The sequence below is a fragment of the Helianthus annuus genome, chromosome 9, assembly GCF_002127325.2.
Source record: "Helianthus annuus cultivar XRQ/B chromosome 9, HanXRQr2.0-SUNRISE, whole genome shotgun sequence".
NCBI classification, from domain to species: Eukaryota; Viridiplantae; Streptophyta; class Magnoliopsida; order Asterales; family Asteraceae; genus Helianthus; species Helianthus annuus.
Genome location: NC_035441.2, coordinates 109,792,244 through 109,864,332, shown reverse-complemented (window position 1 = coordinate 109,864,332; position 72,089 = coordinate 109,792,244). Strand labels below are relative to the sequence as shown.

The 72,089-nt window shown below is 37.5% G+C and overlaps 4 protein-coding genes and 1 pseudogene across 4 annotated transcripts; 4 read left to right on the top strand and 1 right to left on the bottom strand.

The window, feature by feature from the left end:
* Nucleotides 1-26,704: 26,704 nt before the first annotated feature.
* On the top strand, nucleotides 26,705-27,526 carry LOC110876094 (sphingosine kinase 2-like). The gene is made up of 4 exons (XM_022124274.1): nucleotides 26,705-26,777; nucleotides 26,861-26,938; nucleotides 27,100-27,170; nucleotides 27,335-27,526. The coding sequence occupies exons 1-4, from the start codon at nucleotides 26,705-26,707 to the stop codon at nucleotides 27,509-27,511; spliced, it is 399 nt and encodes a 132-aa protein (XP_021979966.1). The 3' UTR covers nucleotides 27,512-27,526.
* Nucleotides 27,527-39,236: 11,710 nt separating this feature from the next.
* On the top strand, nucleotides 39,237-41,546 carry LOC110874502 (transcription factor SPEECHLESS). Its single transcript, XM_022123116.2, has 3 exons — nucleotides 39,237-39,553; nucleotides 40,114-40,608; nucleotides 41,084-41,546. The coding sequence occupies exons 1-3, from the start codon at nucleotides 39,347-39,349 to the stop codon at nucleotides 41,147-41,149; spliced, it is 768 nt and encodes a 255-aa protein (XP_021978808.1). The 5' UTR covers nucleotides 39,237-39,346; the 3' UTR covers nucleotides 41,150-41,546.
* Nucleotides 41,547-45,183: 3,637 nt separating this feature from the next.
* Nucleotides 45,184-47,106, top strand: LOC110876093. Its single transcript, XM_022124272.1, has 3 exons — nucleotides 45,184-45,348; nucleotides 45,430-45,579; nucleotides 46,705-47,106. The coding sequence occupies exons 1-3, from the start codon at nucleotides 45,184-45,186 to the stop codon at nucleotides 47,104-47,106; spliced, it is 717 nt and encodes a 238-aa protein (XP_021979964.1).
* A 344-nt stretch (nucleotides 47,107-47,450) lies between these two features.
* Nucleotides 47,451-48,215, top strand: LOC110876092 (uncharacterized mitochondrial protein AtMg00810-like). The gene has a single exon (XM_022124271.1). The coding sequence runs from the start codon at nucleotides 47,451-47,453 to the stop codon at nucleotides 48,213-48,215; it is 765 nt and encodes a 254-aa protein (XP_021979963.1).
* Nucleotides 48,216-69,278: 21,063 nt separating this feature from the next.
* LOC118482451 lies at nucleotides 69,279-69,424 on the bottom strand (annotated as a pseudogene).
* Between the last annotated feature and the right edge of the window lie 2,665 nt (nucleotides 69,425-72,089).

The following is a 72,089-nucleotide window of genomic DNA, read 5'->3' as shown; positions in this document are numbered from 1 at the left end:
TGTATGAAGTTGATGGCTCGTACCTGGGCTCCTCATAGTAGTTGTATGAATTGGATGGTTGATATGAGTTATTATATTGAACCGAGCGTGTGTTACGACAATTAGTGCAATAATTACCCCTATAATCATCCTCATCATAGGTGTAGTTGTAGCCTCTTGAGTATTGATCCATAAGAATCACTCAACAGACCACAACTGAGTCTCAGGACCAGAAAACAAAAATAAGACGGAAACAGAAGCTGGACACGGCCCCGTGTCTGGTGAACACGGCCCCGTGTTCAGGGTCTGTATCTGGGCGTTTTAATTAAAGTTACTGGTCACGTTGAGCACGGGGGCGTGTTGAGTGAGCACGGCCCCGTGTTCAGACTCTGTATCTGGGTATCTACTCTAAAAATATGCAGCACGGGGGCGTGTTCAGCGAGCACGGCCCCGTGTTCAGGCTACTGTAAATGCAAACTAAACTAAAATGCAGAAAAATGTGCGCGCGTTTTGAAAAGGTTTTGAAAAACTGATTAGGCCGTCGATTTTAAGCTTTCTTAAAATCCTTGTGTCCCCGGCAACGGCGCCAAAAACTTGATGCGTGTGTAGTGTAATATGTTTTAGATGTATATTTAAGCCCCTTTTTACACTTTTAGCCAAGTTTTAAATTTATAAAACACGATATTTACTAACACTAAACACACATATGGGCAAGTGCACCCATCGTGGACGTAGTATAGTGTTGGTAAGATACCGAGGTCGTCCAAGGACACAAGAGCTTTTAATACCGGTTTATCCTCAACGTCTAATCAAATCAAAAAGTGAGAAAAATGTTTTAAACTAAGAAAAATAAAAACTAACTAAATGCTGAAAAATGAAATAAAATAAAAACAGATAGACAAGATGAATCACTTGGATCCGACACGTGTGTTAGTATAACCTTTGATTATTTTCGCACTTTTGCACTTGTTTAAGAGATTATCTTAGTTATTGTAGTAGGCCCCTCTTTTGAAGGCGACGTTACCCTCAACCCAGTAGTTTGAGTCAGCAAGGATACAATCCTAAAGGGTCGGATTATTGAAAGATAATGAATTAAGTTATTAATGCAAATTGTGGTAGGCCCCGCTTTCGGCGGTGACGTTACCCTCGGCTAAGTAGTCTGAGTCAGCAGGGATACAGTCCTAAATAGCCGGGTTATAGTATTAATAGTAGTTAACTTATGAGGGGGTCAAAGAGTTTGGATCCCCGCCATCCAATACCTATGGGCATTGAAGGAGATCCTACTAAATTTGACCCAGGTCCCAAGCAGGACCTCTAAACGCTGAACAAGGGCAAGACCCTTACCAAACCGTTCCCTTAACCCCCGACCAGGTAGCCAACATACCTCCATATAGACCGTGGAGATATGAATGGTGAAAATCTTTTATTTTATATAGACAGTAAAATAACGCCAAGACACCACGGACAAACGATAAGGAAAGATCACCTTCAACATAAGTAACTAGTTATTAAAGTCATTAATACAAAACCAAATAAAAAGTGCAAAAGATTAAAAATAAATAGTATTATACTAAACACTTGTCTTCACCAAGTGATGTAAGAGACTTAGGCAAACATGGCCTTGATTGTCAAGAACTCTTACGATCAATCTTGGATCCCGAGACGACTCACACACTCTATGATGGACAATGGATGATGGTGGTGGATGATGGTGTTATGGTAGTGGGGGGTGGTGGATGAAGTGTGAGAGAGGTGGTGTGCCAAGGGATGAGATGGAATGAAACCAAGCACCCCTATTTATAGGCTGAACAGAAGGCTGGGCACGGCCCCGTGTCCGCTGGACACGCCCCCGTGCCCGTCTGACATTCTCTCTCTTCATTAATTGTAATTCGCAATTACAATTAATGCGCCTGCTGTACTTTCACCACGCCCCCGTGCCCGCTGGACACGGCCCCGTGGTGGGCAATGGAAGCTTCTACTGGTTTGTCTTTTCTGCTGCTTCTTGGGCACGGCCCCGTGTTCGCTGGACACGGGGCGTGTTCAGTCTTCTGTTTTCTCTTCTTTGCCTTGGGGGTTGCCGTTGAGGGTCCGGGCAGTCTACTTTTATTCCTTTTCTTGTATTTATGCTAGAATTAGTTGTCTTTTTACTTCTTTTGTGATTTTGAGCTCATTTCATCCTGAAAATACAAAAGGAAGACAAAAACACTCTTTTTCCAACATTAGTACTTAAAAAGGGTTAGTTTTATGCCTTAATTGATGTGATTTATATGTTACATTTTACACACATCAAATACCCCCACACTTGAACTTTTGCTTGTCCTCAAGCAAAACTCTTTAAATGTGGCTTACACTCCCAAATGGAATAGGTAGAAGAGAAAGTTTTTAGCTTGTCATAGAGTGTCGGGAATCCAAGGTCTTTGTAGCTTTTATATAGCTTTTGTTTGTTTTTGACTTCATCATTGTTTTTTTTTTCACATAAAAAGGCGAGTTTACGAAAAACCGAGCTTGTTACTAAAATAAAGGGTGAAAAAAATAAAAAGGGATTTTTTTTTTTGGTGGGTAAAAAGGTTTTGGGGTAATGAAATGAAAGGTTTAGGCTCAAAAGGGGCTATCTAGGGGGATTTTGGGTAGGTGGTAAAAAAAATGAAAAATAATGGTTTAGAAAGAAAAATATGGTTAGTCCTAATGCCTCCATCACTTACTTACTTGGGTTTAAGTTGGTAAGGACCGGGAATGTATCGTCGTGGCAAGTTCTAGAGTTGTAAGAACCAAGCGGCTATTCACACAAGAAACGAAAAATGAGCATTTAATCTAAATATCTATATTTTTATGCTCAATAAAGGCTCAAAACTCACTTTTGTGGGAATGGGTTTTTTAATGTGATCAAGTATATATAATCGAATTTTTAACTAGACTTGTTATGCCGTTTCGTAATTTTCTTATGTTGGTTCTTTGTTATCACGACGCTATGGTTGTAAATTTGTAAAAATATAACCTTTTTAGAACTTGTTATTCCCAACTTAAACTAAGACAAGTAAATGATAAAAAAATGAAAAAGTTTTTGAAAAAATTTGGGGTGTTTAGCGGTTCCAATAGAGTTTTGTGTAAGGCTTGTATTTAGGATTTGCAAAATTCAAGGTTTTAGCATCCCCCCCACACTTAAATTACACATTGTCCTCAATGTGTCCAAAAATAAGGTTTTTGGTTGATTAGAATGTGTAAAAGTAGGTTAAAAAGCAAAGATTTATGTTACTGGCAGTCTGGACACGGCCCCGTGTCCATTGGACACGGCCCCGTGGCGAACTGCCAGTACTGAAAACTTACAGAAGATGAACACGGGGGCGTGTTGGGTGGACACGGCCTCGTGTCTGGCAAATAATTGCAGGTTAGTAACCAAACAGCAGGTCTGGGAGATGAACACGGGGGCGTGTCGGCTGGACACGTCCCCGTGTGGACAGTCTGTGAGCCTGAAAAACAGGTTTTGTCTCCCGGTTTCTCCATTTTGGGGCTGCAAGTGCTAATGTTTAGCACTCTAACCCTTGCATTGCACCTGTTTAATCACTCAATACCACACCAAACAAACATAAACCATCCTAAATTACCAACGTTAATTGTCTCCAAGCATAAAGTAAAAATAAAACAAAGATAAAAAAAACAGTTAAAGAAAGTAAATTGTTCAACAAGCGGCACGCAGGCCGTAAATTGTTCGATAGGGAAGGGTACTTAAACCTGTGGGCTTATCACCAACCTGCCCCTTGTTCCTTCAAGCCTCCTACTCCATGTCTTCATCGCTACCATCACCTCCACCCCCATGCCTCGCCATGTACTCCCGGATGCTACCGATATCATCTTGTATATCGTTAATGTTGCGCTCGATAGCTCCAACCCGGTGGTATGTGTTGTTGGCGAGATTGTAGGTGTTCCTGGTGCACATGAGGTTTTCCTGCAAAAGATCATGTAAACTTTGAAAGTTAGGAAAACCGCCTCCTTGAGAGGAGGATTGACCCGGATCGCCCTGGGGTTGGTACTGATAATGGGGAGGTGGTGCATGAAGAACTAGAGCCTCCTGCGGGTTCCATGCATAGCCTTGTGTCCTTTGAAAGCTCACCGTCCCGTCTTCCGCCTCATAAAGTAAGTTCATGGCTCGGCAAATGTGGTAGTCAACTCGTCCCGACCATGGACTCCTTTCAAAGGACCTTGGGATATTCGTGAAATGCTTGAAAAGACGGTACACCCATCCCCCGAAGAAGATAGGTGTAGGAGCGTGAGCAAGGCGATTTAGGTGCATGTTTCGTAACAAGAGATAAGGAACATCGAGAGGCTTCTGGTTGTGGATGCAGTGAAGGACAACCAAATCTTTCAACCCTACAACGCCACTACTGTCGTGACGCTGGTTCAGCGAGTAGGTGAGGAGCCTGTGAATGTAGCGGTAAAGCGGGTCCCTCAGTTTGGTACTCTTGGTGCTGCTAGGGTTGTAGATTCCTTCACCGATCTGAGCTCATGCGGCTTGACGTTCAGTTGCATCCAAGTCTCGTAATCCCCCAGTATTCTCTTCATTCCCCGATTCCTCTTCACTATATAGCCCTATGATAGATCCAAACTGTGCCATGGAGGTTGTGAACGTGGTCCCTCCACATCGGAATGTGACCGCCTCATGGTCAAACGGGTCACACCTTGAGTTGAAAATGAAAGTACTGTAAAACTCCATTGTGCATTGATGCACCGACCGAAGCCGGGTGTTCAATGCAACTGCCAGTGGACCTCTCACGATGTTGTTGAATCGGTCAAGTTGATTCACCATGGTTAACAAATCGGTACATGCCCGCCTAGGGTACTCCTCCGGTCTTGTTTGTAGTATCTCGTACCGTGCCCTAGCGTCAAGTTCACTTGCGTTGAACCTCGTGAATTTTGACATCTGAAAGAATACATCAAAGGTTAGTACGAAACAAGGATATTTGAAGTGAAACTGCAAACAGTGGGCTGGACACGGCCCCGTGTTCAGCGGACACGGCCCCGTGTCCAGGCGTCTGTAACCCAAAAATTTCATTTTTCGTCCCGGATTCGAAAACCTGAAAATTTTTAGCCCAATAGTAGCGGTTTCCCCCGAAAATGAAACCCTAAGTGTCGTTTTTCCCAAAACAAACCGTTTACCCTTTCAATTTCGTGTTTTTTTCGGTTCAAGAACAAGGGTTTGGGGTTTTAGTTGGAAATCGAACGAATCTATCAACAATACATGTTTATTTACTTCCTACTATACTAATCTAAACTACTACTAACAGATTTCATCAAAAATTTTGAGTTCGATCCGGATGAACATGAAGAACCCTAGATTTTTCCCCAATTTTTGATGTTTTAACTACATGCAAGTAACTAATCTAACTACTAGAGATGATAGAATCATACCTTGACGTTGTTAAACTCGGTAGTGACGTCGGAAAACTGTGGAAAATCGCCTGGAACCAGAGCGTTTTCGGCTATACGGGGCGTGTGGAATGATGTAACTGATAGGAAAAGAGGGTTTTATCCCGACAGTTGCCTCGACACGGCCCCGTGTCCAGCGGACACGGCCCCGTGCCGAGCAAAGTTTTTGAAATTTTTTTTTTGTGCTTGTGTGCATGCCCCTTATTTCCGAAAATGGCTAGAAGAATTACCGGTTTTTAAACATACACTTACCTGTAACATGTCGGGTATGAGTTTATTCGTTAACCGTTTGAAGTGAGATCTCCTCTTCCTCGTCCTCAATGGATCCTCGGTAGAGTTTTAGCTGTTGGCCATTGACTTTAAATGGTATCCCATTTCGAGTTTTAATTTCTACTGCACCGTGTGGAAAAACACGGGTGACGGAAAAAGGTCCTGACCACCTAGATTTTAGCTTACCAGGAAATAATCGAAGTCGTGAATTAAACAATAGAACTTGATCTCCTACCCGAAATTCATTAGATTTAATATATTTATCGTGTAAATTTTTCATTCTTTCTTTATAAATTTCGGAGTTAGAATATGCATAATTCCTTAGCTCGTCTAATTCATTTATTTGACAAAATCGGTTTTTACCGGCATTTTCTAAATCTAAGTTCACGTTTTTTATTGCCCAGTAGGCTTTGTGAGCTATTTCTACTGGCAAGTGACAACTTTTTCCATAGACAAGTTTATATGGGGTTGTGCCTATAGTGGTTTTATAAGCAGTTCGAAAAGCCCATAAAGCGTCGTCTAATTTGTCGGCCCATTCTTTTTTATTTATTCCTATGGTTTTTTCAAGTATTCGTTTTAAACCTCGATTAGTCACTTCGGCTTGCCCATTTGTTTGAGGGTGATATGTTGTTGAGACCCGGTGATAGACCCCATACCTTGTTAATATTTTTTCGAACTGATGATTGCAAAAATGGGTACCTCTATCACTTATTAAAGCCTTTGGAGTCCCGAAGCGAGAAAACAGTTTTTTCAAAAATTTTACCACTACTCTTCCATCATTTGTTGGAAGATCCTCGGCCTCCGCCCATTTAGACAAGTAATCGACTGCCACAAGTATATATTTGTTTCCCTTTGAAGGTGGGAAAGGTCCCATGAAATCGAGTCCCCACACATCAAAGATTTCAGAGACGAGAATGCCATTTTGAGGCATTTCGTTTTTGGAAGAAATATTACCTGATCTCTGGCAGGCGTCACACGTCTTTACAAGGTTTTGTGCATCCTTGTAAATGGTTGGCCAGTAAAATCCTGAATCAAATACCTTTCGTGCGGTACTTGCGGCACCATGATGTCCTCCGTATGGACCTTCATGACAATGATGGAGAATTCTTCGTGCTTCCTTACCATGGACACACCTTCGGATGAGCTGGTCGGCACACATTATGCATCCAGACAACTTAAGAATCATGAAGAGAATTATTCCACCCATGATTTAGAATTAGGAGCTATAATTTTTGCCCTGAAAATCTGGAGACATTACCTTTATGGTAGTAAGTTTACCATATTTACTGATCATAAGAGTTTAAGGTATGTTTTCGGGAAAAAGGAGGTGAACATGAGGCAAAGACGCTGGATGGAGATTCTTAGTGATTATGATTGTAATATCCAGTATCATGCAGAAAAAGAAAATGTAGTGGCTGATGCTTTAAGTCGAAAATATCATGAAAAGCCAAAAAGGGTACGTTCTCTTAAATTAAATCTACAAGTAGATTTAAATGATCAAATTAGAAAAGCACAAGAATCAGTAATCAAGGATGATACTGAAAAATTAATAGGAATAATTAAGGAATGTCACACCCCCAAATTCCACCATGCGGAGTATCACCGCTTGGAGGCGTGACATGACCAGGATCAAGCCACCAATCATATTGAACAACGTATTTAAGTAAATAAAACCAACCACAATACAATTGGTGACCAAAAGGAAGTTAACCAAGTTCAATTTAAATAGCGGAAGCATAAACGTAATTCCAAAAAAAAACATAAGTCCATAGTTCATAAGTTTAAAGTTCCAAAACGTAAGTTTAATAGGTTCATAAGGATTAAATTATTAAGCACGGGACTTAACAGTCCGTATCCCACAACGACTCCTTCCTCGTGCAAGCTCCAAGCATTTAATGACCTGTAAGGCATGTAACAACGAGTCAACAACAAAGTTGAGTGAGTTCACGGGTGGTTGATTAGTTTTAAATTGTTTCGGAAAACGTGGTTTGTCTTTTGTTGGCGTAATTGCCGTGGGGGTTACCCCGTAGTTGAAAGTATTATTAACCAATTCATTCTTTATTACCCAAACCATATTCATGATCAGTGGGGGCTTCCCCATGTGAACCACTAGACCGTACCATATCGACTACTAACGCAAATAAGTTGTGCCCTACATCAGTGTCTATCATCACTGACAGTTTGCCATAGTCCATTAGTACACGCCCGTCCAACTGGCACGGTGTGAGGTTTGTTAAACCTAATAGCGCTATTAACTAATGACCCGCTCGCCATTGGCCTCGGCGATTAAGTCGATATAAAATGAGGGACTTCATGATAGAGTTTTGTCTAATAAGTTTTAAGGGTGTTGTCCTACCCAAGGAGGCCGAACGTACGTATTCTACCCAAGGAGAATACGCAGGATTAATATTGGCATCCTACCTATGGAGGATGGCCGTACGTATCCTACCCAAGGAGGATATGTAGGTTTCTTTTTAATTCTTTAACCCATTCCCAACCACCGGGAATCCCATGCCTTAGAAAGTGTGTGAACTCACCTTGGTTTGCTCGGTTAGATTAATTACTCAAGTAAATCAGGAAATCAAGCACGTCCTAATAAGGTACACATAACAATCAGTTTTTCATGCATAACACGTATCCTACGTACTGTTTATTTACTCATTACTTTCTACCACAAACCACACAATTCAAATGTCAAGACATATTGTCAAGTTATATTATTTTACCCTAATATATTATAACTATCTCACAAAATAAACAAGTATCCACACAAGTGTTCTAGCATAAGATATATATTATAAATATATATTTATCAAATTTTATTTACGAAAATCAACCTCCGGCACTTGGTATTTTGTAATAAAAAATCATGGCGAAGTTTATTCTGAAAACAAGGTTAAAATACGTTTGTAAACACCTGCTAGAAAAATATTTTTTTAAAGTGTTGAATTTTTAGAAAAATTTCGCCAGAGTTTTCTTTGTAAATAGAGGTGTCCATGCTTACTAGCATATCATTTTTTTTTTCAAAAATTTATTCAAACAATTCTCATTCAACAATATACTATCTCTATTTACCAAACTTGTCAAAAACAAGCATAAACTATAAACTTATGAACTTGAAGATTTATAAAAATATGTAGTAACTTACTAGTGTCCTTAGTAAGTCTTGTTACCTTTTAAAATGTGATTAGTTATTTAAAAACTTTATTTTTTAAAGAATATGGATCTTTACAACTTATGTTCATATTTTCTAAAAATGTTTCTTCATGTATTTTTCTTGTTACACATGTGTTTCTTAACTTTGTTAACCACTAAAAATGTGATTAGTTTATGTAAGATCCAAGTTTTAGTGAAACTTATATTTTTCACTTGGTTCTTTCGAAAAACCACTCGTAGATCTTTAGATCTACGTGATTATAACCTACTTTGATCTTTATTTTTCAAGAAAATATTCATTCATTCATTCAAGTTCATAGTTTATGTGTGGATGATTCCATCATCACATTTTTACCTTCCCATCTTGCTAGTTCATGTCTTTAAACATGATCTAGCAAGTCCATATGATGACTATGTCATTTTAACTAACAAACAACATTCAACAAGCATAACAACACAAATATATCATGATTTCTTCATCATTATAACACTACTTCAACACTTTGTTAGTTTATGTTCAAAGACTTGTTTATGTTCTTAGAGTTTCTTAATATTTCACCATTCTTTTTACTATTAACCAATAAAAATATGAAGAGTATGAAGATCTAAGACACTTACTACTAGCACAAGGCTAGGGGAGTTCAAGAGCGTGAAAGTGATGGATAAAAGAAAACGGGAGCGGTCCTTGAGCTTCCGAATACACCAAGCTTACTTGTAGGGTCTCTTACACCTTTGGATGTTCTTGGATTGCTTGAAAGAAGCTTGAAGGTGGTGGTATGGTGGCGGCCGAACAAGGAGAAGGAAGAGGGAGAGAGTGTTTGCTAATGTTGAGTTGTGAAGTGAGAAGATACATGACACTTGTGCACATATATAAACCATGTTTCACCTTTAACCATAGTGTATTATGTTCCATTAACCACTAACAACCTAAATAAAATATTGAAAAGAATTGTGGGAGTGTCCCCACCCACATAACCGGTTCGAGGGGGGGGGTATGGGGTTGGTTTCTAATGATCCAGTTACTAACTAGTTAGGATTAAAGTGTTTAGTTAGTGGTTATGGTGTGTTATATAATATTTAGTGTGTTAGGGTGTTCGGGGACCCTAACTAGCTCAGAAAAGTAAAAAAAAACAATGTGTTTGGCAATATTTTTGTGTTCCGGGTAAAGTCCGGTTGTTCGGTTGGGTGTTGTCCGTTAAAGTGCTAAATTAATCCATAAAGTGTCCTATATATATATATATATTTCTGTAACACTTTTAATTCTCAACATTTAGGAAATCATAACGGACTATTTAGTAACTTTTCTGTACACTACTATATGTTAACAAGCACATGTAAGTATAACACAGAAATTCGAGAGCAGTTAAGCACTTTAATTATCATTAATAAATTGTACGGATATATGGAATTACGAGGGTTGTCACATTCTCCCCCTGTTAAGAAAATTTTGTCCCGAAATTTAGCACGTGGTTACTGAGGAAGCTAGTTAAGTTGCGTTGTTTTCCTGGTTTTCCTGGGGTGTCACACCATCCCCCCGTTGATTTGGAATTTCGTCCCGAAATTATGAAGTAGCTTCAGCCTCAGTAGTGGTTGCATTTTTCTCAAACAGCTGGGGATACTTGAGTTTCATTTGGTCTTCTCGTTCCTAGGTATACTCTGGGCCACGACGGGAATCCCAACGAACTCGGACAAGAGGTATTCTGGTATGCTTGAGAATCTTAACATCTCGATCCGTAATCTCTACTGGTTCCTCGACGAATCACAGCTGGTCGTCGATAGTGAGCTCCTTGAGAGGAACTATTAGGGTCTCATCTGACAGACACTTCTTCAGATTCGACACATGGAAAACATTGTGAACTCTGCTGAGTTCTTCAGGTAGATTCAGCCTGTAAGCGACTTTGCCAATCTTCTCAATGATTTTGAATGGTCCGACATAACGCGGATTGAGCTTGCCTCGCTTGCCAAAACGAACCACACCTTTCCAAGGTGAGACTTTAAGTAGCACTCGATCCCCAACCTGGAACTCGAGTAGCTTTCTTCGCTTATCAGCATAGCTTTTCTGTCGGTCGCGAGCTGCCGCCATTCGTTGTCGTATCTGAGCAATCTTCTCGGTTGTATCTACTACGAGTTCTGGGCCAGTGATTTAACTGTCACCAACTTCTGCCCAACAAAGAAGTGATCGGCACTTGCGTCCATACAATGCCTCAAACGGAGCGGCTTGGATGCTGGTGTGGTAGCTGTTGTTATATGAAAACTCCACTAACGGGAGATGATTTTCCCAGCCGTTACCAAAGTCGATTAAACATGCCCTAAGCATGTCTTCAAGGGTTTGGATGGTGCGTTCAGACTGCCCATCCGTCTATGGATGATAAGCGGTGCTCATATCTAAACGTGAGCCAAAAGACTTGTGCATGGCTTGCCACAGTTCCGAAGTAAAACGCGCGTCACGATCAGAAATGATGGAGGTTGGCACTCCGTGCCTTGATACTACTTCCTTTAGGTAAATGTCTGCTAGAGTAGAAAACTTATCCGTTTCCTTGATAGCCAGAAAATGTGCAGACTTGGTCAGTCGATCCACGATCACCCAAATGGTATCATTTCCGCGTTGAGATCTGGGCAGGCCAGTAACGAAATCCATGGAAGTTTGCTCCCATTTCCATCTAGGTATCTCTGGTTGTTGAAGTGGGCCTGATGATTTCTAGTATTCGACCTTGACCCTAGCACAAGTCAAGTATTTACTAACGTAGGTTGCTATGCTGGCTTTCATACCAGGCCACCAATGTAGTCTTGAGATCGTGGTACATCTTATCCGAACCAGGATGTACTGAATAACGAGACTTATGTGTTTCATCCATTACAAGCTCGCGTAAGTCTCCATAAAGTGGAACCCAGATGCGTCCGTTAACATAGTAGGCGCCGTTTTCCTTTTGTTCTAGCTGCTGCCTCGATCCTCGTAAGGACTCAGCCCTGATGTTCTCTGCTTTCAATGCTTCAACCTGAGCATCGCGAATCTGAGCGAGAAGGTTAGATTGGATGGTAAGCTGTAACGCACGTACACGCTTAGGTATAGTATCCTTTCGACTGAGGGCGTCAGCCACAACATTGGCTTTGCCCGGATGATACTTGATCGCACATTCGTAATCATTCAAGAGTTCGACCCATCGGCGTTGTCGCATGTTCAATTCCTTTTGCTTGAAGATATGCTCGAGACTCCTGTGATCGGTGTAAATGGTGCACTTGGTACCGTACACGTAATGTCTCCATATCTTAAGTGCGAAAACAACTGCTCCCAATTCCAAGTCGTGCGTAGTGTAGTTCCTTTCGTGAACTTTAAGTTGGCGTGATGCGTAGGCAATGACCTTGTCACGTTGCATCAACACGCAACCAAGTCCTTGGATGGAAGCGTCGCAGTAAACCACAAAATCATCTGTGCCTTCAGGTAATGAGAGGATAGGCGCGCTACAAAGTCTATCTTTCAGGTGCTGAAATGCGGACTCCTGTGCATCACCCCAATGATAGGTGACACCCTTCTGAGTCAGTGAAGTGAGAGGTTGCGCAATCTTTGAGAAATCCTTGATAAACCTTCTGTAATACCCTGCCAAACCCAAGAATTGGCGGATTTCTGTTGGTGTGCGGGGTGCAGGCCAGTTCTTGATCAAGTCAACCTTGGATGGATCTACATGAATCCCATCCTTGTTTACTACATGGCCTAGAAAGTGACTTCGCGGAGCCAGAAGTCACATTTCGAAAACTTGGCATACAACTGCTCTTTTCGGAGAAGTTCCAGAATAAGCCTCAGGTGTTGCTCGTTTCTTCCTGACTCTTCGAATAGATCAGGATGTCGTCGATGAAGACTATGACAAATTTATCCAGGTAAGGCTTGCACACTCGGTTCATGAGATCCATGAAGACCACAGGTGCATTTGTTAATCCAAAAGGCATAACCAGAAACTCATAATGGCCGTAACGAGTTCTAAATGCTGTTTTGGAGACGTCTTCCTCTCGGACTCTCAACTGATGGTAGCCCGATCTCAAATCAATCTTAGAGTAGTAACTCGACCCTTGCAATTGGTCGAACAAATCATCAATGCGTGGAAGAGGATAACGATTCTTCACGGTCACCTTGTTGAGTTTGCGGTAGTCAATACACATTCTGAAGGTACCGTCTTTCTTCTTCACAAATAATACTGGAGCTCCCCAAGGTGAAGAGCTAGGACGTATGAAACCCTTTTCCAAGAGTTCTTGTAGTTGCGTGGACAGTTCTTCAAGTTCTGATGGAGCTAGACGATAAGATGCTCGAGCTATGGGCGCTGCTCCAAGAGCTAGCTCGATTTGAAATTCAACTTGGCGATGAGGCGGAAGACCAGGTAATTCCTCAGGAAATACATCGGGAAAGTCGCACACAATAGGAATGTCTTCTATCTTCTTTTCTTCTGAGGATGCATCAGAAACGAGGGCTAAAATAGTAGTGTGGCCCTTTCGCAAACACTTCTGGGCCTTAAGGAAGGAGATGATGCCCACAACAGCACCACTCTTGTCGCCACGAATTACGAGGGGTTCTTTACCAGGACGAGGGATGCGGATAATCTTCTCGTTGCAAAGAATTTCCGCTTGCTGACGAGATAACCAATCATCCCAATAATAACGTCAAAACTACCCAGAACGATAGGAATAAGATCGATAGAGAAGGTCTGACCAGCTAGGTCGAGGTTACAGCCCTTAACTATGTGTGTGGCTTCAAGACTTTTACCGTTTGCTATTTCTACCGTGTGTTTGGTGTTCAGAAGCGTTGGAGTGCGCTTAAGCATTTGGCTAACTTTTAAGGACACATAACTAGTATCGGCACCCGAATCAAATAAAACAGTAACAAAGAAGTCATCCAGAAGAAACTTACCCATCACAACGTTGGGATCGTTCCTTGCATCACCCTGACCAATCACGAAGGCATGACCTCGGGTGCCATTGCCATTATTGTTACCTCTGGTGTTGCCTCCGTTGTTGCCTCCATTGTTGTTTCCATTGTGGTTCCCGTTTCCTTGGTTGTTCTGATTCTGGTTCAGCTGAGGGCAGTTCCTCTTAAAGTGGCCTTCAGCGCCACACTGATAGCATCCTTTATTGCCCTGCTGTTGCTGCTGCTGGTGGTTCTGTGGAGCTTGTTGTTGTTGGCAATTCTGATTCGCAGGACGCGGGCTCCTACAATCCTTAGCTTCATGGCCCAGCTTGTGACATCTCTAACAACATCCCTTGTTGCACTGCCCGCTGTGGTGCAAATTACATCGATTGCACTTAGGGTGATTTCCCTTGTACCCACCCTGACCTTGATTCCCAGAAGACTGTTGACTGGGGCTCCTGTACTCGTCTGTCTTTCGCTGCTGGGATTGAGCTGAAGCAGAACCCTTGCCCAAATTTCCATCCCACTTGCGCTTATAATCATTGGGAGCATCAGAAGTAGTAGCGCTAATACGCTTGGGCAGCCTGTTCTGCTCAACTGCCTGATCAGTGAGACGATGAGCCAACTTGATGATTTGCTGTATGGCGCCAAGATTAGCTGAGGTTACGTGGCTTTGAATTTCTGGCACCAAGCCCTTAAGGTACAGCTCAATGCGTTTGATGGGAGGGTCCACCATAGTAGGACACAAGATGGCTAGCTCGTTTGACCTCTTCGTGCATGCCTCGATCTCAGACCCCGTCATCTTCAAATTGAAAAATTCCACATCCAGCTTGTGGATGTCGTCACGACTGCAGTACTCTTCTTTAATCAATTCTTTGAAACCGTTCCACGGGGTGGCATTAGCAAACGCCAACCCAAGCAGTTGAACATGTGCCTTCCACCAGGTTAACGCAGCACCTTCGAGTGTTCCAGTAGCATATTTCACCCTACGATCTTCAGGGCATTCACACATCTCGAAAACAGACTCGAGCTTCTCGAACCAATGAAGAAGACCTACAGCTCCTTCTGTGCCGCTGAAAGTACTAGGTCGACAATCCATGAAGGTTTTGAACGTGCACACAGGAGGCTGAGCATGTTGACCTGTGGTGCGAGAATAAAAGACAAGGTTAAGCATGAGGGTTGATTTGTGATGGTAAGATCTAAACGTCCTAAGATGGGTTGATATGGCAGGTTATACCTCCGGCAGGAACAGCTGTGAGTGCCTCAGCAACTCGTTCATTGATCAAAGCCGTCAGCTGGGCTTGAGTTAGGTTGATACGTCCTCTGCGTCCGTTCATGATCTTCACAACGAAGCAACATAAATGAGAAAAGTTTCGCGAAAGTGCGTAAGTGTGGGACGACAGGAGAGAGTAAGCACACAAGGTTCAAATAGCAATTATCACGTTAACTAATGCATAGTGTGAACTATCTAACCGACAATTTAACATAAATCATACCACCTATTGTCTCGAGTCTTGCACGTGGAGCGAAGCGTCGTTGGGGATCGTTGAGCATTGTACCGGTTATAGTCTGGTTTTATCAAAAAGCTTTTCCCTTTTTAAAACCAAGTTCACTATAACCAATGGCTCTGATACCAATCTGTCACACCCCCAAATTCCACCATGCGGAGTATCACCGCTTGGAGGCGTGACATGACCAGGATCGAGCCACCAATCATATTGAACAACGTATTTAAGTAAATAAAACCAACCACAATACAATTGGTGACCAAAAGGAAGTTAACCAAGTTCAATTTAAACAGCGGAAGCATAAACGTAATTCCAAAAAAAACATAAGTCCATAGTTCATAAGTTTAAAGTTCCAAAACGTAAGTTTAATAGGTTCATAAGGATTAAATTATTAAGCACGGGACTTAACAGTCCGTGTCCCACAACGACTCCTTCCTCGTGAAAGCTCCAAGCATTTAATGACCTGTAAGGCATGTAACAACGAGTCAACAACAAAGTTGAGTGAATTCACGGGTGGTTGATTAGTTTTAAGTTGTTTCGGAAAACGTGGTTTGTCTTTTGTTGGCGTAATTGCCGTGGGGGTTACTCCGTAGTTGAAAGTATGTAGGTTTCTTTTTAATTCTTTAACCCATTCCCAACCACCGGGAATCCCATGCCTTAGAAAGTGTGTGAACTCACCTTGGTTTGCTCGGTTAGATTAATTACTCAAGTAAATCAGGAAATCAAGCACGTCCTAATAAGGTACACATAACAATCAGTTTCTCATGCATAACACGTATCTTATGTACTGTTTATTTACTCATTACTTTCTACCACAAACCACACAATTCAAATGTCAAGACATATTGTCAAGTTATATTATTTTACCCTAATAATATAACTATCTCACAAAATAAACAAGTATCCACACAAGTGTTCTAGCATAAGATATATATTCTAAATATATATTTATCAAACTTTATTTATGAAAATCAACCTCCGGTACATAGTATTTTGTAATAAAAATCATGGCGAAGTTTATTCTGAAAACAAGGTTAAAATACGTTTGTAAACACTTGCTAGAAAAAAATTTTCTAAGTGTTGAATTTTTAGAAAAATTTCGCCAGAGTTTCCTTTGTAAATGGAGGTGTCCATGCTTACTAGCATATCATTTTTTTTTTCAAAAATTTATTCAAACAATTCTCATTCAACAATATACTATCTCTATTTACCAAACTTGTCAAAAACAAGCATAAACTATAAACTTATGAACTTGAAGATTTATAAAAATATGTAGTAAGTTACTAGTGTCCTTAGTAAGTCTTGTTACCTTTTAAAATGTGATTAGTTATTTAAAAACTTTATTTTTTAAAGAATATGGATCTTTACAACTTATGTTCATATTTTCTAAAAATGTTTCTTCATGTATTTTTCTTGTTACACATGTGTTTCTTAACTTTGTTAACCACTAAAAATGTGATTAGTTTATGTAAGATCCAAGTTTTAATGAAACTTATATTTTTCACTTGGTTCTTTCGAAAAACCACTCGTAGATCTTTAATCTACGTGATTATAACCTACTTTGATCTTTATTTTTCAAGAAAATATTCATTCATTCATTCAAGTTCATAGTTTATGTGTGGATGATTCCATCATCCTACACATTTTTACCTTCTCATCTTGCTAGTTCATGTCTTTAAACATGATCTAGCAAGTCCATATGATGACTATGTCATTTTAACTAACAAACAACATTCAACAAGCATAACAACACAAATATATCATGATTTCTTCATCATTATAACACTACTTCAACACTTTGTTAGTTTATGTTCAAAGACTTGTTTATGTTCTTAGAGTTTCTTAATATTTCACCATTCTTTTTACTATTAACCAACAAAAATATGAAGAGTATGAAGATCTAAGACACTTACTACTAGCACAAGGCTAGGGGAGTTCAAGAGCGTGAAAGTGATGGATAAAAGAAAACGAGAGCGGTCCTTGAGCTTCCGAATACACCAAGCTTACTTGTAGGGTCTTTTACACCTTTGGATGTTCTTGGATTGCTTGAAAGAAGCTTGAAGGTGGTGGTATGGTGGCGGCCGAACAAGGAGAAGGAAGAGGGAGAGAGTGTTTGCTAATGTTGAGTTGTGAAGTGAGAAGATACATGACCCTTGTGCACATATATAACCATGTTTCACCTTTAACCATAGTGTATTATGTTCCATTAACCACTAACAACCTAAATAAAATATTGAAAAGAATTGTGGGGGTGTCCCCACCCACATATCCGGTTCGAGGGGGGTATGGGGTTGGTTTCTAATGATCTAGTTACTAACTAGTTAGGATTAAAGTGTTTAGTTAGTGGTTATGGTGTGTTATATAATATTTAGTGTGTTAGGGTGTTCGGGGACCCTAACTAGCTCAGAAAAGTAAAAAACAATGTGTTTGGCAATATTTTTGTGTTCCGGGTAAAGTCCGGTTGTTCGGTTGGGTGTTGTCCGTTAAAGTGCTAAATTAATCCATAAAGTGTCCTATATATATATATATATATATATATATATATATATATATTGTAACACTTTTAATTCTCAACACTTAGGAAATCATAACGGACTATTTAGTAACTTTTCTGTACACTACTAGTATGTTAACAAGCACATGTAAGTATAACACAGAAATCAGAGAGCAGTTAAGCACTTTAATTATCGTTAATAAATTGTACGGATACATGGAATTACGAGGGTTGTCACAAGGAATTAGAACAAGGAACCGATGGAATTTGGAGATTCCATAAGAAAAGAATGTGGATACCTAAATTAGGAAACCTACGCCACCGTATATTAGAAGAAGCCCATAAGTCTTAATATACGATGCATCCAGGAAATGATAAAATGTACCAGGATTTAAGGAAGAATTTCTGGTGGATAGGAATGAAGAAGGATATAGCAGCTTATGTTTCTATATATTTAACTTGTTCACAAGTTATAGCTGATCATCAGAAACCCTCAGGTTTGCTGCAGCAGTTAGAAATGGCAGTGTGAAAATGGGAATTGATAACAATGGATTTTGTTACCAAATTACCCAAAACAAGGAAAGGTAATGATACAATCTGGGTGATTGTAGATAGGCTAACTAAGTCAGCTCATTTCTTACCAATCAATGAAACTTTCAGTATGGAACCGTTAGCTAAGTTGTATGTAAATGAAATAGTTTCATTACATGGAATTCCTTTATCAATTGTTTCTGATAGGGATAGTCGTTTTACCTCTCATTTTTGGACAAGTTTCCAAAAGGCAATGGGAACCAAGCTAAATCTAAGCACAACTTATCATCCTCAAACGGACGGACAAAACGAAAGGACAATTCAAACAATGGAGGATATGCTTAGAGCTTGTGTAATTGATTTCAGAGGTAATTGGGATGAACACTTACCTTTAATAGAATTTTCTTATAATAACAATTATCACACAAGTATCAATGCTGCACCATTTGAAACACTCTGTGGACGAAAGTGCCGAACCCCAGTCTGTTGGGCAGAAATTAGGGAAAAACAACTATCTGGACCTGAGATAGTGCAAGAAACGACTGATAAGATTATTCAAGTCAAGGAACGACTGAAAGCAGCACGTGATCGACAGAAGAGCTACACTGATAACAGACGCAAGCCGTTAGAATTTCAGGTAGGAGACAAAGTATTGTTGAAAGTCTCTCCTTGGAAAGGAGTGGTAAGATTCATCAAAAGAGGAAAGCTAAGTCCCGGATATGTTGGACCTTTTGAGATTATTAGAAGAATAGGACCTGTAGCCTATCAGCTACAACAGCTAGAGGAAATGGCAGGAATACATGATGTATTTCATGTATCTAATCTTAAGAAATGCTTAGCTGATAAATCACTGGTAGTACCTCTTAAGGATATAGAGGTAAACGAATAACTTAAGTTTGTAGAGAGGCCTCTACAAATTGAAGACAGGAAAGTCAAGAACCTCAAGCACAAGAGATTAGTTCTGGTCAAAGTGAAGTGCAGAGTATACATGGGAACTCGAATCAGAAATGCAAAGGAAATATCCACACTTATTCCAGTAGATCTCGAGGACGAGCTCTAAAACAACGTGGGGAGGATATAACAACCCTAAAGTAAACTGACACCCTCGAAATATTTTCCGACACCCTAAAAATAATTAAAATATCCCAATATGTCCTAAAATACCCCCATACACAAAAACAGGGCCCGAATACCTTTAATATTATTAAAATTAATTAAAAATCAGAAAAATGGGGTCCTCGCGGGGCGCGTAGCCTTTGGCTACTGCCTACGCGGGCCGCGACGGCATGAGATTAGGGCGACACCCGGTGCCGCCACGTGTCGGGTCACGTGTGGAGTCTACGAACCGAGTCAGCCAAGCTAGGGCCTACCCTAGCTGGCGTCGCGGGTCGTGAAGGCCCTGGCTGTGTGCTACACGGGGCGCGACGAACCCAAGAATCAGTCCTATAAATTGCACACATCGGATCTTCAGTCTGTCCGTCTCAAATCTTTCTTTCTCTCTCAATTTTTACATAGTAGGCACTATACTCGGGTATAATACCCCCTAAATAATGAAGTTTTGCTCCATTGTAAGTATCATAACCCCTGGATACGTATTAGATATGCTGCCTGATTGATCTAGGGTTCCGTAATGGCTGTCGTGGTTCTGCCCGACGTAGTCGTTGGAATGCCGTCTCGGGGAGGGTATTACTAATGTTAAAATGGGTTATTATACTAACATGGGTGCATTTGTGTAAATTATAGATAATTCTCAGGAAATCCTTACAGAAAACCTAAGACAGCAATGTGAGTAATCTCCTTTTTGTAAACAGTTTTTACAAAACCTTAACCATTTTACAATGCAATTTAGTAGTGATTGAGTCTTTGTAATTCTACAATTACTGCCAGTATGTTGGGGTTTTGTATACAAAATGTAGAACACGTTACCATTGGACAAAGAGTTAGCCAATGTGTAATATGACCCACCAGTCAGGATTGACAGTACTGAATGAGTAAGTGGGTAGATGTAAACATTGTAATCGTTCTCAATACTGTTTAAATTAATAAAACTTTTCTTGATTGAACTGGGATTCACTCATCAATATTTCCCACTGACAAAATATTTTTAAACGCGTTTCAGGTAACACAATGTGAAAGCCAATTAGAAGCCAGCTGGACAGCACTGAAGGCTTGGAAAAGTGGCTATAAAAGTTACCTAAATAAAAGAAGGCGTTTATTTCAATAAAATGGGATTTATCCCTATAAAATCAGTTTGTAATGAAAACTTGGGTTTTATCCCAATATGTTTATTTATATAAAATATGGTGTTTTACTCTGATAAAATATTTCCTAACTACGGTCCTGATGTAATTTCCGCTGCCAAATTAATAAACACCGATACCACCGACACTGTTGTTCGCGGCCGCCCGTTCCCGGGGCAGATAGGGGGCGGGGGTTGCGACACTCGTATTCTCCGTTAACTTGATTGGCAACCAACAATGAATCGACATGAGCTAAGACGGAGCTTGCACCGGCTTTGGCAGCAGTTTGGAGTCCGGCTACGAGTGCTTCGTACTCTGCTTCATTGTTTGATATTTTGAATTCAAAACATAGGGCGTAGGTGTACTCTATCCCTTCCGGGTCTATCAGAATTAAACCAGCTCCGGCCCCCTCCTTACTAGAGGCTCCGTCCGTACATAAATTCCAGACCTTTGAGAGGACGAATTTTTCTTTAGCGCTTTCTCCGGTGGGAACCTCAGTAAGGAAATCTGCTACCGCCTGGCCTTTTACCAGACCTCTTGTTCGGTAAGTGATGTCGAATGTACTGAGCCCTAGCCGACTTTGTAAGACGTCCGGAGACCTCAGGTTTTCTCAGAATCTGCTGAATCTGGAGGTTAGTCTGCACTTCTATATTAAAGGCTTGGAAATACCTTCAGAGACGCCTTGATGCGTGCACCAAAGCGAGTGCCAGCTTTTCTATCATTGAATATCTGGTTTCGTAATCTTTTAAGACGCGGCTCACGTAGTAGACCGGAGTTTGTGCTTGTTTCGGTACACTACGAACACCGCACTGATGGCGAAATGAGAGGCGGAGAGATATACGGTGACCGTCTCGCCTGTTATCGGTGCGGTTAAGGTAGGTAGGGATCCCAGAAAAACTTTTAGCTCCTGAAAAGCGGAATCAGCTTCCGTTGTCCATTCGATCTGACCCTTATCGGTGCTCCTTTTCAAGACATTCATGAAAGGATTGGTGCGGTCAGCAGCTTTGGAGATGAAACGGTGCAGGGCCACTAGCTTGCCATTTAAGGATTGAATTTCCTTTACTGTTTTCGGAGGCTGCATAGAAACTACAGCTTGGACTTTATCCGGATGAGCATGAGGATTTCATTGGGAGTTTTGGAGAGATCCGACAGATTGTAGAACCTTGAGTTTGAACTCCTTCTGCGTTGGGATCGATCGTTTCTGTTGTAGGGGTGTGTCCGTCCCCTACTTCTGGATGGAGCTTTGTCAAACACGGATCCCCCATTCTTTTTCCAAGAGGACATTTTTTGATCTGTCTCTGTCGCCGCATTGCAAGCATTCTTTCCATGAGCGAACGCCCGGGCGCGTTCCATCAATACTTCCATCGTTTTCGGAAGATTTTCGTGCAGCTTTTCAACCAACTGATTATTCCGGACCCCATGGCAAAAGCCGGAGATCCTCAGTTGATCAAACCACCCTGCTGATCTGCATACTTTCCCGATTGAACCGGTCTATGAAACTATCCAGAGACTCACCATCTTTCCTCCGGATGTTATGCACTTCGGTGATCTCTTTGGAATAGTGCCTTTGCTGGCTGAAATTTTGAAGAAATAACCTCCGGAATTCTTCGAAATCATTAATTTCTCCTTCATTCAACGCATCGAACCATACACGTGTTGCTCCCATTAAGGTTTGTGCAAACATAAAGCACCAGGCCGGCATCGGCCATTGTTCAACTCGTGCGGCTCCATCAAAATCAAACATGTGATCATCCGGATCGGTGGTGCCATCGTATTTCTTCACTGTTGTTAGCATTTTGAGCTTCGGAGGAAGCTTAGCATGGACGATACGAGCACTGAATTTAGATTTAGCCGTCATTGATACCGGATGATACGTTTTCGTGAGCTCTGGGTCATTAGCCGTTTTTATTTGAGCATTAATGCGTACCATGATTGCTGGAGATGGTCCTGTAGAGACCGGTGTTTCATCATGAAAGAGCCTGGTTCGTAAACCAAGGAGCTGTTCATCTCTAGGTTGCTGAGCTTTCAACCATCGTAAGAGACTAGCGTTTTTGGAGAGGAATTCCGCATCGAATTCCGATGCCTGTGAGGTTGGCATAAATATGAACGGTAACATTGTTCCTAGTCCTGAGCTCAAAGGAGCGGAAACCATGGAAATGATACTTGTTGCAGCTGTAGTTTGTGAACTATCAACAGTGGATCCCAAATTTAAAGAACCTGCGGCCGTCATAGATCAGTTGTTTCTTTGCTCAAGAAATTCACAAAGTGAAGGACTGTGAGCTGTGAAATCGGATGGCGCCAATTGAAGATCCAAAATTCAGAGGGCCAGAGCCTGTGATTTGAATAAAGACCTTGGAGAGAGATTGAGGACCTGAACCTGCAAAAGAGAAAACCGTTAGGCTCGCCGCAGAGATGGGAGAGCCCCTCTGCGACCACCCTCCGGCGTGAGGTATTTGATAGAGAGAGAAAGTAGGACGAAGGTTCAGGAAATCGTACTTGGTTTGTACTTGGATGAGTATTTATACTAGTTAACTGAGATGACGTCATCCGTCTGGACGCACTTACTGGGTTGTCCGTCTCCGGTACGTTGAGGTATGGGGATCTTCAGAATGTTCGTCCGGTGGTGTTTTGGTCCATCCCTCACGAGGTGGGCCGGACTCGGATATGTATCTTCATTGATGAAGACGGTGGTGTTGCCAACGGAGAAAATAGTTTGGTGGCGGTTAGGTGGTGGTGTTGTGTTAGGGTTGGGGGCCGATGTACAGAACTACAGTGAGAGTTTGTGTAGAGAGGTGATAACATTACATAACCTTTTAAATTTTGTGTAGGTTATGAATCTGGATATTAGGCCCATCACTTTTCCCCTTAAATGTCATATTTACTCATTTTGTTTTTTAGAAGAGATTTTTACTAGGAATGGTAGACTAATATTGCTATTTAGATTTACAAAAACCGAAACCTTTAGTCGTGAACAAAAACATTACAGGTTATGAATCTAGATATTAGGCCTATGACTTTTCACCTTAAATATAATATTTACTCATTTTGTTTTTTTATAAGAGATTTTTACTAAGAATGCTAGACTAATATTGCTATATCAGATTTGCAAAAACCGAAACCTAGAGTAATTAACATTATATATGGTATTCAAGAATAAGAATAAAAATAAGAATTAGAATAAAGTTGTATTTCTTAAATTGGGTTTTCTCTTTCGTTTGGTATAGCAAGTGCGTCGAAACCTACCAACTTCTCGGCCACTGCAATGCATTGATTGGTGAGTTAACACATTGTAACGTGTGTGCATAGTTCAACATTAACGTTTCAATGTTTATTTTTATTCGGTTAACCATATACGATTATGGGTCTGACACGTCTTAAATTTTATTGCTATTGTTGTTACAGAGAGATAGAGAGAGAAAATGGTGTAAATAATGTTCCGGAATAACTCAAAAACATTGCACCCCAAGAATCAAATTGTTTGTCATCCTAAATTTTGTTATTTTGTTATTTATCTATTTATAAATTAGAGTAAATTACAATTTTGGTCCCTGAGGTTATATCATTTTTACCCTTCTAACCCAAAAAGGAATCTTTTAACATCTGAGCCCCCAACGTCTCTTTTCTAACCCTTTTAGCCCCTAATACTAACCTCATCCATTTACTTTTAGGGGCTTAAAGGGTTAGAAAAAAAGACGTTTGTGGCTCAGATGTTAAAAGATTTCTTTTTAGGCTAAAATGGTAAAGTGTTATAACCACAGGGGCCAAAATCATAATTTATGCTATAAATTATTTATATGTATTAACTAGTATTAAGTAACCCCGTCTTGCGGCGGAGACGTAAAACCATGCCAAATAGCACCAATGCCACATCATCCTCAACATTCACCAACACTGAAATCGCGCCGTATTAATGCGAAGAAATTAGACTGAAGCGTAAAACATAGAGAATAATATATTAGTCGATCTAGGACCCACACATTACAATGAACTTGTCAAACAGGAAAAATAGATGACATAAAGACGTTGAACCACACATGCACGTTGCGCCGTGTTAACTCGCAAAATTTAGAACGAAGCGTAAAAACGTTGAACCACACACGCATGTTGCGCTGTATTAACTCTGAAAATTTAGGAAAAAAAACGTAAAACGAAAAATTTGCGAAAGATGAAAAGTATAGGTGATCAAAGTTGAAGGTAAAAAAGTTGTGAGTTTAAATTACAAAAGATAAAAAGTTTTGGGTTAAAAGTAAAAAAATCAAATATTTCTTGGTTGAAAGTAATTTTTCAAATACTTGTGGATTAAAAGTAAAAAAATCAATTTTTTTTAAAACCCCCATAAGCACTAAGTACAACACTAATATGCATAAAATTGTTCGATGATTTATAGTGTTTAAATTCATAACATTCCAATGAATAATAGCAATTTCGTCTTTTATTGTAAACTTTTATTTTCACCCCTGTAATTTAACTGTTTTAGTATTTTGTTATTTTCCTTAAACAATTTACTTTTCTACCACTAAATTCTAATAAAGTTATCATACAACTCCTAAATTTTAATAAAGGTGTTGGCATAAATTCAACGTCGTTTATGTGTTAGTTCACGTAAGTCACTTGGTATTAGAAATTCGTGTTTTCGATTTACACTTTTTACTGGTTTTGGTCATCGTTCGATTAGCCCCGTCTTACGCCTCCGCACCCCCCCCCCCACAAAACAAAGATACGCTGGTTGTACGGTTTTGCACTCGCTGTCCCGCAACGCGGGGGCTTAAGACTAGTTAAAAATAACATATAAATAATTATAGGTCATCTTAGACCGAACAGTGTGGGTGTGGGGCTTCTCCAATGCCGGCACACCACCCCTTTCTATGGCATGGAGGCAGCATGGGTTTTTTGGCACGGCGTGGAGGGGGATAAAGTGGTGACGAGGTGGGGATGTATTGGGTGAAAAAATAGATTTATATATTTTTCATTAATTAAATAGATTTGTTAAATTTTTCGAAAAAAAAAATCTGAATGCTACATGTCCTCTACGTCCCTTCTCACTCTGCGCTTTTTAGGGCTTGAAGGGGAAATCTTCTCTGCTGACGTGGCTGTCACGTGATGCTTCATGAACTCCCATCAAGTCTCTTCACACTGAGTAGTCTTAAAGCAAAGAGTAATATGTGAAGTTACCATCTTAATATATACTTGGTTAAGTTTCCTCTACTATTTGTATTTTGCTATGTTAAGATGTTTTAAAACCATTTATTTATTGTTAATTAAAGAGTAAAATGCCAAAATGTACCATGAGTTTAGATCACTTTTATATAGTTATTAACAAATTTATATACTCTTAAAATAAAAGGTCGGTGGCACCGACAAATGACCATTCTACCCTTTGACAAACAGACAAAACACGGCAGGCATATGAAAAGAATTGTTCCTCCATAGCCGATTCAGATCAAAACCTAGGGTTTCGTTTCGGTGAAGAAGAACCTGAAATCATAATCATGTGGAGACGATCATCTTCCAAACTATTAGCACTCCGATCTATTGCCAGACCTAATCGCATCGTCACTCTGTCGCCATCTCCCCTCACTCTCCTCCCTTCCACCACCGTCCTCTCCCGTCACTTTTCAGGTCCGTTTTCTCCCCTCATATCTCTACTTTTTAATTAACACTCATCTCATCAATCACAACCATCACACAAACGATCAATCACACCGGTTTCTGATCTGGTTAAAATCGGGTACGGTTCAGGTTTGAGCAGGTTCAGTTTTGGTTTGGGTGACGTAGAAGGATGGGGTGTCACGGCAAACAATGGCGGCAGCCGCATCAACCGGAGTTAACGCCGGCGACGGTGGGGCGCCGTTTTCCGGTGAGCGGCAGACTACGGGTCAGCACGCGACTCTGGTATGTTGTTTTCAGTTGGCGTTGTTAAATCCATTTTGTTGGACTTAAATTTGACGTTTTTTTGGGTTTATTTTGGATTCGGATTGTTCGATTCAGTTTCACGACATAAGATTGGGGATTCAGTTTTGGTACAAGATCGGTTCGGCTCCAATTTGGTGTTCGAGTCAAGGTTTGATTCAACTCAGTTTGACTCAGTCAAACCGAGTCAAGCTGTTAAAAAAAGAAACCAACATACATTTGTGATTTGTGAATATTTGTACGATTGTATGAAATATGTTTGTATTGACATGAATAGTTTGTTAATCAAGGTACTGGAAATGGAATGATAAAATCTCTTCTCGATTCAGCTGGTCAACCCTGTACAGCTGCTTATGCTATGCTTGTTGTCATTCAAGGTGTAGTTTTATATGATATTTTCTTTTAGAAATCTGCTTTTGTTTATTAACTGAAATTCTGTTGCATAATCCATTTTTCGCAGGGCATAAACGCTCTCTGGATGTAGCCACAATCTGGCAAGGGCAGTCTAGATTTTTCAGTGTCTTGATGCTTGCATGGGGTCCAATTAAAGTAATTAACTTTTACATGCTCATCTTTTTAACTGTAGTTTTTTCAACATTAGTAACTGCTTTTCCGTGTTTTACAACTTACTTCACGGTTATGCATGTAGTACTAAATTAAGAATGCTTATTCTATGTTATGTTTTTTTCTTTTCTAAAGGACTGATAGCTGACATAGATATCGAGTCTGAGCAGTATCGGTGGATGGGAAGTGCTCGAATGGATTTATATGTAAGTTTCGTTGGTAATTCTATGTTTAATGACGTTAACGTCACGAACATAATGTGTCTAACAAAGTCAAAAAAACGTGTAACGTGTGCGGATTCAATCTTTATTCTGTTGGTTTTCAAGAATACAAAACCAAGAACTCAAGAAACATTTTTTTATGTGCACAGGTTGATAGAAGATACAAACAATATTATCATCAAATGCAGATAATTATATCATCATTACAAGTAATTGCTGAAGGTAGAGCAGCAAAAACCTACACATCACTCGCACTCGAGACCAATTCATGCCGTTTTCGGTGCTTGAGAGATGCAATCGACAGCCAGGTAACACGTTTTCAATAACTTTTTTTCAGTAAAGAGCCGGTCAAATATAAAGTATAAATACGTTTTCATTCGACGGTGACATAATTTTTTGTAGTAAAGAGCCGGATCAAATATAAAGTATAAATACGAGTTAATTTAACTTTCGACGCCGCCGCAACGCGCAGCGGGTCAAAATTCTAGTCAAACTATAAATTAACAGTTGTGTGAAGACATACTTTCTTGAGTATTAAAAATAATTTATATAAAATCTCAAATAAACTGAATTTTATACATCTTTCAAGAAAACATGTCCAAATGTAAATTAGTATTGAATTTGGCACACTTATTGAACAAGAACAATTAATATCCTAGTGTTAAGAACAATCAATATCCTAGTGTTGGGACCTTATGAGACAATAAGCATATAGAGTGACTATTACTTTTGTCCAAAATTTATATTTCTTGCCCCCTAAGATAAAACGCTAAATTCAAACTAGTATATGATGGTACAAATAATCAACAAATAAAATATTATAAATCACAATTGGTTATGTTGAATTACTCGGTGCTTTTTCTATACTAATTTGAAAACCTTTGATTTTGTACATTTGAGTTTGTCTTTTCAATTTTTAAGAGTAATCGGTTTACCTCCAATCCTGGTGAATAAATTATACTTAATGTAACTGGATTTTTTTGGCATCATTGGTGTTACCATTAAAATATGAAACAAAACAATATTATCGAAACTTTTAGTTTTTTTTAGGTTTCTAGAGATCAATCTCATAAAAAAAGATGAATCTCATAAGCGTAAATTAAAGATAGAGAGACAATGAACTAATTCATTTATATTCGTTTTGTGTTCCATAAACAAAAACATGTGAACATTTGTGACTACTTACTTTGGTTTCGAAAATAATCAATGTTGCCATCTTCTGAATGGGCAAGTTGCATTGAAAAATAAATTGGAGTGAATGGGCAAATTGCATTGAAAAATAAATTGGAGTGATTTTCTAGTTTATGATTTATATATATTTTAGAAGTTATTGATACAGGCGCATTACACTCATGTGTAGGAAAGAGATGGGGGTTTTATTCTTACACAAAAATACCTAAAAACAACTTTAGGAGAGAGAAGTGATGCTTTTTTCTTGTGTGAGGCAAGTATCATCAGCCCGGCCCAGAGAGGTGCGAAGTGGGCGACGTCTCAGGGTCTAAACTCTTCGGGGCACAAAAATTACTTTTTAAGAAAGTTACGCTATAGAATTTAGAATGTATAAGTATCAAACTGGAAAATAAAATGATGAGATGCGTAGTTTGGTGGTTATCATATCACTTTATTAGCAAGTAGATCTTGCATTCTAATCTTGATAGCTTCATCTTTAGTTGTTTTTTTTCTTATCTTTAGTTGATTTTTTTTTCTTTATGTTTGATACCTATGCATTAAATGCAAATGACATTAATTGTCTAATTTTGTGTTACATTAAATCAAAATGAAAATCATAGTCCTCAAATCTGGTTTAAAAATGATATTTATGTTAATTTCTTAAAATATTATTCGATCTACAATTAGTTTTGTGTGTTTCATTTTTTTTATGAAAAAGTCTTTTTTTTTTCTTTTTCAACTCTGTGTATTTTCTAAATAAATTTGGATAGTTTACGATGGTTTTACATGATCGTAAATAACGATTTTTAAAGTTACGACGTAATTATTCTGTATTTTCTTAATTTACCTTCACAACGTTTTTTCTTTCTACGTTTCGTTGTCCAAATGCGCATGTGATTCCACAAAATTTGAATTCATTTTTATATATTTAAAACTTTTTGTATATTCTTTTTAAAAAGCTTATATTTTTTGGACCCGTATTTTATCTTCGCACGAGGTCCATAGATTTTCGAAGTATTTCGAAGACGACCTTGAGTGTCATGTGGCACAAAAACACTTGTATTAGGATGCTCTAAGATCGTATGTGGTGGTCACCCAAGTGGTTTCGTCCTTTTGTCATGTGCCGTTCATATCATCAAGACTTGAAAATTGGGTAAAATAGAATAGTGATAAAGCATGTGAAATTAATGGATTTAGAATTAAAAAGAAATTAGATTAGTTAAATATACACTCCAACCAATCTCTCCCTCTCCTTAGCTCATGGTCTAAACCACAAAGGGAAGCCTAAAATTGCATTTCACATAGGACGAGAGGTGTAGTGCATGTAGTTTGGTCAACCACGAGACCACTACATATGCTCTAACTACAATATTTTATAGGACTCCCCGGCTTCATTTTTTTATTTTTTTTATTTTAGATATCGTTTGTTTTTTTAATTAAATGAAACTTGAAAGTTTTCCAATAAAAAAAGTTGTGTCTAGTCAATTATATGTGGACATGTAATTAAAAAACTTTCATCAAATTCTATCGGTAAAAGAAATTTAAGGGTCCGTTTGGTTGGTAAAATGTTTTTTAAATGAATTCAAAATGGAAATGGAATTTATTCCAATGAAAATTTATGTTGTTTTATGTTTGTAAATGTAGGGGTGAGCAAGTTTAGGTCCGGATCGAAAATAACCGAGAATCGAACCGAAAATATACCTAACCCGACCCGAACCCAAGTACCTAGGTATTTAGATCCGTTCCAATAAGTAAAAATTATGTTTCATCGAAAATGTGTCACAAAGTAATAAAAAGTAAATAAAAATAAATGACCTTTTGTCGCAAATATGTCGCCGTAAAAGAAAAACCAAAATGTAAGAAAAAAATATTTCTTTGTCACAAATAATAATAAATAATACTAATAACTTTATAGTGTGTGCGAAATACAAAATGCGTCAAATTGCGCTCATCGGGCGAGTTAGAGTTTCGCGAGTACACTAATGTGTGTTATCAAGGAACAATAAGGAAGGAGCGTCCCACTTAAATACCACATTAAGTTTCATCTCTCCTTCTAAGGCCATGGGGTATGGGGCTTGGGTTGGCTGAAAACGCCCAAGCCACCACCCCGGGGGCTTGGGTTGGGGCGTGGGTTTGGGGCGTGGCCCCGTTGGCGTGGGTTTGAAGCCGGGCGTGGGGCGGGCTAGTAGGGCTAGTAAGGTGACATGGCGGGCTCTCAATGGCCAAACCAAACTCATGCCCCCAACCCAAGCCCCACCATACCCCATGGGCGTGGGTTTGAGTGGTGTGGGGGCTCCCATTCCACGTGTCAACAAATGTCCCAACCCAAGCCCCACCATACCCCATGGTCTAAGTGGGACAAGATGTCACTTTTCCATTCCACTTTAATTATTTCAGCATTCAATATTTCATATACATCAAACTTTGAGTATCGATATCTCATTCATCTTAGCTCCGTTCTGGACGCACTTTTGTTCGTTGCGAAGCTCTTCCAACATAGAACACAAACCCACAAAGAAATATATAAATATATATATATATATATATATATATATATATATATATATATATATATATATATATATATATATATATATAGGGTTAGGTTAACGTACAAATGCCCTTATCGTACATTACGTACGCTACAATCTCAGCCGTCCGATCATCTTTCCGCATTGAATTCGCATGTTGTTTTTTTGTAACAATTTCGCATGTTGGTTTTTTAACATGCGATTTCATCAAAATTACCACATGCGAAATTGTTACAAAAAAACAACATGCTATTTCATCAAAATTATCACATGCGAAATTTGTACAAAACAACATGCGAATTCATCAAAAACTATCACATGCGAAATTGTTATAAAAAACAACATGCTATTTCATCAAAATTATCACATGCGAAATTGTTATAAAAAAAAAAACAACATGCTATTTCATCAAAATTATCACATGCGAAATTGGTATAAAAAAATAACATGCGAATTCATCAAAAATTATCACATGCGAAATTGTTATAAAAAAAACAACATGCGATTTTAAAATGCGAGAAGATGATCTCACGGCTGAGATTGTAGCGTACGTAATGTACGATAAGGGCATTTGTACAGAACTCTTCCCCTATATATATATATAGGTAAAGAGTATGGTACAAATCTCACTATCGTACATTATGTACGCTACAGCAGCAGCCATACACGTGTCCTGATTCAATTTTAACAAATAAGGGTATATCAGATATTCTAATATAACATTTACGACTGCTAATCATTGAATCCCGTCAATTATGGAGTTCGTTTCCTAACCGTTCCATTCAGGTATTCTTCGTTTTTGAATTCGATTGTAAGGTTTTGATTGATTCCACACAGAACGGCCATTTCAGAAACTGCTTGATTCGTCATTTAGGTGAGTTTTGGGTTTTTTTTTTCATTTGAAGTTTTTTTATTATTAGATTTATAATCAGGGGTAGAAGTTAAGTGTTTATTGGAATTAATTGTTGTGTTACTATACCGCATGTGTCTTTTTATATATCGCATGTGATGCGTTAAAATAATCCAACTAGTAAAGGAATGGATCTGTTGCATAAATTCGCATGTTTAAATATAGTCTTTTCGCACACAATGAAGTTTGATATATAATTTCGCAAGTTTAATTCGAGATTTCGCAAACCTTAAAGATTTTTATCAATTGTAGCTTTTGATTTCCCAATCTTTATGAGTAATTATTTTTATTTTTGCACAGTGTGTTTCAATTATTGAAATCAAATATTCAGTTCAATAATTGATTTCAATAATTCATATCAATAATTTTTTTTTTATTATATATTCTATGTTTTCATTACTATTGAAAACATCCAATTAAAAATGGCAGATCTACCAACATCCTCTTCTTCTTCTTCTGAACCAAGTATCAAGCAGGTTTTGAGGAAAAGGATTCAGCAACAGATTCAAGAGGATCAAACTTGTCAAGAGATGTTGGAAGCCAACATTTCTCGTGTAACAGAAAACATGAAGAGAAGACAAGAAATTCTGAATTTGTTATCCCAGATGCAAGTGAGTAGTCTTAAAGAAATTGCAGTTATGTTTATGGTGGATTTGGGTGAGAGGGATGAGAAACAGTTGAAAGAGTTGGCTGGTGCAATAACTGTATTAAGATGCTCAATGAAGATGAAAATAGAGTTTCTTTCATCTTTTGAATGAACTGTTTTTTTTTTGGTGTATGTTCCAATAAATTAGCATGTTTTGTCATGTAATGGAATTGTATTTCGCAAATTTTAATAATTCAATGTGAAACATGCGATTTTCATACAAAACACATGCGAAATAAGAACACAATTGCCAGTTAAGAAACACCAATATATATTCGAAATTAATAAGAGAACTAAAGCAGTTGAAACAGTTGAAATATGTAACATAAGTACATCATGAAATGAACTTTAGTTGTCCCTGTCAAAATATGTTTTCATCCTTTCTGGGATTATCTTATCCAGATCTTTCATATACCTCTCTTTGTCTGGCCTTTTGTCGAAAGCATTGGCCATTTTAATTATTTTTAGACGATGCATGTTGTGTTCTGATAGAATGATTTTGCTGAGATATCTTGTCCTTAGGAGATGAAGTTCTGCTTTCTGTCTGTTGTTTACTTCATCTTCATTCACAAATCCTGTCATCCATGGTTTTTGGTCTCCCTTGTACGTTTCCATGTGACGCATCGTAAACACTCCACAGTCTACGCCGTTATTCTTCGTCCTCCAAACCATTTCCTTTCTTTCTATCACTGAGGTTGCAAGTTGTTCTATAGCCGGTGTTGGTTTTAAAGCATCTTTTAGGCATAAAACCAATACCCTTCTCTGTAACATTGTAACATTGTGTTAGTAGCTTTTACATAAAATATAACATGTATAAGTATAGGGTTTTGTATTACCAGTGTGTCTGGAAGCCCCTTGTATCTTTCCTTAAACTCTTGTTTTGCAGCTGAATTGTCAATCAGGTCAATTTTGCCGGTTTTTAAGTTGAAGCACAAGACATAGAAGTGGTCACCTTGAAGTACCGGAATAAAGACCAGGTCAACCGATTCAAGTTTTTTTTACCTCATATCTATTTAACATGTCTTCAAAATTCGAGGCAAATATTTTGAGTCGTTGGTTGTCTGTGTATTTCTCCTCGTCGTAACAGATACTCGGCTGTATGTTATGTAACCAGAGTCAAAATCCATGCAAACAATGTACCAAATGAGAATAGTGTATGTACCAAATGCGAAATTACAACAGTTGTAGAAAGGCAAACATTTGATTTTTTCACATGCGAATAGTATATACAACACATGCGATATTTTACAAATAGTATGAAAATGTTTCAAAAGCAAAAGTTCTGCCATAATACATGCGATTTAGATATAACTAGTTTGCGAAATCATTTATTATGCATTTATGTTTTAAAATTTCAAATGATAAAATGTATATGAAAACATACCATCATTGTGGAATACAAGAAGAATCTGTGTGGTGATGATTTTCTATCCCTTTTCTTCTCTTCAAGGTTTAGAATATCTACAAATGCATCTATTCCGTTCGATGCTACGTATTGTTCCCTGAAGAAGCTTTCAAACACAGCTTTGAATGTTGCAACCTCAGTTTTGGATCGGTAAAACTCTTCTCTGCCAGGCATAAAATAAATAATTAGTTTTTGTTTTGTGTATATTTTTATTAGATGTTTGTTTGTTGATATATATTTTTCTACTTACTGCAAGCCTGCAAAGGTAGCAAATGTGAAGCGGATCACACTCAATTCTTGGGTCAAGGGTGCTTTATGCATGTTCACCACTCTATTGCAGTAAGGTGAACAAAATTTGTCTCCAAGATCTGCACATCTTTTTTCACCTCTTATTTTTGCTTGTTCTATTGTCTTATAAAGCAGTTCGTTTAACCCTTTTGGTATAACTTGTTTTGGAACTTGCTTTGGTTTTGTGGTTTTTCTTCCTCTAGTTTGTTTTTTTCCTTTGCTCAAAACCAACTCAACTGAATGCAATTCTTCAGCAGTTACCTGAGGGCATTCAGGTTCCATTTCCTTTTCAACTTCAACGTCCGTATCGAGTTGTTGGGGGTCTTTTTCCGGCACTTCTTCCTGGACTTTTTGTGTAGATTCTGCCAAGTTCACTGTCTCTTCGACAACAGTTTCATTTTCACCAGTTTCTGCATGCCAGAGTAATTTAAGATATACAATAATTTATGATGTTTAATTTTCTCATAAAGTAAAGGGTTTTTATTACCATTGGCAGTTGTTTGGTAAGCATATATACCCGGTTCCACTATTTGAATTTTTTCAATAAGGGTGTCTGTGACTCCTCCATCATCTGGTTGCAGTGTACCTATAGATTAAAATTATTTTATTTAATACAGCAGAATCAAAATCGCAGGTGTATACATGACATCGTGTGCGAAATCAAAGCTGAAATGTTTTTGATAGTATCGCATGTGTTTTTCATAGGTTTCGCAAATGCATAATTTTTAGTGAATTTTTACATTATATCGCATGTGTTAATATTAAGTTCGCATGTGTTACCTTCTGATGCCAATTGTACCAAAACACTGGATATTACTTTTTGTGCTTCTTCATCCTCTCTACCTTCTTTGTTTGTAGCAACTTCATGATGAACCTCAGAAGCTAGGTTTTCAGGTTCTTAATGAACAGGTGAGGCTGCAGGTTCATGCTCTTGAACCGGTTCAGGTGGCAGACAGATGGGATTATTCTGAAGCGTTTGATCCCACTCCTTACAAGCATTCATAACCTCAACATCCCAAAAACACTTAGTTTTTGCCTCTAACACTAAGTTGTTCATCTCTTGAACATCTCGAACCATTTTAAGGTATTTTTTGACATTTGATTTCATCTTTTTCAACAGATTCTGTAATATCAATATAGAAGTTAAATATAATTGATTAAGTTAAATAAGTTAAATTAATATTTTTTTTACACTTACCTTTTTGTTTGCTCTCGAAGCCTCTAGTTGTTGTTCGTGGGCTGTGTCATAGAAGACCGACGGTGAAAGTTGAGCAGGAGTGTTGCAATAATCCATCATTTTCTGCGTCTGCGTTCCAACTTCAAAGTCAATGTTCATCTGAGACATTTCATTGATTTCAAAACTGAAATCCATGAAATTATCAATGTTCTCGTTATCTTTTGGCTCTGCCCCGGTTTCTTCGTTTTGTACTGCGCGCGCAGTCCTTCTTTTGTAGCTTATCGCCGTGTCAACCGGTGGTCGTAGTGTATAATCATCCTCCGGAGGACCCTCTTCTTCTTCATTCTTTTCTTCATTTTCTTCTTCATTTTCTTCTTCACTTTCTTATTCTTCTTCACTATCACTTGATATCCATAGAGGTCCGTTATCCGAAATATGTTCTTCGACTTTATCAATCTCTGAAGATGTTATATAACGAATAACAGGCATCTCCACGGCTTTCTCAAACAGGTTAAGCTTTTTGTTGTATTCATGCGTGTAAAGAAGCTGTATAAATCGCAAGATCATTTAATTATATAAAAGAACAAACTAGTATTTTTAAATATGTTATTAAATGTAGTAACGTATACCGTAAGAAAGGCAACAGGTCCTACGAACTGTATCTTATAGTTCTTCCAGCCCGCTCATGTCTGGCGCAAGGTTTCGAGTAGATATGAGCACCAATCTAGATTTTTTATTTCCTCAACGTCTTCTACACCGAGCAAACATCTATCATTTGCAAGTGTTGCCTTTGTAATTTCTGCAAAGAAAGTCATCCAATATACAAGGAAATTTAATTTAAACAGTCTCCCTCCGTCTCTTTGATTTTCCATTGTATTTGCTATTAAGCCATGGGTAAGTCTCGCGTTTTGTCCCCACTGGCGGATGAATGTATCCCGGACCGCATTTCCCGGTTCTTGACTTTTTTCAATTTTGTCTTGCTTTTTGACTTTTCTCTTATCGGCTATTATTTCAACCTTCTTTGGACCCTTTGGTAATCCAAATGCCTCATAAACTGTGTTCGATGTTATTTTTATTTGGTGGTTTCCTACGTTTAGCTTATCGAACTTCTCATCAAAGTTTCTCACTAACCAATACGCCAATCTTGTCGAAATATGGTTGATGTTGATATCAAGAATAGCTCCAAACCCCATATCCCTAACATCATCTATCTGTTTTTTTGAAAATCTTCTAACAGTATCCATATATGAGTTAGGTTGGCATCTCAGCAGTATTGCTTCATTGCTGTATTTGAAAAACTCTCTATGTTCTGTTTTAGGTTGTTGCCCATTTTTTGAATGTTTTTTTGTGAGTGTCTTTGATTTCCTCTTATCTCCTTTCTTCTCATGTTTTTTTCTTTTTTGGGGGTGGCTTAACAAATTCATCATCTTCTGAACTTTCTTGAATCACCAATCTCTTTCTATTCTTTTTAATTTTTATCAGAGTTGATATTGGTCCCTCAAAGTCTTCATCAGATTCTATTTCTACAAAATCGCATGCAATAGTTAAAAAGACTCACAAAATCGCATTTATCAGTTAATCATGCACAGCAAGTCATCAATTCGCATGTATTAGATATCAATTCGCATGTGTTATTTTTTATCAATTCTCATTATGAGTTATGATTTCGCATTTGTTATATAATCATTACCTAAACTATCAATCATTATAAATCATAAACAATACAATTAACATATGATATAAAATCGCATTTGCATTTATATCAATTCGCATATTTAATTTAACCTAAAACAAAAAAAGCTTCGACATACTAGCTTTTTATCATATGAAATCGCAAATGTCATTAAAACCACATCAAAACCCTATATGATATCGCAAATCCATCAGTATCATTAAGACAACTGCATAAAAAATGCAAAACCTAATAAATAAATATACCAGTAATAAACCCTACCAAAATTGAAGTTGTTATCAATATGTAATGTTATAAAACTATATGTTTCAGTTAAAACGTTAATAAACAAACAAAATCGCATTTGATTTTAAAGCCCTTGTATATTACACTTTAAATCGCAAATGTAATTAGATACCTGGATTCATCTTCTTCGCTTGTGGTCTGTCGTTGTTTGCTTTGCTTCTTTTCACAATATTCATGGAATCGTAGTTGAAATCGCAATGGAGAGTAGCAGTGAATCGTAGTTGAAATCGCAATGGAAAGTAGGAGGTAATGTTTTGGAGAAGGAGAATGCTTTTGATTTTGGGTTTTACGGTATGATTTTGAGTTTTTGTGTGCTGATAATCAGGGGTTTTGTTCTCGCTATGGACGATTCTAACCTTGGCGGTTTCTTTTATTAATTTTAATTTGATTAATTTAATTGTTTAAACACGCGCTTTTAATGAGATGATCGTACGGTTGTTGTTGTTGTAGCGTACCTAATGTACGATTAGACTATTTGTATGATAACCGGCCTCTCTCTCTCTCTCTCTCTATATATATATATATATATATATATATATATATATATATATAGGGGAATGCTAGACAGAAAACCCTTAAATTCTTAGAAAACTCTGGAAACTCAAATCTCTCCCTATTTTTACCCAACCTCCCGACATTTTTTTTTCGAAAAAAATAACACATGTAATATACATGTTTTAAAGTGTTTTAGGCCAAAAAAAACAAAAAAGCGCCGAAGGGATTTTTTTTAAAAAAATAAACAAATTTCAGCAATGTCCGGTTGCCTAACATGTGTTAGACAAAAATGCTGAAAGTTGCTGAAATTTGTTTTTTTTTTTTAAAAAAAAAAAACCCTTCAACGCTTTTTTGATTTTTTTGGCCCAAAACTCTTAAAAACATGTATATTACATGTGTTATTTTTTTCAAAAAAAAAAAAAAGTCGGGAGCTTTGAGTTTTCCGGGTTTCTTAAATATTTAGGGTTTTCTATATAGCCCAACCCTATATATATATATATATATATATATATATATATATATATATATAGGTAGATGATCCTGTAAAAGTGCTCAAAGTGTTAGAAGTGTGAAAAGTGTATTATAACACTATATATAATACTATATAACACCATATAAACACCGTATAACAATATGTAACACCATATAATACCATATAACAATATGTAACACTATATAACATCATGGTTGCAAAAGTCGCTAGGTGCTCCCTAGTCGGATTCGGGAGTACTCGGGAAGTACTCGGCTTAGGCGAAGATTACTCGGGGAGTAATTGGCCTGGGAGACTAGTACTCGTGCCTCGGCAGCCTACCTTGTAGCGAGTACTCGAGGAGTACTTGGAGACTAGGCGGGACTTTTACAACCATGTATAACATTATATAACAAATATAACACTATAGTTTGTCTGATAACATGTCTATGATAGATGTATAGTGTTATATTTGTTATATAATGTTATATAGTGTTACATAGTGTTATATGGTATTATATGGTGTTACATATTGTTATACGGTGTTTATATGGTGTTATATAGTATTATATATAGTGTTATAATACACTTCTCACACTTTAGGCTCTTTTTACACTATCCTTATCCTATATATATATATATATATATATATATATATCAGTTTCTAATATATATTTATAGTTCAAAATTAGAAAATTTTCATTTCTTATATAGATGAAAATTGCTATTTTCACAAAATTTGCAATACATGCCACAATAAAAGCTCCTCAGTCTCCGCACAGGATTATGTCCGGCCATGGCCTAGTCGCCATCGATGTTCAGAAGTGTCTTAAATATTTTCCAGTTTTGGCATTTCTCTTTCTTGATCTTGACAGCCTCCGTATAAGACAACCTCTTCATGTTTTATGTTCACAATTCACAAAAAGAGAATCCATCCATGTAGCAAACTGCAACTGTGTGTTTTATTTTATATATTGTCTCCACTCACTGGACTTAGATTTGACGTTTCAACACTTGTTTGTTTGTAATATTAATGCTTGTTTGTGCTGAGCAGCTTCCAGATACCAACTCTCGGTTGATCTTGGATGTGTCATGTCCAGTGAAAGAAAGTATGGTGTGAATCAGTCGTTGGTTTCTTGCAAGTCAAAATCACAACAAGTCGTAGAGGACGGTGGTGGCGGTTCGGAATATGGGCAGCTTAAGGTGTCTCATATAATGGTGGAGAGAAACCGAAGGAAGCTGATGAATGAACACTTGAGTGTTCTTCGTTCACTTATGCCTTGCTTTTATGTCAGAAGGGTAATCATCTAAACAATTTTTTTTTTTTTTGGATTGGTAGATCGAGGTGGTTTAGGATTCAGCTAAGTTGGCTACCCTTGACGAGTGAACTCCTTAAGAGTTTGGTGAAATATTTACTTTACGGAGTTCGTTTGTCAACTTACTGAGTTTTATGTCCATGGCAATATAGCCTAGTTATATTCCCAAAAGGGGTTTTATTGGGTTTCCTCCTGAATTGGTGTATAGGCATTATTGCCTAGTGGAGATGGATATGATTGGATGGTTCCGTTGGTGGCACGATGATCCTCCAGTGGTACATTAGTGATCCAAATTTGCCGCTCAAAAAAACTTACTGAGTTTTATTGACATACCTAACTCCAAAAAAAAATGTTAAAACTTGCATGAGTTATGTTGCATGGGGAGTGAACTATCTAGAAATACAATAACTTTCAAGTTTAGAAAAAAAAGGTCTACAGAACTTGGCTAAATCATAAACAACCTCTACCAATCCAAAATATTATTGTCTAAACACATAATTAGGTACACCACTGATAGCTGACTATATTGCATGAAACTTTTAGGGTGATCAAGCATCAATAATTGGAGGAGTAGTTGATTACATCACTGAATTGCAACGAGTTCTTCAGTCTCTAGAGGCAAAGAAACGACGAAAAGTTTACCGAGAACAAGTAACGCACCATTGGATTGATTCAAGCCCTCGAAGACCAAGACCGCCACTTAGCCCTAGGCCAAGCGTGCCGATTAGCCCTAGAACCCCGCAGCCAACAAAGACATACAGGCCCACTTTTCCTCTATCATTCGTAGCACGGCCATCACCTGCTAATTCTTTCATAAGTTCAGACAACTCTAATGAGCTCATGGCCAACTTGAGGTCACCCATTGCTGAAGTTGAGGTGAAGTTTGCTGGTGGTAATCTTCTTCTAAAGACCTGCTCGAATCGAATACATGGCCAAACAACAAAAGTAATCGCGGTTCTTGAAAATCTATCTCTTGAAGTTCTTCATGTTGACATTAGTGTTGTTGATGAAACTATGGTCAACTCTTTTACCATCAAGGTAAATCAAACGTATATATTTTCAGCTTTTTTTGCATGTTTTATATAGTTTCATATGAATTGCATGCATGGTTTAATGCATATCACTTAAAGAACAGTATTGAGTAATACTCACATTTAGGTTATATATACAACAACTTATTTGTGGTCATGCAACTGAGTTTGAAAATCTGTAAATTTATTTTCGCAATTTATATACGAGTTTCAAAGTGTTAACATTTTTCGGATACCTAAATAATCATCTTTTAAGAGGTTGTTTCTATGGTTTTTATTTTTTAACATTGTTTATCATTACTATAGTTATCAGTGGAGCGCCTCTCTATCTCTTTGAATAGAGGAAAGGTTAATTTGTCGTCATCCTACTCTCCCAAACTCTACCGATAACTAGCTATGAGTAGAATTTGTTGGGTACTTTTGTTTCTTTGTATCATTACTATAGTTTAAATGTTTGATCCATTAATTTTGTTTATTGTTAGATTGGAGTTGAATGCCGACTAAGTGCAGAGGAACTTGCTCAACACATTCAAAAGACCTTCTGCTAACCTTCATGTTCATCCTCAATCTCAATCCTCACCCTCCTTGTCACATGAATCTTGTATAGAGGATGTACCCGTTCCACCCACGTTATGTTATATATGTTCGACGCATGTTGGACATGATGTTGAAACATTCAAGAATGTGATCAAAGAATAATAAAGAAAAGCAGTTGTAAACATTGCACTTGATCACGCGTACTGCTCAAAACCCTAATAAACGCCTTCAATTTGGATAAAACGATTAGAGTTTTGGGTCAATTAGCTTAACTTTTGTATCGTCCTTAAACTTTAATATATCGATTTCTAATTTGGCCGTTGACTAGTTTAACTTTCGTATCGTCCTTAACTTTAATATGTCGATTTCTAATTTGGCGGGTATGTAACCTTTGTGTCCCTCAAACTGTTGCACTTTAATTATCATCCTCATATAAACTTCTGTGGTAGGGTTTGACATTGGTCATATATACATTAAAGTCACATTGATTATTTATTTTAAATGGTTGCAGAAATAATGCAAGAGGACATGTACATATAGTGATATACATTAAAGATTCGTACACTTATGGTGGTATATAGCTAGGAGGGGTGTGCCTATAAGTGTAGGACAATACATGCATGCATGTCTTCAACTGTGAATACATACATCCATAGTCCATATATAATATATTGGACTATTGGTTTTCAAATAACTTTTATTTATTATTTAAAATGATAAATTAAATAGTCACAAGCTTGATTGCATGTATTGATGCGTGTGTAAAAGATTAATCACACTTGCAATCTTGCACAGCTTTTGATTTGTTTTATGTAATTTGTCGATAATACATTTTATTAAGAGAAGCTAAATCAATGGATCATGTAAGTGAAGCAAAGAATGTTTGAACTCAATCCCTCGATTAAAGTAATCACTACTATTTTACGATATATAAATCAGAATAGGAGTGGGTTTTCATAACTATGCTCAGAATCTTGAGAGTGTAAATTAAAGTGATTATTGTAAATACGTGTTAAATCAAATTATAGCAATATGTAATTCATGTTGCTACATGTTGTTACACGTTCTATAAGTTGTTTGGACTGTTATAACAGCATTTGGGTTATAAGTGTGCAGGTTCTGAAGTCCAGGTGTGAAAGTTGTACAATCTGGAGCCTAAAGTGTAAAAATGGAAAAATGAGGGGCTTATATGGAAGTATCTTTTAACCTTGTATATATATAAGAGAGTGTAACAGTGGTTTCTTTTATCTTCTCGAAGTCTTTGTTCTCTCTCTTCCAGAAGATTAGGGTTTGTTTAATTTGAGTTTGTATTGTAGCAGATTGTGTGTGATCTGCTAGATCTCGTGTGAGATCTTGTTGTTATGGTTTGTATAGATCAACTGATAATCATCAGTTGATCATCTTTCTTTCTGTATTGTTACAGATCTCATAATTTGTGAGATCTAGGGTATTTGGGGCTTTTCTGGTTTGGGTACAATAAAGTTTTGTCACCGTTTTTGTCGCTATTTCTTTGTGTTGTTTGTTCTATTTTGATTAGCATATCATTTTACATGGTATCAGAGCTTATTAGCTCTTGATTGCTGATCTTGGTTGTTCCGCTGTGAGTTTTTAGGGTTTTATCGCTGTTGTTAGCAGGAGATATTCTTTGGTGTTCAAAGAAGTGTGCAGATCTTGGTCTTGGGAAGTGTGCTGTTCAGATCTGATTCGCTCCTGGTATTCTAGGGTTTGCGAATCTGTGATTGGAGGTCTAGATCGTCTTGATCTTGGTGTTTGAAGGTTGTGTTGGTCTTTGAAACCCTAGAAGGTTTCAGGGCAAACTGACCAGTGTTTATCTCTCTTGATTGTTTTCTTTCTGTGATCTGTAACCCTAGAAGGTTACAGTTTCATACTTGCTTGGAACGCAAATTTGTAAGATCGTTCTTATCTCATACTCTTTGCATCATATCTTGTGAGTCTAGGCATCCGTGTTTACCGGACTAGTCGGGTCAGCACTTGATCGAGTCTTCTTGCTATTTGTGCATTGTTATTTGTTTTTCTTTTCCTTTTGTATTGTTGTGTTGTTATTAGTGGCTCCTGAGTAAAGGCATGTCCAGGCACCTGTGAGTGATGAACCTTGAATCTTGTCCCTAACTCAGCTTCGCCTTAGGGTCTTGTGTGCTTTACCTCTGTGTTCTTGGTTGTTATCTGTTGATAACCTTGTTGTGCTGTATCCTTGATCTGTTGTGTGATATTTGTTGTTTTATCTTTGGTCTGTTCTTATCTGTTGTTTAAATGGGTGATACTGGTAGTTCGTCTCAGACTTTGATTAGTAAGTTAGATATAGGAGATCCCTTATATCTGCATCCAAGTGACTCTAGTGCTTTAACCTAGCAGTATGCATGGGTCTGTTTGGGTCGGTTTTGACCAAAAACTATAACCATAACCGTGATGTCGGTTATTGGATAACCATAACCATAACTGATCGGTTATGGTGGTTATGGTTATTCGGTTTTGATGGTTATAGCGGGTCGGTTATGGGTGGTTAACCGGGTATTTAGCATAGCTAAAAATAGCTTAATTTTTTTTTAACATAGAATAAATTGTTATTGCATATTTATATATATTAGTATAATACATAGTATTAATACCAATTATTATCGAATATTCAAATAAAGTGATATGATACATTCCATAAATTCAAATAAACATTAAACCAAAACCACAAAATGATATGAAAAACCCATAAGTACTAAAAATCTTTAGTCAAAAACATCAAATATTAAAAATATGGTGAAAAGTCCTAAATCCTACAAAGATTTATTACATGTGGGTTCGGTTCGGTTATGGTGGGTATGAAAAATGATAACCATAACCGACCTGCTACTTTCAGTTTTCAAAAAAACCATTAACCGACCCACCGGTTTTTTACTTGGTTTGGTTTTTTCGGTTCGGTTTGTCGGTTAATTCGGTTATGGTTCGGTTAATTCGGTTTTTTGCACATTCATACTTTAACCATTGTTATTACTAAGTTGAAAGGTACAGAAAACTATTATGTATGATCTAGTGCTATGAAATTGGCCTTAGAGGCTAAAAATAAATATGGATTTATAGATGGTAAGTGTGTTAGGTCTGAGAGTGATTCTGTGTTAGCCAGTCAGTGGGACAGATGCAATTATGTGGTTCTTACATGGTTGTTGAATTCTGTGTCTAGGGAACTTTTCCTTGGTCAAGTTTTCTCCAAGTTAGCTTCAGAGGTCTGGACTGACCTCAAAGAGTCTTTCTATAGGGTGGTTGGTTCTATTGTATATGATTTGTATAAGAAAATCAATAGTGTTTCACAAAATGAAACTTATGTTGCTGAATATTATAATAAGCTTACAACAATGTGGAAGCAGTTTGATGCTATGTTGCATCTGCCTTCATGTTCTTGTCAAGCTGCTAAAGATTTTAATGATTTTTCAACACTAATAAAATTGATGCAATTTCTCGTGGGTCTGGATGACGTTTATCAATCAGTAAAAACAAATCTATTAACAAGAGAACATTACCTTCTATTAAAGTGGCTTTCTCTATAATTTCTAAAGAAGAGTCACATAGGTTGTCTAGTAGTGGGTAAAAAACACAGAGTGTGTCTTTTGTGTCTAAAACCAATCAGTCTTTTGACCAAAGAAAGAAATCTAATAGAGGTCCTAACCCTAATCTGATGTGTACTCACTGTAACATGTTAGGACATACTGTTGATAGATGCTTTAAGGTTATTGGGTATCCACCTGGGTTTAAAAGAAGGGTTAGTAATACCAACCAGTCTAATAAAGTTAACTTGGCTAATAATAGTAAAACTAATTCTGTGAATGGAACATTTTCATCTGGTGGGAGTTCTGGTTTACCTTTTACATCTAAGCAGATTGCTAAGTTGTTGACTCTTGTTGGAGAAAAGAGTGGATCCGATTCTTAGAATCAGAATGTAGGAGGTGAGGTCTTTAATGTTTCCAACTTTGTTAGTTGTTCTAGTTCTGATAGTTTTAGTATGAATGGGTGGATTGTTGATTCTTGGGCTAGTCACCACATGGTTAGAACAGATAGAAACTTGATTAATGTTGTGGATGTGTCTGAATTCAATATTACTGTTGGTCATCCAAATGGAATAAGTATTAAGGTTTTAAAAATTAGTGATTTAAAACTGACTGATGATATACTGTTGAAAGATGTCTTTTATGTTCCTTGTTATAGTGTAAATTTGCTTTCTGTGTACAAACTGTCCAAAGATAATCATGTGTCAGTTGTATTTAATGAAACAAGTTGTTTGTTACAGGATTCCAGTTCAAAGAGAATCCTGATGAGTGGTAGTCAGGATTGTGGTCTGTATTTTGTAGGAAATTCTGGTAATGATGTTAATGCCTGTTTCAATAGTTCTGTGAAATCTTTTACTTGGCATAGTAGGCTAGGACACCCTTCAGATCAGGTTCTAGCAATATTAAAACAGAATCTTAAAATTCAATCTAGTGAACATGGTCCTTGTGATATATGTCATAGAGCAAAACAAGTTAGGGTTCCATTTCCTTTGAGTGACATAAATCAAAATTAGTTGGTGATCTCATACATTTAGATGTATGGGGTCCTTATAAAGTAACAAGTTATGGTGGTTATAAATATTTTCTAACAATTGTAGATGACTACTCTAGATCTGTGTGGTGTTATTTTTTGTCTAGTAAAATTGAAGTTTTTAAAAACTTGAAGATTTTTTATGAACTTGTGTTGACTCAGGTTAAGAAAAAAATTAAGACAACCAGGAGTGATAATGGAACAGAATTTGTTAATAGTCAAATGGATAATTTTTGCAAAACAAAGGGAATATTACATCAAACCTCTTGTTCCTATACACCACAACAAAATGGTGTGGTGGAATGGAAACACAGACATTTGTTAAATACTTCTAGAGCATTGATATTTCAGGGTGGTCTACCCTTAAGGTTCTGGTCTGATTGTGTGCTAACTGCTGTATATCTTATTAACAGGTTGCCATCTTATATGTTGAATGGTAGGAGTCCTTTTGAAATGATGTTTAATTTTAGACCCTCATTGTCTCATTTAAGGAACTTCAGATGTTTGTGTTTTAGTACTATTTTACATGATTCAGATAAATTTTCTTATAAAGCTGAAAAATGTGTATTTCTTGGTTACTCTAGTTTTAAAAAGGGATATAAATTGTGGAGTTTGGATAGTAAGAAATTTTTTTTTCAAGAGATGTAAAATTTTATGATGGTTACTCTAGTTTTAAAAAGGGATATAAATTATGGAGTTTGGATAGTAAGAATTTTTTTTTTCAAGAGATGTAAAATTTTATGAAAGTGTCTATCCTTTTAAGATTAAAACTTTTGATAACCAAGAACCCATTTTTTGATAAACAATTAAATCATGTATTCATGTAAATTTCTTTGATAATGTTTTATCTGAAGTTCCTAACATACCCAATGATGAAGAGGGTACAAATGGTGCTCAAGATCCTATTAGTGATGATCATCAACCATTGTCACCCTCTACATCAGCCTTTGTATCAGGTGTTGATACTGTTCAATAACTTGAACAGGAGAGCAGTAGTGGACAAGGTACCAACGAGAGGGCAGAGGACACTATAGGATCAAATGCTGAGACCAACCAATCTGAGGGTAGTATAAATGTTAGAAAATCTTCTAGAAATACTTCTATGCCTAGAAATATTGATGACTTTGTTGTTGAGGGTAAAGTTAGATATGGTATAGAAAAGGTTGTTAGCTATGCACATTTGTCTTATGAAAATAAGTGTTTTGTTGCTTCATTGAATAAAACTTTAGAGCCTACTTCTTATAGTGAAGCTGCTAAGGATGATAACTGGGTAGAAGCCATGAATAATGAAATGGAAGCCTTGTATAAAAATAATACTTGGATATTAGTTGATCTTCAAAAAGGTAGGAAACCTATAGGATGCAAATGGTTTAATAAGATCAAATAGAAGGCAAATGGGGAAGTTGAAAGATATAAGGCCAGGTTGGTGGCCAAAGGGTTTAATCAAACAAAGGGCATTGATTTTGGTGAAACTTTTCACCAGTTGTTAAAATGAGCACTGTTAGAATTGTGTTGAAGCTTGTTGTTAAAAACAATTGGCCTCTTTATCAAATGGATATAAATAATGCATTTTTATATGGTATATTAACTGAGATGTCTTTATGGCACAGCCTCAAGGCTATTTATTGTTCAAAAGATAATACTAAAGTGTGTAAATTGGTAAAGTCATTATATGGTCTTAAGTAAGCTCCAAGACAATAGAATGAAAAGTTAACTACTGTGTTAACTTCTATGGGATTTGTTCAAAGTGTTTGTGATTATTCTTTGTTTGTGTTGTCTAAGCAAGATGTGTTTATTGTTTTGCTTGTTTATGTTGATGACATAGTTGTTACAGGAAACAATAAAACTGAAATAGAAATAGTTAAAACAAGCTTAAGAGAGAATTTTCAAATAAAAGATCTTGGGTTGCTTAGGCATTTTCTAGGAATTGAAGTGTTATATTCAGATAATTGTATCTGTTTGTCACAAAGAAAGTATTGTCTTGAGCTTTTCAATGAGTGTGGGTACTTGGGTTGTAAACCTGTTACAACACCAAATGAGCAAAGTTTTTTAGTCGCTAATAAGTGTGAAAAGGATCAAAAAGTTTTGAAAAATGTAAATGGTTTTCAAAGGTTAACAGGGAAGCTGTTATATTTGTCTTTGACCAGGCCTGACATTAGTTATACTGTTCAGTTCTTAAGTCAATATATGCATAGTCCTTGTCAATCTCATCTTGATATTGCATTGAGGTTGTTGAGGTACTTAAAACTATCACCTGGAAAAGGAGTTAGTATTAAGAAGTCAAGTATGGTTATGTCCGGTTTTGTTGATTCTGAATGGGCCAAATGTCTTAAGACCAGGAGGTCTGTTACAGGGTATGGTATTTTTTTTGGGAGGGACACTAGTTTCTTGGAAAAGCAAGAAACAAAGTGTAACTTCCAGATCAACTACAGAAAGCTGAGTACAGAGCTATGTGCTCAGCTACCTGCGAAATTATGTGGATACTTAATGTTCTAATTGAATTAAAAGTTGCTTGTAATTTGCCAGTCAAATTGTATTGTGATAGTAAGTCTGCAATTTCTATCTCTCAAAATCTTGTTTTTCATGAGAGAAGAAAACATTTTGAGTTGGACTGACATTTTTTGAGAGACAAAATAGCTACTGGGATTATTGAGCCTGAGAAAGTTAGTACAGAGATGCAGATTGCAGACATTTTTACAAAGGGTTTGAATGCAAGTCAACATCAAACTCTTTGTGATAGTTTGGGTCTTTATAACATGTTTGCCACATGAATTATGGGGGCATGTTAAATTAAATTATAGCAATATGTAATTCATGTTGCTACATGTTACACGTTCTATAAGTTGTTTGGACTGTTATAACAACATTTGGGTTATAAGTGTGCAGGTTCTGAAGTCCAGGGGTGAAAGTTGTACAATCTGGAGCCTAAAGTGTAAAAGTGGAAAGATGAGGGGCTTATATGGAAGTATCTTTTAACCTTGTATATAAGAGAGTGTAACAGTGGTTTCTCTTATCTTCTCGAAGTCTCTGTTCTCTCTCTCTTCCAGGCGATTAGGGTTGTTCTAGTGTTTTGGAACAATGCTACCTTCGAGGTCATCTATAAACGAGATCGGGCTGATAGAATTGAGTAAGGTAGTTAGATGGTTAATGATGTGCTAAAAGTAGTTCAATTAAAACTAACTAAATTACTCTATTCTAGACACTAAGTAATACTCTAGACTCTCTAAAACTCAACTAAACTACTAACCGGCAAGTGAACCGATCGACTCTGGTAAAGCTAGGTACGTCCAGAAATCGAACCCACATGACTCTATTAAATTACGTTAACTAGACTCTCTAGACTTAAGACTGACACGACTCTAACCGTTTTTATATTTTTTTTAGAAGGGGGGGGGTGTTCTAATATCCTAAGAATGCAATTTAACTAAAAACTAATTAACGAAAACAACTAAGACGCAAGTGGGACATGGATTTAATTCAGATGATGATGAAATACTACCTAGACTGGAATCCGGATGCTGACAGTTTTCTTTCTATCAGATACTAGTTATTATGGAACCGATATCATAAATTGCTAAACCTAAAGAAGAACCGAGCAGGACCCCCGACCCTTGTCGGGAAGACACCTATGGAACTCTAGAGGCTGTTAAGAATACCAGTGTTATCTAGACTCCATTTCGGTTATCTAAGTGTTTTATGAAAAGTACCTTAATATGACCAACTCCCTTACGGTATGAAAGTCTATGGTGACTTGGGTTCTTGATTCGACTCAATAGACAAGAATTGATAAGGAAACTAAGATGGACTCCCTATGAAGACCTACCTAGCAATTAACCAACCTAGACCTACCGATAATCTCGCACCTCTCTGTTGTTAAGATTAGTAGAACACCTAGACCTACTCAATTAATGAATATCACTTCTAAGGTATATCGGCCGATTAACCAAACAAATCACAAACGCAAAGTTAATGATCTAGCATAATCCTATTATATGAAAGACATTCACCAAAGATCATGCGAAGCAATAAACAATAATTAAACAAGTCTAAATATACACAACGAATCAATGATCAAGTTCTCTACAATCCATAAATAACAAGCATCCAAATAAAAATCAAAACTTCAACATTCATTCATCACAATCTAGGTAGTTCAAGGTTTTTAGCCAACAATCATGTTCAAGAAAATCAAATCACAAAGCATGATCAAAGAATTCATGGATGAAGTATGAAGAAACTAGAAACGGGAAGACAAAACCCGATGTATCCTCAATCTCATGTCTTCAAGCTTCTAACCGATGGTTCCTAGCTCGAAAAACCTCCGAAACCTTGATCTCCAAGCTCCAAAATTCGTCCAAGAAAATTATAATTCGTCTCTAGGGTTGGACATCTTTTTAAATATGTATATATAGGTTTCCCCAGCTCACATTCAGCTCAAGCACGAAACTTTCTGTTAAAAAGGGCTTTTCGCCACCTACTAGCCAACTCTTCCTTCACCTCGCGGGCCGTGAGGTGATCATTAAGTCAACCTGGTCAAAAGGCCAGATCGCGGAGCACGACACACTTCCTTCCTCCTCTCGCGAGCCACAAGAGGACCATTTTCCTTGATTTTTGTGCTTTTTCAGCTCTCGTTCTCCCGATCTCGTTCCGGTTCTTGGTTTCTTCATATTTTGGCTCGTTTTCCGCCCTTTTCAGCAATAATTAACACCCGAGACCTGGTAAACACAAATGGATCAGCAGTAACACATTCTAACTAAAAGCCGAATAAAACTAACTAAAATTATACATACCGTTCACGATAATGGATGTATTTTGCAATGCGTCAGTTGACTATATAGTTTAGTTCCTGACTAAGTAGATCGAGTTTTTTGTAATGATCTATTTAACCGGGTTTTTTTTGTAATGATGTATTGTACTCGGGTGTACATGTTAATTAATAGATGATTATGTTTAATTAATGGATGATGAAATTCTATGTGTAACTTAGTTAATTAATGATATGTTTGCACAAATGTATGTTCATTAGAAGTATGTCCATGGTTTGTAGGAATGTATGTTCATTTAAAACAGAAGTATGTTCATGTCAAGGTTTGAAAGAATGTATGTTCGTTTAAACACAAGTATGTTCAGTTCATTTAAACATAAGTATGTTCATGTCATGGTTTACAAATGTTCAGAACTATATTCATGGTTTGTAGGAATGCATCTTTATTTAAACAGAAGAAAGTATGTCCATTTAAATAGGAATGTATGTTCATTAATCTATGTTACTTATTTAGACAGAAGAAAGTATGTCCATTTAAATAGGAATGTAAGTTCATTAATCTATGTTACTTAGTTGAATGTATGTTTGCAGGATGGTTTGCATGAATGTAAGTATGTTCATAGGCTTGCTTACTTTGGACCATTGCCTTTTCTTTTCTTGAGTGGGCTGCTTTGTTGCCAACAATTGGGCTAAGTCCGAATGTAGGTTCATGATTCATGGTTTGCAGGAATCTATGTTCATTAAAAGAGAAGTATGTTCATTTAAATAGTAGTAGTTGATTGAATGTATGTTTTGCAGATGGTTTGTAGGAATGTACGGTGTGCAGCCGCAAGGGCGGACCTACCCACTTGGGTGGGTGGGCGGCCGCACCCCTTGAGAATAAAGGTTTTAGGGTTAAATTTCGCACAAAATTTTGACCGCACCCCTTGAAAATTTTCAACCGCACCCCTTGGAAAATTTCAACCGCCCCCTTTAAAAAAATCTTATGAATTTAAAAAAAAATGTAAACATTAATTTTTATTAAAATATAACCTAATGTATATAATTATTCTTTAACCACTTTACTTAATAATTTAACCCAATAACTTTCATTTAACAATTTAGCCATTAGCCCACTAAACATTCCATTGTAACCCAAGCCCAATTAACCCAACCCAATTAATTTTGAAGTTAAATAAAATAACCCAGCCCAACCACCCCTTCCAATTCTTTCTCCCACTCTCCCTCTTCTGATCGCGCATTGACCAACGCACAAAAGTAGTCAATAGGCACGACGGCGCAACGGCTGCATTCTCACCGGAAAAGCTTGATTCAGGCCACCCCACCACCTGGAATACAAAATTTAACGACGTACCTTCGCTTTTTTATGTGGTTTTTAGGAGAGATAGGGGTTGTTGTTGTTTGGTATAGAGAATGAACTGATTTAGGGTTTGAATTGTATTGAGAATTGTATTGATAAAATGTTTGTACAAGAATAGGGTTACACAAAGATGGAGTTTATATAGAACACCATATTACACACTAGCCCCTATACTATTTTTTTTCTTCTTTCCGACACTCCCCCTCAAGTTGAGTAGTGGGGTCACCAATACTTAACTTGCTCAAACAGCTACTAAAAGCGTTTCCGTTGACTGCTTTTGTAAGAATATCTGCGAGTTGATCTTTTGTTGATATATACGGGAGCTCTATGATTCTTTCCTCTAGTTTTTCCTTGATGAAATGTCGATCTACCTCCACGTGTTTTGTTCGATCATGCTGAACTGGGTTTTCTGAGATTTGTATTGCAGCTGTATTGTCGCACATAATTTTACTGGGTGTCGCCCTTTGGGAGAAACCAATGTCTTCTAGGAGCTTCCTGATCCAAAGAACTTCACTTAGCCCTCGAGCTATACCTCTGAACTCAGCTTCTGCACTTGAGAGAGCGACCACCTTCTGTTTCTTACTTCTCCAGGTAACAAGGTTTCCACCAACCAAGGAGAAGTACCCTGACGTTGACCTTCGGTTTCCCTTATCTCCCGCCCAGTCGGCGTCAGTGTAGAGCTCAACATTTAAATGTTCGTTTGCTTTAAACAACACTCCATGGCCTGCGGTACCCTTTAGATACCTTAGAATTCTCTGAGCAGCTTCCATGTGGGCAACTTGTGGTTGGTGCATAAACTGACTTACCACTCCAACAGCATAAGCTATATCAGGACGAGTGTGAGAGAGATATATTAACTTGCCCACGAGACGTTGATACCTTTCTTTGTCTGCAAGCTCTCCATTAAGTTCCATATGAAGATTGTGGTTCACCATCATTGGCGTATCTGCTAGTTTACAATCAATCAACCCAGTTTCTTCCAGGAGATCAAGGACATACTTCTTTTGGCAGATGAAAATCCCCCGTTTAGACCTGAGAACTTCTATTCCGAGGAAATACTTGAGATTCCCAAGGTCTTTCATTTCGAACTTTGAAAACAAACTCTTTTTCAGCTGTGCTATTTCTTCTACATCATTTCCGGTAATAATCATGTCGTCTACATATATAATCAGGCAAGTTACGAGGCCGTTTCTTCTCTTGAGGAACAGAGTATGATCAGCGTTACTTTGGTAATACCCGTATTCTTTCATGGCCAAGGTGAACTTTCCAAACCATGCCCGAGGAGACTGTTTTAGCCCGTATAGAGATTTTTTCAACCGACAAACTTCCCCATCTTTAAAACCCCCTGAAAAACCTAGAGGTGCTTCCATGTAGACTTCTTCCGCTAGGTCTCCATGGAGAAATGCATTTGTAACATCAAACTGATGGAGAGGCCACTCCTTATTGGATGCCACGGAGAAGAGGACTCTGATGGTATCCATTTTTGCAACTGGAGAAAAAGTCTCAGAGTAATCGATCCCATATGTCTGAGTGTACCCTTTGGCTACAAGTCGAGCTTTGTATCTTCCAATGGAACCATCTGGTTTATATTTAATTGAATACACCCACCGACAGCCAACTGTTTTCTTTCCTTTTGGGAGAATGCACTTTTCCCACGTATTGTTTTTCATAAGAGCGTGCATCTCCGTTTCCATTGCTTCTTTCCAGTTCTTCTTACTTTGCGCTTCCTTTACAGAACCAGGTATTTGTTCGGAGTATAGAGAGGTGACAAAAGCTTTCGCACTGTTAGATGAATTCCCATTAACCATATTAGCCACAGGATACCTTGAATTTCTGGTTTCCCTCTCTGGCGAGTACCGTTTTGGAGGGACCCCTCTATTAGTTCTAAGAGGGAGAGGGTATTTTCTGGTTGTCTCTGCTGCAACTGGTTCCACATGTTCAACTACTGGTTCAACCTCTTCCAAATCTGGTTCAACCCGTTCCACATCTGGTTCAACATGTGGAGTAGGTTCCGTTGTTGTTGGTTCTATGTATTCCCCTGTTGTCTCATGATTATAAAATGAAGGGTCCTCAGTATTTCTTACCTCAGGTATCACGTTGGATGGACTTTCTTCAGTGGTACTGTGCTCCGCAGATTGTGTGGCTGTGTTTGAAGGACTCGCAGTACTGTGATGATTTTCTATTGTTACTTCTTCAGATGGGGGAAGTTGGGTTAGCCAACTCAGAGTGTCTATACTTTCATTCTCCCCCTGACCACTGTGTTGGGTGTCATAAAAGTATTTTGTTTCAAGAAAGTCAACGTTCATTGTGGTGAACATTTGATGAGTTTTTGGATTATAACACCGGTAACCTATTTGATCGATCCCATAGCCGACAAATACACATTTCTCAGCACATGGGCCGAGCTTGTTTCGGATGGTTTTGGGTATGTGGACAAATGTTGTACACCCAAAGATTCGAGGTTCAAGTGTAAGAGGATGGGGAATACTGTGTCACACCCCGAATTTCCACGTATCACCGGTGGGCCCGGTGGGGGATTATCGTGACGTCATGGTTGGCAACGTAATAGTCAAACAACACAATATTTAACATGCACAGCGGAAGCAATTGAAAATATAATACAACCGAATTTATTATTGTAATATCAATTGTCACAATATACGGAAGTTTATCCACAGAAGGATCGAACATAAAATGGAAACAATAGTTCAACAGACTTTTAGGCATCTTAAGCTTGCGAGACTTCTACTGATGCTAAGGAGAAATATCCAGCCAATTACGTATAGTACCTGCATTTAGCCTTTTTGGAAAATACGTCAGTTTACACTGGTAAATACAATTAACCGACTCATTTTGAAAAATGATTGAAAATTGGTTTGGATGCACGTGGCACAAAATATCTTTTATCATTTGATTAAAATGCACAGAGGCAAAATTAATCTTTTTAACTTGGGAGAATTATTTAATATTATAATCTTGTGAACAAATTACATGTTACTTATGCGTTCAGTAGCCCGAATCTTGTCCGGGTTAAAGATCAATAGACACACCACATCATAGAGTTATACACGGACGGTGTACGCCTACACCCCGTGCTCAGGTCGTGGCCATCTCGTAAGATGATGCCAAGGATATCCGGGACATGGTCATTAACCCCCCAAAGGCTGTAAAGTAAACAAGACTGTTTAAACGAGCCGATCAAATTATTCAACTACCCACTTTAACGGTGGAGATTTCATGCTCGATCAAGCGGTATGCTATATACCGTAACCCAAGCCCGTATAGGGAAAATAAGTTAAAAGTATTTACCTGAGCTAAATATAAATTCAATCCCAGCCGTATATCAAATCAGCAAGTACAGATAGCTTTTACTGGGCTCCTAATCTGGAACGGAGGTTTATAATAACCTATTAGAATCCTAACGGGTCTTTAGTTAAGCTTAAGCTTAGACCGGTTAGTTTCAAAGATACGGTTCGTACGCACTATTTAAGCGAAGACCGGATAGAATGTGATTTAGACCCGACAAGTTCAGAGACTTTTTTAATATGGGAATTTCATACGCATTCTGGATTTTGAGATAAAACCGTTAAGGTTTGACCCGTTTCGGCTAATTTATGTAAACTTGTTACATAAACCGAACCGTACGCGTAATAAGCGTGACGGGTATTCATGAGAGCTATATACAGGTTTCCTAAGTTAATTATGCCTCAAATATGTTGTGACATCAGTAAGATGCCTTTCATTATTCCCGAAACGTGTTTAAACACAAACTAGGCCCCGTAGGGGTAGTTTGGTCATTTAAAAGTTTATAAAAGAGTTTAAGTAACAACCTGAGTTACAGGTCTGATGTAATCAGAAATAATACATAATTTGCTAAGTTATATCAGTAGGTTAAAGCATATATGTGAATTTATCAAATTTAACCAAACTATGCCCCGTAGGGGTATTTTGGTAATTTCACATAAGCCGAAAAGCTCAAAACTGGAGTCTGAGTTTATCAACCTTTGCTTACTGTTAAAATATGATAATTTGCCTCTTATATCAGTAAGTATCAACCCGGGTATGTCCAATACAATTTTGTTACATACTTTGCGTTAAAAACGCTTAATAAGGCGATTAAAGGCCATTTCCGGGTTCGATACTTAAATCTGATATTTTTATATTTCCAGAAGACTTAAAATAATCTATTTATCATATGTGATCAGTAGCAAAAGGTTTGAAGTCGTTTAGATATGTAAAACTCATTTTATGGTCCGTAAGGGCAAAACCGACAATTACCGGATTAAGCCTACGACTACTAGTTATGCTCAGCCTAAAATTAATTAAAAATATTTAAAAATCCCAAAATAATATATTACATCAGTGGGTATTAAGTTTGATACCAAAAAGTAGGCTTAACTAGGCTATACGCTAATTGCGCCATTTTTTTAACATAAAGCATTCATTTAGCGATAATGAGCATAACTCTTAATCTACAATTCAAACTGATGTCAAACTTTGCATACAAGTTTATATATCAGTAATTTAAGTTTCTACTCTTTTACATTTCCAAAAATCACGTTTTAAGGTAATAAGGGCATAACGGTCAACATATGAGCAATTAACGGAAACATGCATATTAATTGGATAACTAATGAACCAAGGTGTATAATCACAGAGGGTTGTTCTAACATGTAACCTAATCCAATTAAAGGTCTGAGGCATTTCTAAAACATGCCTAAACGGGTCAGAACTGAAAGTCAAAGTGAAAGTCAAACTATGTGACTTTCGGTTCCGAACCGGGTCTAAACAGGAAATTGTCGGGTTGAACATGTTTAGACATGCTCTTACACTTATTACTAAGTTATAACAATGATCCAACAGGTTGTATATGATCTACAATGTTAATTATGCATAAATGGCATTTTAGACTTCCTGTTGACTTTTTAAGTAAAGGTTTGACCCGACTTTTGACCTGGTTAGAGTGATGATCAGGGGAAACCCTTTTGAGGTTTTATTACCCACATAAATACCAACTTATAACTACTTTTAATTCGAGATATGACTGAGCCATTGTTGACTAATCTCGAAGTCAAACCGTAATTACGACGGTTTGACTTTTAGCTAAATAACTAAGCTAAACTCAATTTAGAAAGGATTAGAACACTTACTGAAGTCCTAAGCTTGATTAGGGATCACTTGGAAGCAGGTTGGAGCTCCAAAAATGATCAGAATGCTGAAGGAATTGGTGTGAGAATGTTTGCAAGTTCATACTCCTTTTATAGTGAAATTTCCACCATAAGAAGTTGACACTTGGGTCTACAACTCTCCACAACTGATCAACACTTGTTACTAGAGCTTAGGGGGTGTCTAGGGGTCAAGAGAAATGTGGAAAATCGGATAAGATTGATCAGATTGCACTTCAGCAGGCAAAACCCAAAAATTTCGAAGCTGGGCACCCCTCGCGTGACGCTAGGCCCCCGTCGCGTCACGCTAGGCCCCTTCTGCACAAAATCAATATTTTTAGATTTTGCGATTTGATCCTTGGCTCTTCAAAATTCGATTAGGCACTTGTTTCTTGCATTATGAACCCTTATAATTGATCTATCATATACCCACTTTGTTAGGTCCCCGGTTAACTTCGTTGTTACCCGAAAAGTCCTAACATTCAACGTTTACGCTTTAACCCTTCGCACACGAATTCGATCATAACTTTCTCATACGTTAACGAAACTTTACGAAATTTAAACCGTGTATTCTAGTGAGCATGATTAACCGTTACAAAGCTTCGGGTTTGTCAAAAGGTCACTCAGAGGTATAATTTAAACATGTTGACACATTTAGCCCCTGTAGTTTGAAATCTCTCACATTTAGCTTCGTATGATCCATGATTTATTCGTTTGAAGGTATGAGCACCATGTAGGGTTAATGTACATTATATTTACCCCTTGTTGACATTTTTAACCCTCGAATTTACATACTTTCAAGGTTTGTCAACTTTAGTCCTTTATTTATTATTTAATGCCACGTGTAAACTCATGCCACGTGTTAACACATTATTGGACACAAAATTTTGAGGTGTTACATCCTCACCCCCTTAAAATAAATCTTGACCCGAGATTTACTGAAACAAATAAGGGTACTTTTCTTTCATTGTGGATTCAACCTCCCACGTGTATTCGGGTCCTCTACGGGCATCCCATTTGACCTTTACAATAGGTACATGCTTCCCCCGAAGCTTCTTTACCTGTCGATCTTCAATCGACAAAGGTTTTTCAAAAAAAAAATTAAGCTCTCGTCTATATGCACATCTGTATGAGGTATTACCAGTGATTCATCAGCGAAACACTTCTTCAGATTGCAGATGTGGAACACATTGTGAATTCCACTGAGCTCTTCCGGTAAGTTTAACTTATAGGCAACTGACCCGACACGTTCGATAACCTCGAAAGGTCCTATGTATCTCGGGCTTAGCTTGCCCTTCTTACCAAATCGCATCACTCCCTTCCAGGGTTACACTTTAAGCAGAACTTTGTCACCTACTTCGAAGTGAAAATCCTTACGCTTTGGATCTGCGTAACTTTTCTGCCTATCGCGGGCAGCTTTGAGACGGTCACGAACCTGGACAATCTTGTCCGTCGTCTCAAAGACTATCTCTGGTCCTGACAATTGGACATCTCCAACTTCCGCCCAACACACGGGCGATCTACACTTTCTACCGTATAATGCCTCAAAAGGCGCAGCCTTAATGCTGGTATGGTAGCTATTGTTGTAGGAGAATTCGATTAACGGTAGGTTCTTATCCCAACTACCACTCAAATCGATCGCACATGCTCGTAGCATGTCTTCCAACGTTTGAATAGTACGTTCACTCTGACCGTCAGTCTGAGGATGGTAAGCCGTACTAGAATCCAACGTGTGCCCAAAGATTGTTGGAAACTCTTCCAAAAATGTGACGTGTACTTGGTATCTCGATCAGAGATAATAGCCACAGGTATGCCATGTAAGGCTACAATCTTATCAACATATAACTGGGCTAACATACCGGAGCTATAAGTCTCCTTGATGGGTAAGAAATGTGCTGACTTAGTCAGTCTATCAACTATAACCCATATTGTATCATTTCCTTTCCTTGTCTTAGGTAACTTAGTGATAAAATCCATGGTTACCATTTCCCACCTCCACGTAGGAAGTTCAGGCTGTTGTAGCAAGCCTGACGGCTTTTTATGCTCGGCTTTGACTTGCGCACATGTCAAGCATTTAGCTACATAGGTGGCTACAGACTTTTTCAAGCTTATCCACCAATAATTTTCCTTTAGATCCTGGGTAGCTGATGACAATTTCTTAATCGTTGCCTAATTAGGATTGCGGCAATTAATATATAAGCAATATGAACCGTCTTTCTTATTTAATAATATAAAACCCTCAGAAGATTGAGTCAGGCTATATGATCCTATGTCTTAAACCTACTTAATCAAGGTTTCGATTTTTCCATAATCAATATGGAGTTTTCACAATACTCCAGCCCACAGCGGGATGCTAATCTTAATTATACCTGCCTTCCAGGAGGTAAGCAGGGAAAACTTATGAGAAGATAATCAAGATGTAAGGAGGTTACAGAGATTTTTCCATATCTCAGGCTCTAGTTCATCCACCATTGCTCGTGTCAAATAAGTGACACATTTATGTTATAATTCCACGAATTCCTTAATCGGGAATATTTACTTGAACAATTCCATTCTGGATATCTTCTTTGAATACTACTCGTCGTCTTTAGTACAATATGACCATTGGGATATCTTAGGGGTTCCATGTATTAAACCTCCATACTGATCAGGCATGGAAGTAATCTATGGGACACACTAGGATACGCCAATCCTCATATGGTACTTTTATCAAACATAGTTTGGCATTCGCAGGCGATAGAAAAATAATGAGAAAATAGTTAAAATAACATATGTTGTCGAACTCTATGCGAAGAAAGAGTACTCTTAGATTTTTCGGAAAGATTCCTTGCCGATACTATAAGGATCGGTTACCATGGTTTCCTTGGTAAGTTATACCTTGTGAATAATATAAAAGTTTGCTAAGCTTATGGTTTATGAAGATATATTATTGCCTGTATTAAAAACAGGACACTTAGCAGATATTGTCATTGGTAAATGATAAGGAATGTATTTGATGACATTGTGAACTGCCTCTTGGCATTCATCAGGTGAGTTCAGGCATTTCTTCTTTTAGCCTTTCCAGGCTTAGCTGTACCTATGCTTATATTTAATCAAAATGGAAATTTCACAAACTAGGCACCTAGCTCGGTTGGCTAGGCGCGAGAAAGGGTGTGGCCTAGACCCAGGTTCGATTCCGGGGACGGCCGGTTCCACCATTTTTTTTTGGGAGTTATCCTCCTCCTTTGGTTCATCCTTCATATTCGAAGTGTGAACAAAACTCTTCTCATGAGCAATTGAACGTGGTTTTGGATGAAATTTAGAGCGAGAAGCATTCGGCTCTTTGGGTTGTTTCATGACCTTTTCCCCTTGGCCTTTCAAACTGCTGCTTTAACCACCGCTTGGAAATTTACTCCATTAATATTGAGGTTTACGCTTGAGACATTATTTGCTTTTGTCGCATTAATAGCATCGCGACTATTGCCTATCTCATCCGAGTTTTCCATACTCGAAACTTGGTACCAATCACCAAGTTTAACAATTATTAGTCATCATTCTGGTGACCTGACTTAGATTAGCCATGGCATTAATAAACCGTATGGGCTATTCTGTTCTGAACATTCTTAATGAATGCTATTTGAATGTATATCTATTACATTTAGCTTAGGTCACAAGGGACTATCAATGGCATTCAAGGTTTGGAGCGTGTCCAATACCTGCTTGACAGGGGACCATAATGTCACAACTGTCTTTGTCACAAGGACAATTATAAATAGCTCAAAGGCTAGCCTTACATGACTTTGGTTATATATATATATATATATATATATATACATAAATGGCATAGAAGCCTGTCACGAGGGACGTAGAAAGATATGGCAATAAGCCTAGTCATGAAGGACATAAGTAATCATATGGCGCGAAGGCCTTGTCGTAATGACATTTAGATGCGACACAAATGGCCTTGTCTCTAGGATGGTTATAGGATATGGCACTAAGGCCTGTCACCAGCGATGTTAACATTTAGTATGTTAACTTGTCACGAACGACGAATTATAGCACGGAGGCTTGTTATGGTTGACTTGAAATATAACTTGTGGATTTGTCACAAGGACATCAATTCATAGGCTGCAATCTTATTAGATTAGGAGTCTTAAGGCTTGAACTTGGTTCTTCACCTTTGGACAGGGAGTCATAGACTACAACTGTCATCATCTTGAGAGACGATTCATTTGGCAGAAAAGTAAGCCAATCAATATCACTAATGGATGTTTATATATAACCATCGTATCTAATGATATTAGTCATGATCACATCGATCATATTGACTATTAGGTTTGGGTATAATCACACCATTTTGAACAGGGGCTCATAAAGATCACTACTATCTTTGTCTTACCGTCACTAGAATAAAGTATAGCCCGTAGGCATTTCATCACGAGGGACGTTAATATTATGATCATCATACTGATGATCCTAGTCAGGATCGCAATGATAGTATAGACTATGGGATTTGAGTATAGCTCACCCCCTTGGGCAAAGAATCACAAACGACTACGATTGCCTTGTCTCAATTGGATAATATAATATAGCCCTTAGGCAAAACATCATTAAGGATGTTAATTTTTTTTTTTTTAATCATCGTATTGATGATTTTTGTCATGATGGCATTGGTCATATAGACTATTAGGCTTGAGCATAGCTCACTACCTTGGATAGGGAATCGTAAAGATCACAATGTTTTTGTCACACATGGACTATATAATATGGCCCATAGGCTAAACATCACTAATGGATGTTTATAATAGGTTCATCCTATTAGATGATATAAGTCATGATTGCGTTAATCATATTGACTATTTTGGCTTGAGCATAGCTCACCACCTCAGACAAGGAATCATAAAGATAACAATGTCAATGTCTCAAATGGACAATATATTATAGCCCTTAGGCAAAACATCACTAAAGGATGTTAAATAATATTATCATCGTATTAGATGATATTAGTCATGATCGCATTGATCATATAGACTATTATGTTTGGACATAGTCCAATATTTTAGACAGGAGGTCAAAGACCATCACTGTCGTTGTCTTATCGGACAACAAGTTTAGCTCGCAGGCACTTCATCACTAACGGATGTTTATAATATGATCATTCATAGGATGATATAAGCCATGATTTCTAAATCACTAGGCTAGATAAGGGAATTGGAAGAATCCAATATAAGGATGACTGTTGTGATTTTCCCGAATCACATTTGTCAAGAGTGCTAACATATTCTTAGGTGTTAACAAGGATCTGAATCCCTTGAGTAGGTTTCACCATCTTGGCCGCGTAGGCTAGGTTTCACCTTTAAGATTCTTTTTAAAATGCATACTGGCAGGGAAGGAAGGATATTTATTTTTATTCAGGATTTTTATCATAAATCCTAATTCGTAAGTTAATAATAGCACAAATGGCCTAGTCGCGTAGACAAGTTTAATTTATAAGCCATGATTTCAAAGGATCACGGCATTAAGGTTTGAATCAAAGTTCATTACCTTTTCCTGACAGGGAGCTATAGACTACCACTGTCTTTAGTCTCAGAGGACATCAACTATAGCCCGTAGGCACTTCCCTTCTAAGGGATGTTTATTACGGAATTGCCCCTTAGGGAAATTTATTAACCATGGCAAGCAGAGACCATATTCGGTTAATTTATTAATCATATTTATTTAGGATTCCTATTATAATTTATCCTAATCATAAAACATTACAGTTTTATTTGTGGCACCCAATGGCCTGGTCACATGGACATTTATAATTTATAAGCTTATGAATTCAGAGAATCAAAGCAACAATAACAGTCTTTATTTATTAGCACAAAAGGCCTAGTCACAAGGACAACAATTTTTTTTTTAACCGTAAGCCATGATTTCAGAGAATCAAGGCCCTTAAATATATTAGCACAACAGGCTTAGTCACAAGGACAATTTTAAATCATAAGCCATGATTTCAGAGAATCAAGGCCTTTAAATATATTAGCACAACAGGCTTAGTCACAAGGACATATATATATCATATGCTATGATTTCAGAGAATCAAAGTATTTGAGGTTTGAACCTAGTTCATTACCTTTTTCTGACAGGGAGTCATCGCTACCACTGTCTTTTGGCTCATATGGAAATGAGCAGGGCCCGTAGGCATTATGTTACCACGTATGGTTAAAATATGATCATCTTAATTGATGATGTAAACCCAGGATTCAGAGATCATTAAACTGGGTTAGGAATCTTTTAAAAAGATCTTTATATAATAACGTGTGTGATTTTAAATGAATCACATCTGCCAGGAGTGTTAACATGTTTTAAGATGTTAACAGGGATTTGAATCTTTTAAACAGGTCTTACCATCTTGGCCCGGTCTTATAATTGACCCGAAGGCTAGGTTTCACTCTAAAGATTCTTAGTTAATGATTTGAATCTTTTTAACAGGTCTTACCATCTTGGCCCGGTCTTATAATTGACCCGAAGGCTAGGTTTCACACTTAAGATTCTTAATTAATGATTTGAATCTTTTTAACAGGTCTTACCATCTTGGCCCGGTCTTATAATTGACCCGAAGGCTAGGTTTCACACTTAAGATTCTTAATTTATAATTATCGCAGAACAATTTTAAATTGAGGTGTTAATATGGATCTGAATCTAATTATGGAACTACCATCTTGGTCCGGTCTTAAAATGACACGTGGCTAGGTCTTGTCCTTTTCAGATTTTGCCATTTTATTATAATGGTAGATCTTATAAAAGAAATGTTAATAAGGATCTGAATCTAATTTGAGGAACTGCCATCTTGGCCGGGTCTTAATATGACACGAGGCTAGGTCTTGCCCTTTTTAGATTTTGCCATTTTATTATAATGGTAGATCTTATAAAAGAAATGTTATTTTTCATTTATTTCATTTTTTCATGTTTAGGATGAAAATTTTAAATTTAGTCAATCCATTATATGAAAATAAAAATACAGAGTTGCCCTAAGCGGGACTTGAAAGGAATAATATGTCCTCGGAGGGACCGTAAGATAATTATGTCCTCATAAGGACTATTAAGGAAACGATCTTCAACAAAAAGGAGTTTCTTCTTCATTCTATCTCTGAATGCTTTTTCCTTGGATGCTCGTTTCATTCTAGCCGCGGTACGAAGCTCAGCATCTCAGGGCTCCGGGTGTGGAGAACTCCTATTACAGCTTCTTCGCTTGGCGACGTATCCAATAAAATTTGGAAGTAAAAATTTCTAGATTAGGATTGAGAATATTCCTAAGTTAAGTCTAGACTCAAAAGATCAAGGAATGTGCTACTGTGTCATTGGGATTAAACACCAAAAACTAGTGTTTAATTCACTCAATGTTGGCTCTGATACCAACCTATCACACCCCGAATTTCAACGTATCACCGGTGGGCCCGGTGGGGGATTATCGTGATGTCATGGTTGGCAACGTAATAGTCAAACAACACAATATTTAACATGCACAGCGGAAGCAATTGAAAATATAATACAACCGAATTTATTATTGTAATATCAATTGTCACAATATTCAGAAGTTTATCCACAGAAGGATCGAACATAAAATGGAAACAATAGTTCAACAGACTTTTAGGCATCTTAAGCTTGCGAGACTTCTATTGATGCTAAGGAGAAATATCCAGCCAATTACGTATAGTACCTGCATTTAGCCTTTTTGGAAAATACGTCAGTTTACACTGGTAAATACAATTAACCGACTCATTTTGAAAAATGATTGAAAATTGGTTTGGATGCACGTGGCACAAAATATCTTTTATCATTTGATTAAAATGCACAGAGGCAAAATTAATCTTTTTAACTTGGGAGAATTATTTAATATTATAATCTTGTGAACAAATTACATGTTACTTATGCGTTCAGTAGCCCGAATCTTGTCCGGGTTAAAGATCAATAGACACACCACATCATAGAGTTATACACGGACGGTGTACGCCTACACCCCGTGCTCAGGTCGTGGCCATCTCGTAAGATGATGCCAAGGATATCCGGGACATGGTCATTAACCCCCCAAAGGCTGTAAAGTAAACAAGACTGTTTAAACGAGCCGATCAAATTATTCAACTACCCACTTTAACGGTGGAGATTTCATGCTCGATCAAGCGGTATGCTATATACCGTAACCCAAGCCCGTATAGGGAAAATAAGTTAAAAGTATTTACCTGAGCTAAATATAAATTCAATCCCAGCCGTATATCAAATCAGCAAGTACAGATAGCTTTTACTGGGCTCCTAATCTGGAACGGAGGTTTATAATAACCTATTAGAATCCTAACGGGTCTTTAGTTAAGCTTAAGCTTAGACCGGTTAGTTTCAAAGATACGGTTCGTACGCACTATTTAAGCGAAGACCGGATAGAATGTGATTTAGACCCGACAAGTTCAGAGACTTTTTTAATATGGGAATTTCATACGCATTCTGGATTTTGAGATAAAACCGTTAAGGTTTGACCCGTTTCGGCTAATTTATGTAAACTTGTTACATAAACCGAACCGTACGCGTAATAAGCGTGACGGGTATTCATGAGAGCTATATACAGGTTTCCTAAGTTAATTATGCCTCAAATATGTTGTGACATCAGTAAGATGCCTTTCATTATTCCCGAAACGTGTTTAAACACAAACTAGGCCCCGTAGGGGTAGTTTGGTCATTTAAAAGTTTATAAAAGAGTTTAAGTAACAACCTGAGTTACAGGTCTGATGTAATCAGAAATAATACATAATTTGCTAAGTTATATCAGTAGGTTAAAGCATATATGTGAATTTATCAAATTTAACCAAACTATGCCCCGTAGGGGTATTTTGGTAATTTCACATAAGCCGAAAAGCTCAAAACTGGAGTCTGAGTTTATCAACCTTTGCTTACTGTTAAAATATTATAATTTGCCTCTTATATCAGTAGGTATCAACCCGGGTATGTCCAATATAATTTTGTTACATACTTTGCGTTAAAAACGCTTAATAAGGCGATTAAAGGCCATTTCCGGGTTCGATACTTAAATCTGATATTTTTATATTTCCAGAAGGCTTAAAATAATCTATTTATCATATGTGATCAGTAGCAAAAGGTTTGAAGTCGTTTAGATATGTAAAACTCATTTTATGGTCCGTAAGGGCAAAACCGACAATTACCGGATTAAGCCTACGACTACTAGTTATGCTCAGCCTAAAATTAATTAAAAATATTTAAAAATCCCAAAATAATATATTACATCAGTGGGTATTAAGTTTGATACCAAAAAGTAGGCTTAACTAGGCTATACGCTAATTGCGCCATTTTATTAACATAAAGCATTCATTTAGCGATAATGAGCATAACTCTTAATCTACAATTCAAACTGATGTCAAACTTTGCATACAAGTTTATATATCAGTAATTTAAGTTTCTACTCTTTCACATTTCCAAAAATCACGTTTTAAGGTAATAAGGGCATAACGGTCAACATATGAGCAATTAACGGAAACATGCATATTAATTGGATAACTAATGAACCAAGGTGTATAATCACAGAGGGTTGTTCTAACATGCAACCTAATCCAATTAAAGCTCTGAGGCATTTCTAAAACATGCCTAAACGGGTCAGAACTGAAAGTCAAAGTGAAAGTCAAACTATGTGACTTTCGGTTCCGAACCGGGTCTAAACAGGAAATTGTCGGGTTGAACATGTTTAGACATGCTCTTACACTTATTACTAAGTTATAACAATGATCCAACAGGTTGTATATGATCTACAATGTTAATTATGCATAAATGGCATTTTAGACTTCCTGTTGACTTTTTAAGTAAAGGTTTGACCCGACTTTTGACCTGGTTAGAGTGATGATCAGGGGAAACCCTTTTGAGGTTTTATTACCCACATAAATACCAACTTATAACTACTTTAATTCGAGATATGACTGAGCCATTGTTGACTAATCTCGAAGTCAAACCGTAATTACGACGGTTTGACTTTTAGCTAAATAACTAAGCTAAACTCAATTTAGAAAGGATTAGAACACTTACTGAAGTCCTAAGCTTGATTAGGGATCACTTGGAAGCAGGTTGGAGCTCCAGAAATGATCAGAATGCTGAAGGAATTGGTGTGAGAATGTTTGCAAGTTCATACTCCTTTTATAGTGAAATTTCTACCATAAGAAGTTGACACTTGGGTCTACAACTCTCCACAACTGATCAACACTTGTTACTAGAGCTTAGGGGGTGTCTAGGGGTCAAGAGAAATGTGGAAAATCGGATAAGATTGATCAGATTGCACTTCAGCAGGCAAAACCCAAAAATTTCGAAGCTGGGCACCCCTCGCGTGACGCTAGGCCCCCGTCGCGTCACGCTAGGCCCCTTCTGCACAAAATCAATATTTTTAGATTTTGCGATTTGATCCTTGGCTCTTCAAAATTCGATTAGGCACTTGTTTCTTGCATTATGAACCCTTATAATTGATCTATCATATACCCACTTTGTTAGGTCCCCGGTTAACTTCGTTGTTACCCGAAAAGTCCTAACATTCAACGTTTACGCTTTAACCCTTCGCACACGAATTCGATCATAACTTTCTCATACGTTAACGAAACTTTACGAAATTTAAACCGTGTATTCTAGTGAGCATGATTAACCGTTACAAAGCTTCGGGTTTGTCAAAAGGTCACTCAGAGGTATAATTTAAACATGTTGACACATTTAACCCCTGTAGTTTGAAATCTCTCACATTTAGCTTCGTATGATCCATGATTTATTCGTTTGAAGGTATGAGCACCATGTAGGGTTAATGTACATTATATTTACCCCTTGTTGACATTTTTAACCCTCGAATTTACATACTTTCAAGGTTTGTCAACTTTAGTCCTTTATTTATTATTTAATGCCACGTGTAAACTCATGCCACGTGTTAACACATTATTGGACACAAAATTTTGAGGTGTTACATACTGACAGACTTAGACAGACAGTCTAAGGGAGTCTTAAATTTAAGAGCTTTTGTGGGAAGCCGATTTAGGAGATACACAGAGGTTGCAACTGCCTCCGGCCAGAAAGATTTAGGTACCTGAGATTCAATTAAAAGGGCTTGAGTCATTTCAAGAATAATACGGTTTTTTCGTTCGGAAACACCATTTTGTTCGGGGGTATGAGAACAAGAGGTTTGATGAATTAATCCTTTGGTTTTAGAGAATTGTTTCATGGATGTATTGACAAATTCGCCCCCATTGTCGGATCGAAGGATTTGGATTTGGGTTTGGAATTGAGTGTGAATCATAGCATAAAACGTGATGAATTTCTCGTAAACTTCGGATTTGGTTTTTAAAAAATATACCCATGTCATGCGAGTGCAATATCCACGAATAGTAGAAAATACCAAAGACCTTGCCCCCCATCACAGGAGCAGGACCCCACACATCAGAATGAATTAGTGAAAAGGGTGAAGCAACTTTCGTATTGCTAGGTTTGAATGGTTGTCGATGGCTTTTAGCACGAAAACATGTTTCACAATCTATTTTCCCATTTGAAGGAAAGAGTTTTGGAAACAAAAGGTGCGAATAACCAATGGATGGGTGTCCCAAACGTCTATGCCATAGCCAGGCTTCCCGATTTTCGGTTCCATGTGCCAACATCACAGTACCCTGTTGAGCCACTTCATCCACGTAGTACAGTCCTTGGCGCTCAGTACCACGTCCAATAATCACACCCGTCCTGATATCCTGTAGAAGGCAGAAAGTAGGATGCATTACTACCGTGCAATTTAGGTCTTTGGTAATATGGCTAATTGAGAGCAGTTTGTGCGATAATGATGGAACATAAAGACAATTTGATAATTTCATAGTTGGTGAAATTTCAATTGTTCCTCCTCCTTTCACTTGCATTGTTCCGTTGTTTGCGGTATGGATTTGAGTTTTTTGAGGATTGGACATTGACCGTATGTCTAACGGTTCAAACGTCATTGTGTCAGTGGCACCAAAATCTAATATCCAAGAACTGTTTTTTCCATGATTGATTTCCATTTTTTCCTCTTTTGATTTTTTTTTTGACCTTTTTTTTATTTTTTTGAACTTTGTTTACAATAACAATACCAGACACTTACCAACCGAGCGTAGTTGATAAACAATTAAGTACGCCGAAAGTAAGAGATACGTTGTCTAGGTACCGCTATTAAGCAAGCAACTGACCCAGCGAATTTATCAAAATACGCTGGATACTTGAACTCGCGTTCAAGATTTTCGTTTGAAATACCGTCGCTAGGAGCGAAGTTATCTTACCGGCGTATTTATTAAATACACCAGTAACTTGAACTCGCGTTCAAGATTTAGGTTAAGCGGATTTATGCAGCGTAATTGTTGAAAAAAAAGGATACTACACTTGATCTTAGCCAAAAAGCCAAGAAAGGTATTTATCAAATACCTAGCGTATTTATCAAAAATGTTGGTGGGGTTTTTGTTTTGTAAAGGTACTGACAACCAATCAATGTCGGTTGGTGGAAACCTTGGTTGGTGGAAACACTTTTTTCCAACCAATATCACCTCTCCAAACAATTTTCCATATATTATTTATCAAAGACCAGTAGCACCGTCCCTTTTAAACGAGAAAGATAAGAAACGACGGAACGATTAATAAACGGGAAACAAACAACCGACGGCAGAGACCGACGGTAGGGTTGGTGGTTTAGTCGTTGTTGCCCGTTGGATCCGACGGAAACCCTTTTTACAGGAGACTAGCGGCGGCGGCAACGGTGACGGTAGGGTTTTGGAATTGATCAGATTCTTCGGAACTGATTTCCGGTATTTTTCGAGTTTGATATTGTTGTCGGGTTTGGTTGTAGATGATGAGCAGAGTGTTTGAGAATCAGAAACACTGCTCTGATACCATGTTGTTTGGTATAGAGAATGAACTGATTTAGGGTTTGAATTGTATTGAGAATTGTATTGATAAAATGTTTGTACAAGAATAGGGTTACAAAAAGATGGAGTTTATATAGAACACCATATTACACACTAGCCCCTATACTATTTTTTTTCTTCTTTCCGACAGCTGTAACATCTGAATGGTTAAGTGTTAAACCAGTAAGAGGTCTAAGCCATTAAGTGCTGAACCAATAAGAGGTCTGAACCATTAAGAGCATGTATAATGTTTAACCGTTCAGAGGCAAATGTCTGACCAATTCAGATTAGAGGTCTTAACCATTCAGACTCTGTATAAATTTTAACCATTCAGAGACAAATGTCTGAACCATCCAGACATTTGCTCGTGACACAAACAATCTGAACCATTAAGTGTTGAACCAGTAAGAGGTCTGAACCATTAACAGTCTCATTAAGATGTAAACAAACAACCCCATAGAGTTATAGATATGTTAAAAGAGTTTGAAATTTTATATATTTTGATGATTTTTTTTTGTTCTAGACTTTAGTAGCATGATTTTGTTGTTTTGATGTTTTTTTTTTGTTGTTCTATACTTTACTAGGGCTTGAATATTAAAATTGAAAATTATGGATCGATTTATATTTTTGATAGAAACCATGAGTAGTGAAGTTTTGGCGAGATTTCTCATGAGGAACCATTAGAAAAGTAACTCTAGATGATGTTTTGCATAGATTTCAAAAAATGAAAACCTGTAGAGCACAATTTTAAACATGTTTATAATGACATTTGACATGTGTTTAATGGTTATATAAATTTTAGTTTGATATTCTTTTGTTTGACATGACCCGATCCGATGTGAACCGACTTTTTATATATACCCAGGGGCCTAAAATCTTTAAAAATATTTTGCACCCTCATAAAAAAATTCCTGGATACGTAATTGGCAGAATGTATAGTCAGTGTAGTGTGTATGGTTGTTGCAATACATGGTCAGTGCAATGTACATGGATACATAAATCTGCATTATGGAACTAATTGACAAATTCCTTTATTGATGTTTGGATGATTTGGTAAACACTTATGTGCTTTTAACTACCTTATTGTTTAAAGGCCTAATAATAAAGGTAAAATTTGATGCAAGTTGAGTGCAAATTGGGTGCGTGAATGTAAGTTGATGAAGGTTGAGTGGCATGTTCTAATTTGGAGGGAAATACAAATTTGGTTGGACGGTTTTAAACTGTAGAGACAGATTGTGCTATGAGAACCATGGCATTTTGGTCGTTTCAAAACATTTAACAAGAATATTTAACAGGTGTTTAATGGAATGACTCAAAAAAGTAGTGAAGTGTAAACCATAGGGACTCATAGGAATAAAAATAAAAGTTAGGAGCTTAACATGCTCAACGGTAATCACATGGACTCAAGTTGTAATTTTCTCTTTTGGTTTTCCTCGTGTTCATTATGGTGATTTCCCCAGATATTAAATAACAAAGGAATTAGTTGCTATCTAAAAGTTAAACATGTGTTTTTTTACTATTAATTTTTTAGTTAACTTTTCTAATAAAGAAATACTACACAAAGAGTGAAATAAAAGAAGCGAGAACAAAATATTGGTCTGACATAGTGACGCAACTTTTATTGTTAAAAAAATAATTAATAATTTATGGTTTAATTTATACATATATATTAAAATTTATTAAACTTTGAGTCTAGTTTAAACAAGTCAACGAGCCTAGGGCCTAAAATCTTTAAAAAAAATCCGCACCCTCAGAAAAAAATCCTAGGTTCGCCACTGCCAACGAGCCATCTAGTTAACGTTGGCTCTTCAAACAAGCCATCATGAGCTTTTTAAACAACCTTATATCCCAATGAGGGGACCTGGGGTGGAAGAACAAAACCCCGTGATGATGAATTATCACGCGTGGTGTCAAGAACACGATATAGAGAACAAAACAGAAGTTATTATTCGTCAGTCGGCAAAGATTGTTGCAATGAACAGGCCAATCGGTACAGCTGGATTTATACGATTACAAGAATTAAACAAACGCAGATCTGTAAGATGATCTGCTGTAAACAAGACTGAGAACAGGACAATCAGCACTTGAATAAACAGGGATGACACCCTAGACTACGGCTGATGTCTGAACAGGAAGAAGCAGCGATCCCAGAGCCAGAGAGATCACGAGAGTGTTCTT

Excerpts from the sequence above, each read along its gene's own strand:
- LOC110876094 (XM_022124274.1), top strand. The coding sequence starts at position 26,705 with ATGATAAAATCTCTTCTCGATTCAGCTGGTCAACCCTGTACAGCTGCT. Across the intron at positions 26,939-27,099 it reads TGTCTTGATGCTTGCATGGG|GACTGATAGCTGACATAGAT; the intron begins GTCCAATTAAAG and ends TCTTTTCTAAAG. Across the intron at positions 27,171-27,334 it reads GTGCTCGAATGGATTTATAT|GTTGATAGAAGATACAAACA; the intron begins GTAAGTTTCGTT and ends TTATGTGCACAG.
- LOC110874502 (XM_022123116.2), top strand. The coding sequence starts at position 39,347 with ATGTCCAGTGAAAGAAAGTATGGTGTGAATCAGTCGTTGGTTTCTTGC. Across the intron at positions 39,554-40,113 it reads CTTGCTTTTATGTCAGAAGG|GGTGATCAAGCATCAATAAT; the intron begins GTAATCATCTAA and ends TGAAACTTTTAG. Across the intron at positions 40,609-41,083 it reads TCAACTCTTTTACCATCAAG|ATTGGAGTTGAATGCCGACT; the intron begins GTAAATCAAACG and ends GTTTATTGTTAG.
- LOC110876093 (XM_022124272.1), top strand. The coding sequence starts at position 45,184 with ATGGTTAGAACAGATAGAAACTTGATTAATGTTGTGGATGTGTCTGAA. Across the intron at positions 45,349-45,429 it reads TTTATGTTCCTTGTTATAGT|GATTCCAGTTCAAAGAGAAT; the intron begins GTAAATTTGCTT and ends TGTTTGTTACAG. Across the intron at positions 45,580-46,704 it reads TAGGACACCCTTCAGATCAG|GAGAGCAGTAGTGGACAAGG; the intron begins GTTCTAGCAATA and ends TAACTTGAACAG.
- LOC110876092 (XM_022124271.1), top strand. The coding sequence starts at position 47,451 with ATGGGATTTGTTCAAAGTGTTTGTGATTATTCTTTGTTTGTGTTGTCT.